Source organism: Pinus tabuliformis, chromosome 4_2 (assembly GCF_031772625.1).
Source record: "Pinus tabuliformis cultivar Carrire ecotype Pingquan chromosome 4_2, CPIR1, whole genome shotgun sequence".
NCBI classification, from domain to species: domain Eukaryota; kingdom Viridiplantae; phylum Streptophyta; class Pinopsida; order Pinales; family Pinaceae; genus Pinus; species Pinus tabuliformis.
The window spans coordinates 86547377-86619465 of NC_142304.1; the positions used below are offsets into that span (position 1 = coordinate 86547377).

The following is a 72089-nucleotide window of genomic DNA, read 5'->3' on the forward strand; positions in this document are numbered from 1 at the left end:
CCATTGACAGGCAGAGAAATTTTAGTGAGAAAAGGTTTAAACTAGCACAGCCTCAACTGAGCAATGTTGCCGATAGGGGTGATAAGAACCGAGTGCTCAGGCTTGTGGGAGAGAACTTACTAGCTTTCTCACTTGCTAATATCTATTCTCTCTCGCAAGCCTGAGAAAGCCAGTAGGTTCTCTCTCACAAGCCTACACACCAGTGGGTTCTCTTGGTTTTCTCACCGTATGTTCTTACCATCCCTAACAACGTTCCCATAATAAAAATTCCATGTTCTTATCATGTTTATTAACATTCCAATATTGAAAATTCCATTAGTTGATGATACAGAGGAGACAACCATAACATGCTACCATCTTTGATTACCTACCACAAAATAGAGATTTTAGTTATAAACTTAGATTTGTAAGTAGAGATTCCCAGTTAGAGATTTCACTACTACATAAGAGGGCATTTTAAGACTTTTTTAAGACGAAAAAAATTATTGAGGTGTCTAGCAAAATTGATCGATAGAAATATTGTTCAGAATAGAGGATAACAATTTTGAATTTGATTTCGTCAGTAATGGGAAGTGGTTCTTAAAGGTGTTGAAGCCTTGCTTAAAAATTTTACAGGCTGCTACTCTAGTTTAAGCCACCCAAAACTTTTAAATATAATTTTTTTTGGATGCATACATATTTTTGAAGATGACCTTAATTAGCCAGCGAGTTTAGCGTCCCATAGCATTGTTTTTTGTTTTTTTTTAAAGGATTGGGAGTCATTCTCTTTATCTATTCGATTGGTTTAAGGGGTTAGTGTTGCATTTTTTTTTGTTGTTTGTTATTTTTGCATATCGTTAGCATAATAGTTCTCTCTCTCTCCTGTTTTCACCTTGAACCGCTGGGGGATATAAAATTTCCAATCATGATTATTAGAAATTGCTTTGAGAAACATAGCCTAACAATGGGGCTACACCACATGACATGGACATCTTTGTGCTCAGATGCCAGGTCAAGAGGCATCTATTCTGCTGTCAAATTGCCTTGGATTTGCAACCAACATTATCCTATTTTTGGCTTGATGTTTGGCTGCAACAGAACATAGTGATGAATCGGAACAAAACCCTGGTGGATAGTGAAATTCTTTGTTAACCTTGCCAATAGACTAATATCCCATTGGCTCCATGTTTGGATTTTGATACGTCAGCTGATAAGTTTTCTGACTATTATCACCAATGAAAAAGAAATTTTGAGTGAACACAATTGTCGTAGTTACACCACCAGCAAAATGTCACCAAATCCTGAACCACATGTAAAGTTCATCTGTTTTGATAAGAATTTGTGAACATTCTACAACACTTACATTATTACCGGCGAATTGTTCCAAAGGTAAATCTATGAAATATTAGTTGAATATGCTTGGTGAGTGTAAATGATAACAAGTGACAATTGTGTGTAACAAGGGCACAAACGACATCTAACTTATAAAGGTATGAGCACTATGAAAAATGTATTGGAATATTTATTGTGATAAAGATGATTATTTGCTTCACATATCGTGACAAATGCATGCACAATTTCTCTATCAACCAAGTTGGATTTTGAGTTCCAATGGATCTGCTATAAACATGCAAATGGATAAATAGGTTGGCAATCGTCCTTTTCCCAATATTTTCAATGAACAGTAGGTCTGGAAGAGTTATTTATTTCAATTAATTTATATTATGACATTCTATTTGCAGACACCCTTACTTTTCCGCTTGGGCTTTCATTATTTTTTTTCCAAGTAAAACTTCTGGGATCCCTCCTCTTCCATGTAATATTTGGAAAGAGGGTGGCTCAACCACTAGCTACATATTTGATTGGTAACCTGTGACCTATGGTTGCCGTATTGGTACCATGCCTTCGATAGAAGGTTCAACTAATTGAACTAACCCTTGGGGCTTTGAGCTTTTTATGTACATTTTAGAGTTGAAGACAAGCCATTACAAAAGTTTATTTGGGATTTTCCAAACATCTTAGATATCATGACATTCTATATACGACCAAATATTTCATTTTGAAATACTTGCTTGCAGGATATGTCATTGTGAAAGTTCATTTACGATTTTGGTTGTCAATGGCGTTCGTTATATATTGAACATTTGGATATCATCTACATATTGTATGTATTTCTAAATACTTAGAGTTATTTGCTTAAGCTTTTGATTTTGCTCTTTGTTTTAGCCATTTGATGTTGGCTTCTGCTTGATTGTTTAGTTTCCTTGTAGTAATTTTTTTAATGCATTCAGAATGCATCCACCTATACAGACCTAGTAGCAAGTGCATTTCTAACCCTAGTAACGAAACTCACTTGTTTAATTTGGACTCATCTGAAACTTTGCACAGCTCAGAAAATGAGTTGGCTTAACTTGTGTGTGAGCCAAACTTGCTTCCTGTGAGTCTAACTCACTAGAAGTAAGTTTCACTTGCAAGCACAAGTGCGTGCTAAGTTTTTCTTTTTAATTGTTGGGTGAGATTGACTCATGATTCAGATGAACTACATCCTTAGTTCATGCCATTATAAAAATCAAACAGAAAATACCCATTCTACTCAGATTTTTGGGAGGCTCTTCTGCATGTTGTCTTTCGTGTTTTTTTCCAGTGACTTGTAAACCTCTGAAAGACAAGCAGAGCTAGCAAATTGTTAAGAAAAATATAAAGAAAACAGTGGCATATTCACAGTTTACACAATATCTACTGTGGAAACCCAAAATGGGAAAACCAGCGAACACACACACACTTGCTTGGCTAGGAAATGTACCTACCTAGGAGTACTAGACACTTTGAGGGAATTTTATCTCTGGAGTTTAGGACCATGTGATATGATGTACATGGTGTATTCAGGAGCCCTTGGTTAGTCCATGATGGGCATGCACATGTGGAGGAGGCTTGCTCTTCATTTGCTAGACCTCAACTCTATGCTTAAGTGGCTTTATTCTTTGGAGCACTGGAGACCTTGTGACAACATGTTGCTTCTATGGCTTGTGACCTTGAGACAACATATCTGAGTTCTTCTATGGCTTAAGCGAAGTCTGTGGCACATATCTGAGTTTATTTGTTGCTTGATGCAAGTTCAGTGATGACTAAACCGAAGTTTTGTGGCTTGACCTAGGTCTGTGGGATATATATCAGAGATCAGTGGAGACTAGACCAAAGTTTTGTGACACTTGATCAAAGTTTGTAACTTTGTACCATAGATCCCAATCTGTGATCTTGTTCTAAATCTGTGATATTGGTATGATATCTATAGCATCTATCTAATTTATGTCAAGGAGGTTCGAAACCTATATTTATCTCTGATCTATATTGCTATCATCATATCATTCCAAGATATATTCTTTGTTTGAAGTCCAAGCTCAAGAAAAGGTGTATTCAGTCTTGTTTCCTTGTGGTATGATGAGAGGATCAGCCTTTACTTGGTGATCTTTGTTGGACATTCATTTGTACTTAGCACTTATGGAAGCCTTATTGGATCAATATAGTCCTTGCCTTGATGTATCGTTGAAGAATCAATTCAAATTCTTAAATAACAATGTACTCTGCATTAAAATTTGCATATTCGTGATCTATTTTGTATGAGAAATTGTGCAACCACAAACAACACAAATAAATAATTCTTTGGCACCACCTTCACAGAACTTAAATAGTTATATCTTCCATGTTAACTCAATAAAAATGTCACCACCATTCAGAAATTTCCCTCGTGAGAAACCCATCTTGCATTAGCGGTGATTCCTGAGCCTGATGCCACATTCAGTTCCTAGCATTTTGCACTAAGATGCCCATACACTTTTCTATGAACCCCTACTAAACCTTGCTCTTGAAAATTATGAAACCTTTCAATTTAAGTTGCAGTGTCAATGTTTCTTGAAAGAAAGAAAATATTATATTAATTTTCAACGATAGTGAAAACCAATTAATGTGAATAATTAAGTAGAAGTAAACGATTGAACCTCAATGCTTGCACCAGTGATCACAAGTGTTGAAAAATGTTTATCCGGCCAGGAGTCTTGGTGTTGGACCTCGTGCCAGCTTAATAGTTGTAAATAAGGACAACATAAAATAACTTTCTACACTAATAACAGGAAAAGCAGAGATAGAAATCACGAGTCTTAAAGATATGAAAAAAAACTAAGAAACTGACAAAATTTTGATGCAAATAAATGGATGACACAACATGTATCCAGGTTGCTCTCCTAATGAACCAACAAGAATGACAACTGGTTATCGATATGAGTTCATGGATGGGAGTTAACCCATATCCAATCTTTTAGATAAAGTTTTGGGTGAATAATCAAGTGATTTCTTGACTTGGATGGACATTTAAGGGGATGTTCAATGATGGTTGCGCAAGTTTACAACCACAATACCATGCTGTGCAGTTCACTTTGAAATGTAAGTGATGATAAATTAGCATACCAAGAATGGGTCCCAGAGACTGTGGATGGAGAAGATGTTGTATTCAACTACAAGTTTGTGTTGAATGAGGGAATAAACAACTCTTTATTGAGTAGCTCATATTTGAAGGGAGATGTTGGAGGAGCAAACAACAAGCTCCAACAAAGTCTTAATTATTGTATGACTTTATTGTTAGCATTGGCATCATGCGATACTTTCGATATTTAGTGTTTAACATGTGATCAATGTAAACATTAGATGATGACGCTATAGGTTGGTCGTTTAAATGACATGATGTACATGAAATATTTTACACTATTGCTACAACATCATTAAAAAATAAAGTTTCATACTCGCTTCATTATCAAGTGTTAATTTCTAAGTATGCACTCCAAAATCTAACAAGCATGGGAATTGGAATTGGTTACAGTGGAAGCTGTGACCAAAAGGTTGAATATAGGTCAACGAGTTTTTTCTTTTATTTTTGGAGGGGGTAAGGGGGTGTTTCCTAACTCCTTTAGGGTTCTCAGAATTGCAAGGCTCAGCAAATGAAATCTCGAACATTACTACTCATCAAACAAGAAAATTCCATAACTTCCCCATTCTCATGGCTTGATTAGAATTTACATCTATTATAAAAAATGATAATTTCCAAAATATCCAAAAGAACAAATCTAGTTTTAAATGCAGCTCTCTACAACATAGCCAAAAATAACTTTAAACATACAGCTTTAAATCTTTTTGAAATACATAACCTGTTTAGATTAATAAACTAATCCATATATTACAACAGACACATAGCCAAGAGTAAGACCTTGAATTACCTTTAATAGTACGTCAAGAGCAGCTTCCATATGATTAAAGTCATTGCTATCAAAGCATTGAACCAGTACCTCCAGTAATTCTAACCAACCCCGCAACTGTACTTGTTGAACTATGACACTGACAACAGTTCCTACTGTTGAACGAAGCTGTCTATATAGCGCCCCAGACAAGATAGCAACTCTGATTTAATATATTGTTGATAAGAAGCAATCATGAGATGAAAACTTGCCCTCAGATTAGTTTTCAGAAATAGTCCTTCTCCCTGTCGTACTTCAACCGATTTTCCCTGTCCATGTGACATATTCACACATATCAAGCTATAAGCACATGCATCTAAATAAGGCCAAGTAAAATCAGGTGATCAAGCTCTAAATACATACCCATAGATGCTCCACATCTCACCAAACATAATACAGATCAATTATTATTGATAATTATGAATCAAGGGAACGCACCATATAATTAAAAAAAGCAGCAGTGACATCCCAGATATGAAAAAGCATTCTAATCCAAATCTATAAATCTCTTGTAAGATAACTTTTTGCTACAATATCCCAAAACAGAATAATCCAAACCATGTCCTCATTTTATAAAGGGATTTGCAAGACAACTTTTTGCTACAAATTCTTACCCAAAAATAAAAAGAATTGTATGCTGTCGGATCACATGGCATGCATGAAAAAGTCTTGTAATACACTTTTTTCACATTTTATAAAAAGTACGCTATAAGCAAGTGAGTGTTCAAAAAGTGCAAGAAGATTGTTTAACAACAATATAGATACTGGAATAATTTGTAATAAAATCAAAATTAATTGAGATCGGAGAGATGGCTAGGGTTTCTGATCTCCCCTACACTGCAACCGTCAGTAAAAGAACTGTGAACGCAGGAAGGCCCTGCAGGACCTCGATTGCTGGAACAGCCAAATCGGTAACTCTGTCAAGAATTTGCCCCCGTAATGAACCAGATCGCAAACCTCCCATGGTTGATCGATCCTCGGCGACAGATCGACCCACGTTCAAGCCACGGACGCGATCTTCTTACCTGTATCGAGGTTTTTACCACTAGGTTTCTGTGGATTCACTGCAACAGCATATGATATGAACAACACTCCCCAGCAACAACCAGTTCAGCAAGATAATAGCAATTTCTTGCTCGGGTTTGATCTTCGTGCCATGCTTAAGGACGAGGAAGAAGGGCTCTGGCTGGAAATAGCTGTACGAGCAAGGGTAGAACAGAATGCCGTGCCCCTGCCTCCCACCGAGTTAATGAAGGGCATGCATCATCGGCCAAAAGGGTGAACAGAGCTTGGAACGACAGAGCCAGAACACACGGACCTAATCTTTAAGGCAGATCGATGGCAGAAGGGATATATGCGCGATAACGGGTTAGGCGGATCAGGATCACAGCCAGAACCCAGGCAACAGGTAACATCAACTTGTTTTCAGATTTTTATAAAACCCCCTGCGGGGAAAACCAGTCTAGTGTGGGTACATGCAGAAAACACCATTATGTAGTTGAAACAGAAAATATGGGCATTGATGGGATACCCTATTCATATCCAACATTTGGTCAGTGGTAGGTGGTCCCTTCAGGACAACAGAACCCTGAAAAACTACGATATCAGCCCTGAAACAACCATTGCTTTAAACCTTAGGCTGAGAGGAGGTGCTCTGCCCCAGGGACATCCAAGCTCCTCGAGAGGAGACAAGGGGAAAAAGATAGCAGCTCAGCATCAACCCAAGGGAGGCTCCTCTTACAAAAACATCTTACAGGGTAACAGAGATCCAGGGTCCCCTCCAGATCAAGGTGGATATACACTTAGGCCATACATAGTAGATCAGCTAGGGCAAACCCCAGCCCTAAACTTTGATTCTACATGACTTGAAGATTTCGTCAAGTCATATGAAACACAGGCACTAATTTGCCGATTTAACAGTTTTTGGCCAAAGCCAATGGATCTATTTCACTGGATATTCACCAATTGGACCATGGAATGTGATATACATCTATGCTCCAAGGGGTTTTCATTGTTAAATTCGCATCCACGGAAGTCAGAGATACAATCATCAGTACAAGGCCTTAGTTTTGGGGAACATCGGGTATTTTTATGACCCCACGGTTTCCAGATTTTGATCCAAACAAAATGACTGTCTCCAAAATGCCGGTCTGGGTCCACCTATATAACCTTCCTCTTCACTTTTGGAGTGAACGAGTTTTGGAAGGAATTGGGAATAGCATAGGGAAATACATCAAAACAGATATGGAAAAGACTGATGAGAGGATCTACACTTTTGCACGCATTTGTGTGGAAGTAGACCTAAGTAAAGGGCTACCGGAAAGCATAAGGCTAGTATACAAGCAACAAAACTGGTTGCAAGGACTAGACTACGAAAACACTGCTTTCAGATGCAGGAACTTTAGGCTAACATGACACTTGCAAAGTACATGCCCAGAAGCCAAGAAAGAAAATAGTAAAAAGAAGCAGAAAGGGAAGCAGAGGAAAGGGTGGCAATTCCCCCCTCCTGACTCAGAGGACAATGAATCAGAAGCAGAGGAAGAAGTTACCCCCACAGAGAATATTGAGCCTACCCAAGGAAAGGAGACTCAAAAGGAAAACATATCAGCCAACAAGGTTTCACAACTCCATTCAAATCAGGCAGAGAAGACAAGCGAGGATCTGATTATGGGAGGGATCAAACGGCATCACCCCTCAGACACTTCAGACTCAAACAAGGATACAGCTCCACAGAAAGCAGAAACATAGTTAGTCCTACCTTCGATCGAGCCCACCCAAGGAGAGTGGCGCAAGGTCGAAAAGAAGAAGGGGAGAAAAACATGAGGTGTGAGTCCTCTACTCACTCCCGGGAACCAGTTTTTTTGTCCTTTCCTCCTTTCTTTTTTCTTTTCTCTCATTCTTTATAAATGCACGGTAGCCTCGCTACGTTGCATTGTGTGCGAAAGAACACGAGCCCAAGGGGCAACTTCTGGAAATGCTTCAATGCATATGCTTTGTGTAACTTTTCATTTTTTAAATAAAAGGTTACTGCTTTTTTTCTGCGAAACAAAACAAACCATAAATTAAAAATAAATTAATTAATTAAAAAAAATGTACGCTATAATTTAATACGAGCCTCAGCCCAGGATAGCGTTTAATTTCACAATGCAAACAATATTTTAACACCTATATCCATATAATGAGTTATTGGAATCTCATATCAATATTTTATAGTATAGAAAATAATCAAATATGTTTTTGCATAGCCAAAGCACAAGCATTGTGTTTTGACCTATTGTTCAGCTCTGACCTTTTGATTGGACATCTTCATTTGACGGGAAACGTCAAAGCAAATGTAATTGAAAATTAAGCATCCTAAATAAGATAATGATCCCATTCAACGTGAAACCTAATAATACATCCTCTTTATGATAAATCCATTGTTAATTCTACCTCTGCTCAATCCTATATTTTAAATTTCACACACCCAGACATATTCTTGCTAATTCTAAAATTTGAATTCCTGGCAACTTCGAAGAACCAAAGCTCAAGTGTTGACTTTTGTGCTTCTTGAGCTGAATGAACAAGCTCGCTTAAAGGTAGTAGCTGAAAGTATCACAAGTAATACTAGATGAATTTAAGCCAGATTCGAGCTTCATTTTCAAACACTACGCTTATAAGTTATAAATCCTGTCCTGGTGAACTGAAGAATGTTTTTAATTTCTGAATCCGTTTTGTATATAAATTTTCATAACTGTAAAGAATAATATACAATGTAGAATACCTATTATGGCAATGAACTTAGTTTCTCATGGAACTGGGGCTAATCGATAAAAATTTTGGTGTCTTCTTGGCACATGATATTAGCTGAATTCTCTTTATGGCGATCATAAATATTTACTTATAATCTAATTTTTTTATTTATAAGGTGTGAATCATGTTATAGATATTACTACATTTCCTTTGCAATATTTGGTGCCATTGTTTGTTCTTCCTGTATGAATAAATCATTCCGCTAATATTGATTCGTTACCGTGTGAATAAATCATTTGGCTAATATTGATTCCATAACAAGATATTGATTCTCTTTAATATTTGGTGCCATTGCTTGTTCTTCCTGTATGAATAAATCATTCTGCTAATATTGATTCGTTACCGTGTGAATAAATCATTTGGCTAATATGATTCCACGACGAGATATTGATTCCATAAAGAAAGATACAACAAGCCTATTGACCTCATCAAGCTTCTCAAAAGAGACGGCCCAGCGTGGGATCCAACCTTTGATTGCTTCGTCAGCGACAATGATAAACCAAGTCGACCATCCTACAATAACTCTTGCCTTTGATGTTCCTGGTAGAATTCCCAAGCCTGGGATTAGAATTGGCACTCGGAGAAATTCTCCCTGTGGCTGCAAAGTATGAGAACAAAAAGGATAATGTTGTTGATGCTAATAGTGCCATTGCTTTTCGGCGTCGTCTGACAACAATGAAACTGGGTCGGCACGATTGTTTTTTTTCCTCTCAATTTAGTCCTATAATCCCCCATGTGTATGTTCTCAGCCTTAATGCCATGGTCCATGACTGCAGGGGCTACCAACCACCGAGACGCCATATAAGAAGATCAACTATTGGAGGATGCCCCCTTCTCTGTGGAGCTCTCTACATAATATGTGGCCCTTGCAAAGGGTTTGCTGCAAGTGCACCCTATAAGAATAATTACAAAACCTACTCCAAAAGCCCTCCTCTGACAACCTAAAAACCCCAAGAAAATCCTCGAAGCAAAGAATTTAAACCCCAAAATGACGTTGCCTCCAAGGCTTGCCTTTCCCGTATTTTCTCTTTTATGAACAAGTCTTCAGCTTGAATCTGTCAAAGAAGTAATAAAGGCCGCACACAAGAATACCCTAACCAGTTCATATTCACATAATTCTGTGCGGAGAATAGAACAACCCGCATTGCGTCAAGACCTCCTCTTCTTCCTCTAGTATTCTTCTTAAACACGCATCATGGTTTCGAACCCAGTGGTATGAAACCAAGCTAGTTGCTTCGAACCCAGAGATACAAATGCACTTAACGACACAGTTTTTATTCTATTTTCTCTGAACCAGCACGTCCTGGGTTCGAATCACAGACGCAGAGCGCTTCAATAAAATCTGGACGATGCCCTCTTCTTTGTGGAGCTCTCTACATAATATGTGGCCCTTGCAAAGGGTTTGCTCCAAATGCACCCTATAAGAATAATTACAAAACCTACTCCAGAAGACCTCCTTTGACAACCTGAAAACCCCAAGAAAATCCTCGAAGCAAAGAATTTAAACCCCAAAATGACGTTGCCTCCAAGGCTTGCCTTTCCCGTATTTGTTCTTTTATGAACAAGTCTTCAGCTTGAATCTGTCAAAGAAGTAATAAAGGCCGCACACAAAAATACCCTAACCAGTTCATATTCACATAATTTTGTACGAAGAATAGAACAACTCGCATTGCGTTAAGACCTCCTCTTCTTCCTCTAGTATTCTTCTTAAACACGCATCATGGTTTCAAACCCCCTAATATGAAACCAAGCTAGTTGCTTCGAACCCAAAGATACAAATGCACTTAACGACACGGTTTTTCTTTTATTTTCTCTAAACCAGCACGTCTCGGGTTCGAATCCCAGACACAGAGTGCTTCAATAAAATCTGGAGGATGCCCCCTTCTCTATGGAGCTCTCTACATAATATGTGGCCCTTGCAAAGGGTTTGCTGCAAATGCACCCTATATAATTACAAAACCTACTCCAGAAGCCCTCCTCTGACAACCTGAAAACCCCAAGAAAATCCTCGAAGCAAAGAATTTAAACCCCAAAATGACGTTGCCTCCAAGGCTTGTCTTTCCCGTATTTGCTCTTTTATGAACAAGCCTTCAGCTTGAATCTGTCAAAGAAGTGATAAAGGCCGTACACAAAAATACCCTAACCAGTTCATATTCACATAATTCTGTGCGGAGAATAGAACAACCCGCATTGCGTCAAGCCCTCCTCTTCTTCCTCTAGTATTCTTCTTAAACACGCATCATGGTTTCGAACCCCATGATATGAAACCAAGCAAGTTGCTTGGAACCCAGAGATACAAATGCACTTAACGACACGGTTTTTCTTCTATTTTCTCTAAACCAGCACATCCCGGGTTCAAATCCCAGACGCAGAGTGCTTCAATAAAATCTGGAGTTGCACACTGACTAGGTGCAACGCTAACCCCAACTGAATAGCCAACATTCTAATTCTGTAAAGTGCATGTTAACTTCGACAACCATGGTCTTCTTGTTGACAGTCCCCTGATGCGGGGAGAGCATGCCCGCCATTGGGTGCAAGTTTGAATTACTGAAAGATCTATCTATGTCTCCCATGGATACAAGGAGGTCATGGCTGCCAGAGGGTGCAGGTTTGAATCCTTCAAAAATCCATTTTTGGCTACATGTCCATGCGAATACAAAAGAGTTGTGCAACTAAAATGACACCATTTGTTTTTGGTTTTTTTTTATGAGTCATTATTTCTTAATTTTAGAAAATTAATTTTCTTATTTTTTTTTAATGGTTTCTTATTTTGTTTTTTTAATCATAGTGATTATTTGAAAATTAATTTTCTAATTTAGTTTACTCATAGGTATAATATATGTATTTTATAAACTTAATTTTCTAATTTATTTTCTAATTTAGTTTATTCATAGGCATAATAGATGTATTTCACAGGCATAATATATGTATTTCATTGTGATGATTGATATAAGATAAGGTTTTTTTGGTTTTTTATCATAGTTATTATTTCTTAATTTTATAAATTTAATTTTTTAATTTAGTTTACTTATAAGCTAAATATATGTATTTTATTGTGATGATTGATATAAGATAAGATAAGATATTATATTTATGTCCAACTAATGACTATAAAGTAGGTAAAAGGGATTGTTGAGTACAATGATGTCCATACAAAGCGGGAGAACCAAATGGTCTCCCTAAAAAAAAGATACAATGCATGAAATAAATCAACATCTGATCGTAGCGGAGAAGATCCAGGGGCTAATAAGTTTGAGGATCAGATCCATCTCTCCTAACCTCCTTGAGTCTTGTCTTCTTTTGTTGTCATTGAGTCTTTCCTTTGTTGTCATGGAGTCTTGCCTTTCCTATCATGTTGTCTTTCCTTTGCATCACAACAATTCAGCTTATCAAAAAATTAGTGTCACCACAAATTCTTCATTAAATAATATCTGTAACATTATCCAAGCATCAACATGCCAACATCAATGTTATACCAAACCATTAATGTATATGTTTCTCCTTTGTCCCTTGCTCCTGCATACCTTTCTACTCCTTTTATTATTGTTCCTTGCCTTTCTCCTTTTCCATGCTTCTACATACCTTGTTGTTGTTCCTTGCCCCATCAATGTATCTGTTTCTCCTTTGTCCCTTGCTCCTACATACCTTGTTGCTCCTTTGCTTTTTGTTCCTTGTGCTACTCCTTTCCCATGCTTCTGCATATCTATTTGTTTCTCCTTTGTCCCTTACTTCTCTGCTTTTTGTTCCTTGTGTTGCTCCTTTGCCATGCTTCTGCATACCTTGTTTCTACTCCTCGCCTTGCTGGGCTTGTGTTACTCCTATGTCTTTCATTGTTGGTCTTATGCTACTCCTTTGCCATCAATGACAATAATGCCAACAATCTATGGCAACACACTTGTCCTCCTCCTTTCATTTTGAGTAGTGTCTTCCTTCCTCTTATTACCTCCCCCTTTGACATCAATGGCAAGGGGGATACAAATTTCATGTATCATGTAAAAGAGACCTCAGTGTAGTTATCATCATTACATTAATGATTTATAACCTGCAATGTATTTCTTTGCATAAATAATGTTGACACTATCATTTAATGAATGCTACTATAGATGGCTTATTATGGCTCCTCCATATTGAATGAATGTTGCACCAAAGTGAACGATTCTTTATATGACATATAAACATTGTAAGAGCGGTGAAAAATATTGTTGTGAGATGTTAAGTTTAGGGATGTTCTATGCTAGAGCAATTTATTTTAATTTTCCAATATCTTTTCCTGATTAGCAATCACATCAGCATTAAAGGAAACTGCAGATAGCAAATATAAATCGCAGAAGACAAGCCAAGACAAGAAGACACAAGATGTGGCGCCATCCAGGGACAAACCCCAATGTGGGGAAACCCTTGATCAATTCTTCTTTTATGCTCTTCAAAGTTCAGCAAAGGAAGAGAGAGAGAGATAGTACATTTACAATAGAAGTCAACACTTTGACTTTTGATATCTGCATGAGATCAGTTAAAGACATATTGCTTCCACTGATTCTCCAAGGTGACTGCTTCACCTATCATAGTATATTGCATTCATCATACCATTCATCATCACAGTGTTGCATCATGCTATACCCATGTGCTGCACTTTGCTGCATCCATCACTGAGTTGTTCTCATTACAGTGCTTCTCCAAAGCTATTAGGTAACTGAGTCTTTCAAGGGCTGCAGACCATCTAGGAGAGCCCCTCCTAATCCATATTGCCACCTGCATGTTGCATTATTCCCATGGAACAACCTTAGTGTTGTAGGGAAAAGTATCCGACTCGGATGACCCTATCCCACTCTAAGGGTGACAGTTCCTTAGCAACAACTGTAAAACAAACTACTGAAGGTTTACTTCTTTATGAAAGCAAAAGAGAATGGAGAAAGCACTAACCGTTGCCTTGCGCTTAATGTCGAATCCAAACTCTTCTCTTTGGCTGCTTGCTCCTAGCTCTTTGTCCTCCTGCTCGCCCAGCTACAATGAGATCCTGCAAAATAACAAAGAAGGAAACTACAAGAGGCATGCAATCATAACTGGTTCATGGATTAGTGTAAACCAAACATGCAATCATCACAATATATAATTGAAACAAGAGCACATAGAAGAACCTCAATAGCTTTTATTAATGAAGAAATAAAGGTTCTGAGAGTATTACAACCATTGAAGGCTCCAACCCAGCAACACCTCCCAGCAGAAAGAATTGCTCTTCTTCACCTCTCTCAAACAATCACCCAATAACTCGATAATGAAACCAACAACATATCATTACTTTGCACAAAATTCCAGCCTCCTGAGCTCATAGGAGAGAGCTCAATATATAGATGAATTGGGAAAGGATGAGTCAGCTTGCAACTGATGTGTAGCTGCCTTGTGTCCTTTCTCTCTTCAGTTAATCTTTAGTTGATCTTCAGTTCTTGAGTCCACTTGGTGAACCTTGCTTCCACTTGGAGAAACAAAGCCTCTGACTCATCACAAGGCGAAATCCCTGATCCAAGTGTCATTTTTGGAAGATTCCAGAGCAATGACTCAGTGTGCCACATGTCCAAACTCACTCAACGCAGGTGGCCTTTGTTCTACCTGCTTTGCAACGCAGGTACACCATGGAGGAGTTGTGTTTCAGCGCAGAACCCTAGTGGAGCACCTGCTTTGATTTCAGGATTGCTTGTTTTTTAGTGTTTTCAGGTGGAGAACTGATCTGAGAGCTGTTGGTTTGCTGACCTTGTTCCCCTAGGGGTAGGAACATCATGTTTAGGGAACTTTGGATCCCTTGGATTATTGACAATTCATGCTTGTTGCTGTAAGGCACAAAATTGTCTATAACAGATGCCCCCTAAAGTATGAGGTCGTTTATCGGGTGAAATGCTTTATTGAGAGGATCCGAAGTTCATTCAATCTGCTGAGAAGTGTCCTGTAATAAGATACAATACAATACATTATTTTTCATACATTTTTCATGATCTAGCTGAGGCGGGCATTCCCATGCTCAGCTTTATAAATACATTTTGGTACATAGAACAGACGATCGTCTGATTGTAGACTGATAATTCTCTGCCGAAATTATCATCCTTTAAGAAGGATGATCATCTGCTGTAATGATGTACATATCAAATGTCTTTATGTCCTGAATATATATCGCAGCCCGGATGGATGAAACTAGATCCGGGGTCTTCAATCTCTTCCGATCTTCACTCGATGTACAAGTCGATCCATGTGAGAATTTCTTGAAGTCGAACATGGAAAGACATCGCTTGATTACCGGTCAATGATGTAAACCGTTAACAAGCGCGAGAGGAATCACCGATAAGGATGATGACCCTCAAGGTACGGCAGTACAATCTACATGGTGGGAATAAAGGACTTGGCGTCGACCACCATGCAAAATCTTCTGGTCGAAGGTCATTGATGTATACCTGTCGCCGGAAGTGAGAAACTTGCCATTGAGGCATGCAAGCTTCAAAGTACTGAGGGGGGCGTTCCTAGATCAACTCCTTGGATAATGAGCTGATGTCGACAAGGAGCGATCCGTCAAAGGAGGGCCTTAATGAATCCCACATCAGTGACACGGAACGGAGCTAGCGATTGTGATGAGGTGAAAACAAACTGTGATGTATGATTCAGGGTGGCGGTCATGAAGTGGATGAAGGATAATGTATGGTAGTGGGTGGAACACGGTTGACTCTTTACAGAACCACATCTCTTGAACATATAACGACACTGATGTGATGGATTGGTAGCATTACCCCAATTGCGGATGGTGTGGCGAGGACCATGGTTATGAGACCGGTGAATGAAACAACCCAACCCGATGTGATACGGAGGACAAAGTGTCATGTTCAAGAGTGACTTGCTACCATTAATGCTGTGAGGTTCTCCCAATTTTTCCCCAGTCATTGCTGACTAGTACCTCTTTATTTTTGTCAAGCTTGAGGAGGATAACATATGCTTGTTCTATAACTTGCCCTTCGGGCAAGCCCATCGCTATGTTTTAACGAGCCTAGCGATAGGGAAACTCGTTCTCGTCTAAAGGCAAGTTTGTCGCTATTTAATCATTTTAACGAGTCTAACGACAAAGAAAACTCGGTCCTTTTCATTTTTAGAGAGTCTGAAAAGGTATGAAAAGTTAACTCCAAAATTCCTTTTTCGTCTTCTAATCCCTTAAGTCCGAAAAAGTATAAAACAATACAGAAGGGATGAATTTTCGATTTCTTTAACGAGCCGAACAAAACAAGCGCTCGATCTTTTTGTGTAATAATCCCTCAGGTCCAAAAAGATTAAAATCTAGAGGAGGGATAGCTCTTCCGGTCCTTTTAACGAGCTGGAAGGCCAAAACTCGGCAAACTTTTCATATTTTACGAGTCAGTGAAAAGAGCTCAAAGAAGACTCGTCTTTTGAGGAACGAGTGATGAACAGGGATAGCAACAGATTCCATGTACAGGTTGGAATTCTCCAATCACGGCAGTGTCACAAGGATGGCTAAGTGAAATCACTCTTCGCAGCTGTTCCTCAAAATGGGTAAACAAACATATGGAGGTGAACAATTGGCCAAATGAACGGATGGAGGTGATGGCATATAAACATGACCAAGGGATTTTAATATGGCTTTCAAAGGTTACATTTCTCAAGGTTGTTTACCGGTTCATTTTTTCTGGATGAGCTTGAACTGTAGGGAAAGATTGCTCACAACTTATGTTTATTTTTTAACGAGCATGAACTATGTATTAAAACTGCTTGGATCTTGCGTTTATTTTTTAACGAGCATGAACATTGCTAAAACTGCTCGAATTATACCAGTCTTAATACAAGGAATGCTTTAGGTGAGGTAATCTTATTTAAGGAGCAATACCTCACTAATTACTCCAATTTGGCAGGTTTTAACTTTTGCCCTTCATCCTTTCTTTATGCAAGCTGGAAATGGCTAATCCTACGAGTTTAACGGGTTAGACCTACAGGTTTAAAGGGAGGACCTAAAAATTTAAAAAATAAATAGTCGTCCCGTGCTTGCACTCCAAAAGGTTTGCATGCTCCCAGGTATAAAGTATGATTTCGAGATTCTGCCTCTCTTACTTATTATCCGAAAAATGGTTTTGTTTGCTGCCACAAACTAAACTCTCTTTTCGGCGATGTCTATCATTAGGTTGCTAAGGATGGTGACTACTTGTTGCAGCAATTTCCTCTCTTTCTTTGAAGACTGCCCCTACTTCTCCTTTAAAACATATTGTTTTAATGGGTGAGGCTTGACATTCAAAGATGGTGCCTTCTTGCTGCCACAAACAGATCCCCTCCTTAGGAGAGCCCACTTCTTTAGACAAAGGGAGCGGTTCTTCCGCTTCAACATAACTTTGACAAAAGAATTTTATCCTAGAACAACCCTCTCTTCCTCTGCCGGACGGGGTACGGACTAGTCCATCCTTTTGCGGAAATTAACTTTATACCTAAGGTTTTCTCTGCCCGAGGCAGGCCAGGGTGCATGCCCCCTGGGTCCCCATTCTTTTCTTCTCGAATTACTCACATTCATCGGGAAGTAGAACCGGGGGCAGTGGCATTCCTTGAGTGAATAAACCGTTAAGGGATGGTATTTGACTATTTGCAATGCGTGATCCTGGAAATGAAAGTTGGTCTACGAGCTTGACCATTCTTCCTTCGTGCGGAAAACACATGACTCTAAAGAGCGAGGACACTATTGCCTCCATGCAATATATATAGTCTCGTCCAAGGAGTAAGTTATATGCCAAGGGTCCCTGAACGACCATGATGTTCATGCGAACTGTCTTCCCTTTCAATGTAACTGGAACATTGGGGAGAATCCCTAATGGGTGACTGGTCCCTTTATCAAAACCTGATAGATTTCTCATCTCAGGTAAAAGCGCCGGGCAACCCAGTGCTTTCCAAGCAACAGAGGAAAGGATACTCACAGATGCCCCTTCATCAATGATAGTTCCAGCCATCACCATTCTGTAGATTTGGACTATGATTCTGAATGGGATACTGGCTGGTAACCGGGGTCTACCTAGTTGATTCCAATCAAAGGATACAACTAGGTTGCTTGGTGGTGGGACCGAATATATGGCCGGATACGACTCTGACGATGTTCCTTCCTGCGATAAAGGAATGGGCGCATTGCCCTGATGCTCATCAGAGTCTGTGTTGATGAAAAGAATATGGACGGTGTCATCCTTATCTTCTTCAGTGAGGGTGTCATTTGAAGATGGGTCTTCAATGACGGAGTCATTGGATGATGAAACCTCTGAAGGAAGAACCGGGTCAACTGCCGTTTCGACCTTTAGACTTTCGTCTGGTCTGGATTCAGCAGGTTCATTCTCAATGACCGACACTTCAGCTGACCACTTGGGCGGGTCAGCTGGATTTTCAACTATTGAGGGATTAGGCGCGAGTTTTTGGTATCCAGGAGGAAGTCGTAACGGTGAAACCGAACGATCTTCTAAAACTCTCTTTGCCTCATCTAAGAATGGACATCGGTGGATGGCATGCTCGCCTTCACACAATATACAGGGTGATCTTGGTCTCCCTCTTCGTCCTTCACTCTCGCTAGTTGACGGACTGCAATCAACATGACTGCCAGAGGTTGATGCTACCGGATTGTGCAACCTTGGGGACAAGTCCCTTAGTATCCGGGGAATACAAGGACAATCACGATGGAAGTGGGCCCCTTTGCAAATGACACATGGCGATTTAGGCCCGGTCAGTGCAGTGTGTGGGTTTTTGTCAGCTGTCTTTCGCTTGCCCCCAGTCGCCTTCGCCATAGGCCCCTTCTGCTTCTTTTCTCTCTTCTTCTTTTCCTTCTTCTCCATGGGAGGCTGACTTTTGCCGGCTCTACCTTGTGAAGATGAAGGATGAGAGGAAGAATTGTAAGAAGTGGAAGGCTGGTGGGTAGCTCTAGATTGGTCTGACTATTGATTCGACTGCTCAGGATTAGTGGCGAATTGGACTACATTAGTTGAAAAGAGCCATACAGGTAGGCCAATTGTCAATCCTGGAAGTGACAATGTTGCCATATGAGGCGCACCAACATCTCCCCAAGAGGAGAAGGGATTTGGACTTCCGCCAAGGTTACTTCCTTGGTTGGTGGGCTCCATACTTTTCAACTGAAAGATCAACGTGGGAATAACAGGTGATTATGTTCCGCTTAAAATAAATTTTATTAACGACGCTTTTAGACACAAACTTGCTTTTTCATGTTTTAAGAGTCGAGAAAAAGCTAAAGATGGCTCTAGTCGCCTTCGATGTTTTAACGAGCCCGAAGTGACAAATGCTTGGATGGACTTTTTCAGTTATAGAGTTTGAAAAAGGCCAAAAGAAACTGCTCTGGAGTTCTAGGCAGAGGGTGTGCCAAACTTTTCGCGAAACCACAGAATACGTTTTACGGTACGGGTGGTCGATCTTCGTGAATGCTGTGTTCACTGCATCGCGATCAGTAGGGCGGCCGACACGGCTTCCTATGGATAAAGGATAATTGCCTATAGGGGTCTCCCAATATATACGCGACGGTACGTGGGAGCACAAATCCGTATTAGTGCCACCGACTCTCAGGAGGAATCACCCACCTTCGTAGAGATCGACAGTCACTATGTTTAACGACGCCGGAACACGTCTCTACCTAGACCTCTATGTGTTTGCGTTATGTTACAAAGCGTTGTTATGTAAATTGGATTTATTTTAATGTTGATCTTGCTTATCAGTTTGCCTTTAAGGATCACCACGAGATGTATATAACAAATTCCTGAATGCAGTCTAAGATGAGAAGCAAATTTTTCAATCTTTCAACTTTGAAAACCTTAACTACTGAGGGAAAAGAAAGGCAAATCTTTTCACACAGATCATAGAGCACACACTAAAATGCAAATTTTTCCTAAATCGTCAAGCACAAAGTCAAATGCAAAATGCACAATGCATGTATTTTCTTTTCCCTTTCTTAATGTGGATGGATACAAAAAGAAAGTGGTTATATAACTTTGATTTCGATTTAAAGCGAAAGTAAACAAGCTTGTCCAAAATCAAAAGACACCTTAAGATTCACTTGCTTAATCACTGGAAATACATGAAATCAAACCATACTAACGAAAGTGAAATGACTAATCAGCTATGGACAGCAAACAAGCTAACTCTTTAGACCAGCAAAATGCCTAACACAGGTTCAGATCTAAGAGGCCAAAAGCATGACTAGTTTACTTTTCGTTATGGGAAATTGTAAATGAATAAGAAATACAAAGAACAAGTACAATTTCGTTATATAACAGAGGCAGAATGATGGAAAGTAATATTGGTTTCAAAACAGGCACAAGACTGACACCTAGCAACAAAACTAAGTGAAAACAGGCAAGAGAAAGGAGGAAACCCCAAATGCACTAGGCAAATTTGGGCCAACGCAGGCTCTGCACAGCCAAACTGGATTTCAGCGCAGGTAGCCCCTTCGGGACCTGCGTTGCAAAGCAGGTAGCATGTGTACTACCTGCTTTGGAAAACGAGAATTACGTTTTCACAGTTTCCGGGTCATAATTTTCTCAAAAATGCACGGTTTTTGCTCAAATCAGAAGCAATCAGTCAAGCACACTCAAAGGGATGATTTAGAAGGTGCAAAGCTATCACTAAGAGCTTACAAGGATCCTTGTAGATCAGCTCTTCAAATCATGAATTTGCTCAGAAAATGAGCAAGAGTAGCTGCCCTCTACTTCGTTTTTGATATAGTCAAAAGCTTTTCGATTTGGTACTCTTTCGTTCAGGAAATGAATAGCAAAATACTACAAACACAATCAAACGGATACGATCCCCAGCGGAGTCGCCAGTTTGTTGTAGGGAAAAGTATCCGACTCGGATGACCCTATCCCACTCTAAGGGTGACAGTTCCTTAGCAACAACTGTAAAACAAACTACTGAAGGTTTACTTCTTTATGAAAGCAAAAGAGAATGGAGAAAGCACTAACCGTTGCCTTGCGCTTAATGTCAAATCCAAACTCTTCTCTTTGGCCGCTTGCTCCTAGCTCTTTGTCCTCCTGCTCGCCCAGCTACAATGAGATCCTGCAAAATAACAAAGAAGGAAACTACAAGAGGCATGCAATCATAACTGGTTCATGGATTAGTGTAAACCAAACATGCAATCATCACAATATATAATTGAAACAAGAGCACATAGAAGAACCTCAATAGCTTTTATTAATGAAGAAATAAAGGTTCTGAGAGTATTACAACCATTGAAGGCTCCAACCCAGCAACACCTCCCAGCAGAAAGAATTGCTCTTCTTCACCTCTCTCAAACAATCACCCAATAACTCGATAATGAAACCAACAACATATCATCACTTTGCACAAAATTCCAGCCTCCTGAGCTCATAGGAGAGAGCTCAATATATAGATGAATTGGGAAAGGATGAGTCAGCTTGCAACTGATGTGTAGCTGCCTTGTGTCCTTTCTCTCTTCAGTTAATCTTTAGTTGATCTTCAGTTCTTGAGTCCACTTGGTGAACCTTGCTTCCACTTGGAGAAACAAAGCCTCTGACTCATCACAAGGCGAAATCCCTGATCCAAGTGTCATTTTTGGAAGATTCCAGAGCAATGACTCAGTGTGCCACATGTCCAAACTCGCTCAACACAGGTGGCCTTTGTTCTACCTGCTTTGCAACGCAGGTACACCATGGAGGAGTTGTGTTTCAGCGCAGAACCCTAGTGGAGCACCTGCTTTGATTTCAGGATTACTTGTTTTTGAGTGTTTTCAGGTGGAGAACTGATCTGAGAGCTGTTGGTTTGCTGACCTTGTTCCCCTAGGGGTAGGAACATCATGTTTAGGGAACTTTGGATCCCTTGGATTATTGACAATTCATGCTTGTTGCTGTAAGGCACAAAATTGTCTATAACACTTAGCTACTTGCTATGGCTTGCAGCCTTAGCTACTTGCTATGGCTTGCAGCTTAGCAAAGCAGCTGACTGTAGCAGTCTATTCTTCCAACAGGTCTCATTCAATCTTTAAACAACAACCCCATAACTTCTCTTCAATGGATACTTATGCCTAGCATATTATACCAAAACATGAACATGTTGTTACTTACAACAAGTGGCTAGATGAATGTGCAAGGCTTCTTTCAGGACAACACCCAACTGCTTTTCTCATGAAAGCAACCTACCTCGAACAGTCCTCCTCAACTACGAATTGAGGCCTTTAATTACAGCCTCCTAATGCATGTTTAAATGCTGCTGTTTGGAGCCACCTAGAGCTTCCCATAGTACCCTCCTTAACTGCAGCTTAGATCCCTCCATGGACTGTGTATACATTTCTTCCTTGACTGCGTCTAGGGCACCAGTGTGTCCCTTCTTGCTGTGTATATGCCCTCATGGATTGCGGCCTTAACCTTAAGTGTCACAGCTAGGATACCGCGTTTAGACATTAACCAGATCTCTATATTTAGATCTCTTCATGACATCAATAAGATCTATCTTTATGACTGCATTTTAATTAGAACAACAATTAGGAGATTCCTCATTTAGGACAGTGTTGGGCCTTCATCTTTGACTGTGTATCAATGTATTAGGGCTCCTCCTAACTACGTGTAAGGGCCTCTTGTCCAACGGATAAGGGACTCCATAATGGTGGATAGATTAGGTCTATGTATTCCTCCTTTGTGCAGCGTATAGAAGCCTTCTTTGTCTGCAGATATAGGGTTGTAAATAGGTCCTGCGGTAAGGCTCCTTCTATGTCTCTTTTGTGATTGCAGCTAAGGCTTCATCTGCGGCTAGGGCATCTCCTTTAGGCCAGCGTATCTTCATTGTGTCTCTTCTTCACCAAAACCAAAAGACGTGGAGAGGAGGAGATCACACATGAAGAGGTGTGTATTCCAAATGATTTCAAGTCCTCTATATTTATACTAAAAACATAGATGATGAATAGAAACAACTATTGGGCTTCTGAGCCTACTCAAGTTGTTGGCCGACTTGACAATTTGTCTTATAACATAAGTAAATTCATAACTCCATGAATACTTATCGGAATCAGATGATATTTATATCAATCCTACACCTATCGATGAGAGGGATCCAATACAAATATCAATTGCCATAAATAAGATGACCCACATGGAGTTTGGCCCTAGTTGCCAATTTTAACACTCCCTCTCAACTACGGAGAACTCCATCTGCTAATCCATATGTCTGACTATATGTCTCTGCCATCAGTGCCCTGCACTGATCTGCTCAACTCTGCTAGTTCTGCTTAGCTCTGTTGGCTTTTCTCAGCTCTGTTGGCTCTGCTCTGCCCTGCTCAGCTTTGTTGGCTTTGCTCAGCTCTACTGGCTCTGCGCTGCTCTGCTCAGCTCTGTTGGCTCTGCTCTGCTCTGCGTTGCTCTGCTCAGCTCTGTTAGCTCTGCTCTGCTCTGCTTAGCTTTGTTGAACCATGAAGAAGAAGAATTGATCGAGAATGTGTCATACCATTCTCCACTGAACCGAAGTAAGTCTCAGAGTGTGTACCACTGGTCCCAGACAAGTCCTCAACCGACCCGAAGTCAGTGTCATAGTAGGTACAGCTCCTACCACTGGTCCCAGACAAGTCCTCAACCGACCCGAAGTCAGTGTCATAGTAGGTACAACTCCTACCACTGGTCCCAAACCAGTACCATTGATCCCAAATCAATGAAGGTCATCCTAGCATATGGATTATGGTAGATACATCGATGCATCCATCGGTACTACTATGGTCCCTATCCTCATTTCCTTGCTCATTGATCAGATGAGAGGTACTTCCCATGAGTCCCATACTACATGGGTAGGATGCCTCGATAGGGGAAATAATCATCCTATCCGGTGGATGCCACGGAGAACTAATCATCTTGGCCCACAGGAGAGCGAATCATCCTATTCCACAATTGTCCTGGAGAACACATCATCCAGGCCTCACAGGAGAACTAATCATCCTGCTACACAATCTTCATGGAGAACACATCATCCAAACCTCACAGAAGAACTAATCATCCTGCCACAAGGTGTCACGCGGAAAGTTTTGATTCTTTTACCCTGTACAAGTGCACCACCAGGGAATGGTGAGTCACCTTGTGGTCATATATTGCTCCAAGAAGTGCCCCGTGCCCCCAGAGCTCCCAGAGATCAGTGCATGCAACATGAAGGACCCTTATAAGAAGGTATCTCAAGACACCAAGTCGTTCGCGAAAGTCACAGATTTGACCTTTTTGAGGCTTTGACAAAATGTCTACGACTTGTACATCAGTCTCAATGTGATGGAGCCTCCTCGCTCATCGACTTAGCATATCCCAGATAAGGCAGTATCTGATGTTTATCGGCAAGAGCAACATTGAATACAGGATTCCTCAATAATCGAATCCCACCTCTGGTTGTCACAGAGAATCACAGTGGTATTCATCATGTGAACAAACAACTCACTTAAGAGCTTTTGCAACCATGCAGCTTCACACGACATCATACTCATAGCTATGTATTCGATCTCGGCTGTGATTATAGCAACCAACTTCTGCTTTCTGCTCATCCATGATATCAAAGCAGAATCCAAGAAGAGCCAACACTAAGAAGTGCTCTAGTGATCCTCCACACTGCCTGCCCACTCAGCATTCAAATAATCATGTGGTTTCATATTCTAGGCAGTGTATCTCAATCCATGAGATATTGTACTCTGAAGATATCTCAGAAGATTCTAGGCACCAATCCAATGAAGCTCAACCAAATATGAGCTCACCATGCTAACTGCAAAACATATGTCCAGACAGAGGTTCACCAAGAACATCAACGCGAATGAGTTTATGAAACTTAGAGGCATTTCCCAAATCTAGTCCGACATCACTACCATATAACTTCTGAAAGTTAAGATCCTCGAGGTAGTCACATGCTTGCAGTTTATCTTTCCACATTCGGAATCCAACTCCCTCTGTCTTCTATAAATGAGAGGGTCTGCACCTGTCAGACATAGGTGTCGGTATGATAGGTCTATCATCCACAACATTCGAGTAATGGTTTGGATCGGTTTCACTCCTAGTGAATCTCAACTTCATCCAACAACTATCAATCCTCTCATACTACACCCAGGGTGTTTTTCTTCAAGCCATAGAGGGCTTTCTTCCACTTGCATATGTGAGATTCTTGATCATCAATCTCAAACTCCTCGGGTTGTTCCAAGCCTGTGGACCTGCTTTTCATCGATGAGTGCCACCTTGTAACCTTAGACTTCCATTGTTGAAATGGACACCAGGTTCTTCTTGCAATCAGGTACATAAAAGAGATTCTGTAAATGAATTGAGTTACCCCCATTCAGTTGAGGGATAACATTCCCAACATCCTTTCTGGGATAGGTGGCATCGGCTCCAAGTATAATCCCACGATTGTTTCCATCTCTACCAAATTAGAGAGTGTACCCATCTATCCGATGAAGTGCCTTGAAGCACTACAATCAATAAGCCAGATTCCCAAAGAATATGAAGGAGAGGTCCAATACAAGATAACGCTTCTTTATCTTATTAGAAACAACATTTGATTTTTCATACCTGGGGTTCCTTGCTTTCTCTGAAGAGTCGGTCGTGTCCTTGATGACCTGCATTACTTATCATTCCTCTAATCATTGAAGATGTCCCTGGAATGATTATTATCTTCATCAAGAGATGTCTCTCTACCATTCGGACACTTCTTCACATAATGGCCGAACTTATTGCAACCAAGGCATCCGCCTTTCCTTCCACCCTTAGATCCGAACTTCCCAATGAAGTGATCTTCCGTTGTGCCATTATGATAATATTCTCTGCTTCCACTTCACCCTCGGTGAATTTCAAGAGGGATGAGGAACCCATTGATCCTTTTGTCCTTTCCCAACTGTCTTCGATGATTGCTCTTTCACTCTTTCTTGGGCATTGTCTTCACCTCAGCTATGATACCATGTTAATTTTAGGTATGTTCTATGCTAGAGCAATTTATTTTAATTTTCCAATATCTTTTCCTGATTAGCAATCACATCAGCATTAAAGTAAATTGTAGATAAAACATAAATATAAATCGCAGAAGACAAGCCAAGACAAGAGGACACAAGATGTGGTGCCAGCCAGGGACAAACACCAATGTGGGGAAACCCTTGATCAATTCTTATTTTATGTTCTTCAAAGTTCAGCAGAGAAAGAGAGAGAGAGATAGTACATTTACAATAGAAGTCAACACTTTGACTTTTGATATCTGCATGAGATCAGTTGAAGACATATTGGTTCAACTGATTCTCCAAGGTGACTGCTTCACCTATCATAGTATATTGCATACATCATACCATTCATCATCACGGTGCTGCATGATGCTGTACCAATGTGCTGCACTTTGCTGCATCCATCACTGAGTTGTTCTCATTACAGTGCTTCTCCCAAGCTATTAGGTAACTGAGTGCTTCAAGGGCTACAGACCATCTAGGAGAGCCCTTCCTAATCCATACTGCCACTTGCATGCTACATTATTCCCATGGAACAACCTTAGCTGCTTGCTATGGCTTGCAGCCTAGCAAAGTAGCTGGCTGTAGCAATCTAATCTTCCAAGAGGTCTCATTCACTCTTCAAACAACAACCCCATATCTTCTCTTCAGTGGATACTTATGCCTAGCATACTATACCAAAACATGAACGTGTTGTTACTTACAACAAGTGGCTAGATGACTGTGCAAGGCTTCTTTCAGGACAACACCCAACTACTTTTCTCTTGAAAACAACCTACCTCGAACAATCCTCCTCAACTGCGGATTGAGGCCTTTAATGACAGTGCCCTAGTAAATGTTTAAATGTTGATGTTTGGAGCCACCTTGAGCTGCCCATAGCACCCTCCTTAACTGCGGCTTAGATCCGTCCTTGGACTGTGTATACATTTCTTCCTTGACTGCATCTAGGGCACCATTGTGTCCCTTCTTTCTGCGTATATGCCCTCATGGACTGTGGCCTTAACCTTAAGTGTCATAGCTAGGATATTATGTTTAGACATCATCCAGATCTTTGTGTTTAGATCTCTTCATGACAGCAATAGGATCTATCTTTATGACTGCGTTTTAATTAGAACAATAGTTAGGGCATTCCTCTTTTAGGACAACGTTGGGCCTCCATCTTTGAATTTGTATCAGCATATTAGGGCTCCTTGTTGGAGAGGTAAATCCCCTCTACGGACAGAGGCGATCCCCACTAGCCCAAAATGGGTCTAGCAACAATCAAACAATGCTATCACGCAAGTTTCTAATTGCAAATTAAAGGTGGATTATGAGAGCCTACTTGGATTCCAACGCTAGTGTTGTAGAAGAGTCGACACTCTCGTTCCTTTGCTCCGGCCGGTCACGATCCTCACGATCTCCGTGAATGGACACCTGCACATGCAAAGAACGACACAAATACAAGCATAAAATCCAATAGATGCAATTATATATTAGTCAGAAAAGATATAACTCAAACATCATCACAATGAACAACAAGAGTGGAACCATAATGATAGTCATCTATTATTGATAAACAACAAAGAAGAATACAACCATAGTTCTGACGTCAAATCCTCCTTTGGTTGGGTGATCAGCTACATATGCCTTGCAAAGCTTGTCGGGATTGGGAACAAGCCTCTCTCTCTCTTTGATTATGAATGCAAAGAAGACTCTTACATCAATCTCTTAGACTTCTGAAAGTATAATTCTCCCTATGCTCGAACTAGCTTGTCAAAGGCAACAGAACAAGCTTTTATAGATGGAGGAGAAGGAGATAAGATCAATCACACCATCTATGGGATTGGGTTTATCCTCAAAAAGCTATTATGGATAGAGGAAAGGGAGATACGATGAATCTCGACATCCATGAGATTGGCATTATCCTTAAAAAGCTTCATGAGTCGAAAGGAAAAAACCTTCGGGCGTGTGTTTGTTAAAAAGCTTTTCCAAACTCGATTGGAGCAGGTATAGTTCTGAGACAGAGCGCCAACTGGCGTGCCCTCTTTGGAGGATTTCCCCCATTGGCGCGGGTAATACACTGTGGATCCGCGCTAATGGAAAAAGGGGACTTTTTAAGGATATTTTGGAGGAGATGTCTTCAGAGCATATGAAGTCCATACTTAGGGGAACATAATGCAAGTGTTTTCAAGTTATGTCACTTCTCACAGGTCCCAGAATGAGTCCTCCAAAGTGTGGGAGAGGGGTAACAGGGACGATGACAAATGGTGACAAATTACTGTGTAACGGATGCCCCCTAAAGCATGAGGCCCGATAGAGAGAGAGGGGTGAAATGCTTTACAAGAACACATGCAAATGAAAATGCTGCCACCAGAGAATCTGCATAGAGAGGTACAATTGATATCTCAAGTACATGATATATGTGGTATGGGCGCAGCCATCCATAACAGAGTACATAATAATCTAGATCCAAGGTATGGGCGCAGCCATCCGGTGAGGATCGATGAATAGACTCAGGCATGGTCGCAGCCATCCAGTGAATGAGTCATGTAATAATCACAATAATCCACAAAATCGCAGCCTGGATTCCAACAGACAAAATCCAGGGTCTTGCGCTCCATCTCGACCCAAACAAAAGTACAAGTTCAAGCATGCGAATACATGAGTTGAAGTCGAACATGCATGAACATCGTCTGATTACCAGTCAATAATGAAAACCGTTAACAAACGCGAGAGGTACCACCAATAATGACAATGGCCCTCAAGGTACTATAGGTACAATCTACGACGTGCGAATCAGTGAGCTGGCGTCGAACACCCGTAGAATCATTTGATCAGAGGCCAATGATGAAAACCTCACGTCGAACACGAAGAACCTGCCATTGAGGCATGTAGGCTCCAAGGCACCGGAAGGGAGTCTCTAGATCAGCTCCCTCGATAATGAGCTGAAGTCGACAGGAAGTGACCTTGATCGAAGGTGGGCCATAGTGTTTCCCACATCATCGACATGAGACAGAGGAAGAATGTTGTGGTGAATCAGAATTATGTGAGCTATCAGAGGGAGGTTGTTGTTCTGCAGAGGTCAACTTCTCTTGAACATATTGGCGGCACGATAGTGGACTTGGCAGTATTTGACAGCAATGGATCAAAGGTCATGGTGACGAGGCAATGAGCAGATGAGAGGTCAAACAGGATCACCCAAACCGATGGAGGCAAGTGAAAAAAGAGATGAGATGTCCCCACCCAGACACGAATGAAAATAAAGTGCCATGTTCAAGAGCGACATACTGCCGACATGACAATAATTATGGTTCCATTTTCCCCCACCATTTCTGGCGAGTACCCCAGTTATTTTTATTAACAAGCTTGATGGGGATAGCATATTCTTGTGAAGCGTCATTTCGACGGAATCCAATGTCATCAGGTTTTAACGAGTCTGACAGAGGAAGAACTCGACATCTTTTCATGTTTAGAGAGTTTGAAAAGACAGCAGAAAAGAAAACTCCAAGGGTGTCCTTTTTCGTAAAGTTGTGTCTCTCGAGCCCGAAAAAGTATAAAACAATGCTCGAAAGAACTGCCCGACCATTACGATCGAGGAGTATTTTTCATGAGTAGTGATTTCGACAAGAAAAAGTAAAAAAGCGATCAAAACCACGTCGCTTCGTGACCGTTAACGAACCTGAAACGACAAGGGTCCGACGATCTTTTCATATTTACACGGTCGGAAAAGAGTTTAAAGACGACCGCCTCTTATTTACATTTAACGAGTCAAGAGGGGTAGCTCAGCGATCTTTTCGTCTTTAAACGGTTGGAAAAGAGCTGAAAGTAGACCTCCATTTTTATTCTCTTTAACGAGTCAGAAAGGGACAAGTACTCGGCAATCTTTTCATCTTTTACAAGTCTGAAAAGAGCTTAAAGGAGACTCGTCCTAGAGGAACGAGTGGTATAAAGGGTAGCAACTGGTTCCGGCAATGGTGGAACTACTCAAAACATGTAATGGTCAAGAGGCTGGCTAATAAAACCACTCATCGCTGCGGTTCCTCAGGAAAGGATAAACAACCAAGTGAAAGCATATGATCGGCCAAAGAGATGGTGGTGATGGAATGAAACAACCAAGGCTCATATAACATAATTTAGCAGATAAAAGGCAATCACAAGATGTAAATTAGGTATGGGTTCATTTTTACACAAGCTTGAACCATGGAGAACTCTGCTTAGATTCGGTTTCATGTTTACACAAGCTTGAAATGAAAAACTATGCTTGTTATCAGTTCGCATGCCCCCAGCATAATAACGCAAATCGAGGTACATGCCCCCCAAGCTTCATTGCATTCAACAAAGTGGATGGAATGAAGGTTCACTCTCGAGATCTATGAAAGACTCGACTTGTATTTTACGAGATCTTAATCAAAGACTCGATTTGGAAAGGAGGAGATGTTTCATTTTTTAATGAGGTTGACCTAGGAAAAGAACTATCCTCATAATCCTTATTTCATTTTTTAATGAGATTGACACAAGATCAGGAACTATGCTCGGCTAGACCTAGTTTCATTTTTTAAGGAGCTTGACATAGGAAAACGAACTATGCTCCGCCCAAACCTAGTTTCTTTTTTTAAGGAGATTGACACCAAAAAACGAACTATGCTCCGCCAAAACCTCATCACAATGAATAGGAAGTTAAGGCTCCCAAGAGTGCCACTCCCGATGGAAGGCCAACATCTTGGAAGTCAGGGCCCAATGCCCCCAGGACACTATGCACGACAGCGGCATCACTGGATCCAGGCACGGGATAAGTGGCCACGTAGTTGATCTGTGGTGGGGCAAATGCAACTGGTGGATGAAAAACAGGAGGGGATGATAACTGCACAGGAGGCACCCGGGGACGAACGAATGATAATTGATCGATAGTCACAATTTTGCCATCGTGTGGAAAGCAAACCACACGGAAAAGTGAAGAGACAAGGGCCCCCATGGCATAAACATAGTCACAACCAAGGAGAAGACTGAAATCTAAATCACCTTGAGTAACCGATACGTCTATATAGACGGTTTTTCCTCCCAAAGTAATAGGGAACTTTCGAAGGATCCCTAATGGTTGACTAGTTCCTCCGTCAAAATCTGTCAGATTCAGTGCGACTGGCACAAGCTGTGGGGAACCCAAAGATTGCCAAGTAGTGGTAGGCATAAGACTAACAGATGCACCCTCATCCAAAATAGTGTCAGGTATCGCCTTATTATAGGCGTGTACCGTGACCCAGAAAGGCACATGGGATGGAAGGCGGGAGGTAGTCAAACAACTCCAGTTGAAGGACACGACTGAACTACTTGGTGGGGGAATCGTATGATTGCCCCCCTACTCTAAAGGGACCGAGGCAGGACTCTCGGGAGCAGTTGGGATAGGAGAATCATTTCCGAATGCAGGAGAATCTGAGGAGACGAGAAGAACATGGGAATGATGCTCTTCCAGAACAGAGTGGTCGACAGGTGGTGAACTCGAGTCGACACTCTTTCCGATCAATGGTTGGTCTGGAACAGGCTTGGCAGAGCCAGGGTCAGGAAGAGGAGGATGGACAAGAGAGGAATCTTGGTCGATCTCTTTGTCAGCAGGGGAACGATCTGCGGCTGCAGAGAGACGTTGACAGCCAATGGGTAGTTGGGGTGAAGGAGTTGTGAGACTTTCCAATACAATGGAGGCTTTATCCATTAGTGGACAAAGGTGAAGGGGATGATTGCCTTCACAGAGTCTACAGGGGATTTGAATCTTCCCTTTTCCCTTACCATTTCCAGCTGATAGGGTAGCATCGCCGTGAGCTCCAGAGGATGATGAGGGGCGGGCCGGATCACGAGACCATACTTCTAAGACCTTGGGAATGCCAGGAAAATCACGAAGAAGATGGTCCTCCTTGCATAATCTACAAGGAAATTTGACCTTCCGCGGAGGAGCAGAAGGTGGCCCGGTTGGAGGTGTACTCGAGGGAGTAGCTGCACTTTTAGCCTCTCCCTTAGGAGACTTCTTCTTCTTCGTCTTCTTCTTCTTCTTCTTAGCCACCTGGTTACTCGAATCGAGACTTTCACCAGGCGAAGTAGAAGATGAGGACATAGAAGCAGGCGAAGAAGGGGAGAGGTCCACCTTAGAATCAACATGATGTTGTTCAGGTGGAGGGACTGATTGACCAGAAGTTGAAACGGCAGGGACCAAAGAGGTTGAGAACAACCAAACAGGCAACCCAATAGTTAACCCTGGGAGGGACAATGTTGCCATGTAAGGAGCAGCAAGATTCCCAAACGGAGCGAAATGACCAGGGTTCCCGTCAAAGGGGATCCCTGGGTTGGTGAACCCCGGAAAAGTTGCCATCGAAAAAGAAACCTACTCAAGCTACGCAAACAAGATCTAACCGGGTAAATGTGAATCGTGGCCAAATAAATTTTAAGACAAAGGAACCGAACTTGACCTTTTCATGTTTTAAGAGTCGAGAAAAGGACGAAAAGGTGACTCTAGTCGCCTTCGAATGTTTAGTGAGCTCGAAGTGACAAATGCTCAGGTGAGCCTTTTCTTTTAGGGAGTCCGAAAAGGATCAAAAGTGACTACTCTGGAGAAACTAGGCAAAGGGTTTACCAAACAAATCCGTAAAACTGCATATACACCTTGGCAATCATATGAAAACCAAGGACTTTCCGTACGACAGTCAATCTTCCCGAATGTTGTGTTCAGTGCGTTACGGCTTGTAAGGCGGCAGACACGGCTTCCTATGGATAAAGGATGATAACTGAGTGGGGTCTCCCCATTTACTCGACGGTACGTGGGAGCACAAATCCGTGCTAGAACACTATTGAGTCACAAAAGGAGGAATCACCCAACCTTAATGTGAAACAACAGTGACTAGGTTTAACGACGCTGAAACACGTCTCTAGCCTAGACCTCTAGATGTATGCGTTAAGTTCCAATGCATTTTTAGATTCATTCAGTTCATTTTACGGTTGATCTTTGATTAGGTTTCAGTTTCCAGGTCCTACCGTATGTAATCTCTCACAATTTCTTAAATGCAAGCTATATGCCAAAATATATCATTTCATTCGATGAACACTAGCTACGAGAGAGTTGAGATCTTTCAATCAAACAAAATGATCATAAAACAATCAACAATGACTCTAATGCAGCTAATGGCAATAAATGCAACTTTTCTTTAAAGTCACTAATCGCTAATAACAATGAAAAGCTCTAATTTCCATTAACTACTGCAACGCAAAAGAGATTGTTCGTTTTCTTTTCGATGGCAAAATGCACAAAACAAATTTTGAGAGATAATAACAAAGAGTAAAAGAAACAAATTTCACTCAATGAAAACACAATCAAGTCCCTGAAACACCAAGACAATCTTTCAAACCAAGAAAGATCACAAAGACCTCAATGAGCTATGTGATCTAAGCCCAAATGAAGCCAAGCGAAATCCAAGCGAAAAAGAGGTAAATCGCTCGAATAACACAATAAAAAGCTTTAACAATCACTGAACAAGTGCGAGAGTAACCAAAAAGTCGACTGGACCAACAGAAGGCCAAAACTCCTAAGGAAGGCTCGATGCACAAAGCCACTAGATGCCCTAGGGCTAAAACGTGAAATCGGTAGAAAAAAGCAAACACCCAAAGGGTAAAGGCCAAGAACCAGTCAAACAAGACTCTAACACACTCAAGTGATTGAGAGGAAGTATCCAGACACAAAAACCAAGCTTGGAAGGCTCAAAACAAGCAAACTCTAAAAGGTTCCCTGGGCTGGTGCGACTTTCAGGCTAAAAGTAGCGCCAATTGAGGATTGGCGTGGGCTGTACATTGACAAGCGGCGCCAATGGCGCGACTGTCATGCAAAAAAGAGCGCCAATTGAGTTTGCTATGCTAAAATAAAAAACAAGCAATCCAAGACTAGGCCAGCAGTACCCAGACAGACCAAGAAGCAAGAGACAACCAAAGAATCAACCCAGAAAGTTGACCAGGCAAGCAAAACAAGAAAAACCAAAGAGGCAAGACAAACTCCAAGCTGTTTAGTTCGTAAACCAAACCAGAGATTGACTGAAGTGGCGTTGATCTACTTCGCTAATGCAAAGCAATAGCGTTTCGAAGGCTATCTGGCCGTACTTCAGGCTCCGTCTAAAGTTTACAAATCAAACAACAAGCTAATTCCCCAGTGGAGTCGCCAAATTGTTGGAGAGGTAAATCCCCTCTGCGGACAGAGGCGATCCCCACTAGCCCAAAATGGGTCTAGCAACAATCAAACAATGCTATCACGCAAGTTCCTAATTGCAAATTAAAGGTGGATTATGAGAGCCTACTTAGATTCCAACGCTAGTGTTGTAGAAGAGTCGACGCTCCCGTTCCTTTGCTCCGGCCGGTCACGATCCTCACGATCTCCGTGAATGGACACCTGCACATGCAAAGAACGACACAAATACAAGCATAAAATCCAATAGATGCAATTATATATCAGTCAGAAAAGATATAACTCAAACATCATCACAATGAACAACAAGAGTGGAACCATAATGATAGTCATCTATTATTGATAAACAACAAAGAAGAAAACAACCATAGTTCTGACGTCAAATCCTCCTTTGGCTGGGTGATCAGCTACATATGCCTTGCAAAGCTTGTCGGGATTGGGAACAAGCCTCTCTCTCTTTGATTATGAATGCAAAGAAGACTCTTACAACAATCTCTTAGACTTCTGAAAGTATAATTCTCCCTATGCTCGAACTAGCTTGTCAAAGGCAACAGAACAAGCTTTTATAGATGGAGGAGAAGGAGATAAGATCAATCACACCATCTATGGGATTGGGTTTATCCTCAAAAAGCTATTATGGATAGAGGAAAGGGAGATACGATGAATCTCGACATCCGTGAGATTGGCATTATCCTTAAAAAGCTTTATGAGTCGAAAGGAAAAAACCTTCGGGCGTGCGTTTGTTAAAAAGCTTTTCCAAACTCGGTTGGCACGGGTATAGTTCTAAGACAGAGTGCCAACTGGCACGCCCTCTTTGGAGGATTTCCCCCATTGGCTCGGGTAATACACTGTGGATCCACACTAATGGAAAAAGGGGACTTTTTAAGGATATTCTGGAGGAGATGTCTTCAGAGCATATGAAGTCCATACTTAGGGGAACATAATGCAAGTGTTTTCAAGTTATGTCACTTCTCACAGGTCCCAGAATGAGTCCTCCAAAGTGTGGGAGAGGGGTAACAGGGACAGTGACAAATGGTGACAAATTACTGTGTAACACTCCTCCTAAATTTTTGTAAGGGCCTCTTGTCCAGCGGATAAGGGACTCGATAACTATGGATAGATTAGGTTTGTTTAGTCCTCCTTTGTGCAGTGTATAGAAGCATTCTTTGTCTACGGATATAGGGTTGTAAATAGGTCCTATGGTAAGGCTCCTTCTATGTCTCTTTTGTGTCTGCAACTAGGGCTTCATCTGCGGCTAGGGAATCTCCTTTAGGCCATCGTATAATCATTGTGTCTCTCCTTCACCAAAACACAAAGACGTGGAGAGGAGGAGACCACACATGAAGAGGTGTGTATTCCAAATGATTTCAAGTCCTCTATATTTATACTAAAACCGTAGATGATGAATAGACACGACTATTGGGCTTCTGAGCCTACTCAAGTTACTGGCCGACTTGACAATTTGTCTTATAACATAAGTAAATTCATAACTCCATGAATACTTATCGAAATCGGATGATCTTTAGATCAATCCTACACTTCTCGATGAGAGGGATCCAATAAAAATATCAACTGCCATAAATAAGATGACCCACATGGAGTTTGGCCCTAGTTGCCAATTTTAACATGAGAACACTTTGAAAGCAAGAATATTTTTGAGAGAACACTTTGTAAGGAAAACATGGTATGCATGAGAAATGCATTATATTGAGCATTTCTTTATATTAAAAAAATGCAACATATTTAATAACAAATGATAGTATTAAAGCTTTTTTAAAGAAACATATTAAAGCAAGAACAAGACTCTCCTGTATGATGATTTAAACCAATAATTTAGATTTTATTCCAAAGTCTTGAGTACCAACAAAATGGCATCAACAAAGGCTTAAATACCCCTGAACATTCTTCTTGAATGTGTTTTTGAGATGTTGGCTTGTAGCAACTTCAAAATCTCAATTCCCCAAGACAATAGATCTATCTTCAAGAGTGTTTTTAACAACATCCTTAATTTGACCAATTAGAATTGTAAATGAGTGAGGATTCGTAATATTTTCCACAAAAATGTACTTTACTTCCTAGGACGTGTTTATATACAATCCCAGCCCATTCAAGATCATTAAGAGTCAGATCATCAACAAAATTGACAACTTGCCTACCATGTTAGAACCAAAGAACCATTGCTGGTCGAACATAACCATGTCCATCAAGTAGTGTGGTTGGACCCATTACTACTCCTTGATATCCCATAGGGTACTAGACACTAGATACAATAGGGTATCATGAGTTCATATATCATGTTTTGGCATTGCATAATGCATACGCTTTGGATACCAATCAAATTATTGAATAACATAAATTTAACTAGTCCTAGCACATCAAACTGTGTTTTAATACTCACGTAAGTTCCTCAATATTGACAACATCCGACATGCAAACATAGCAAGGCTCTACACCTTGTCTTTGTACTCTAACAAGGGAGTCAGAATCTCCTTAAGACCCTTACTCTTATGGATATCAGTCACAAGTTTCCCAGCTCGGGAACCAAATTCCAATGGATCAGATTCATCATATCCCAGTGGTCAAACAACCATTGAGGGAAAGCTTGGTCAAAAGTTTCAGCATGAAGAGTACTTGAGAATCCAAATGATTCAACAATTGGTAGATATGCCTTGATGTTGTATAGTGGAGTTCCTAGCCTCTACACTTCTTCAAAAACATGACCTCTCTTCTGGTTTAGCACACCATAAATACCACCAAGGGAATTCTCAAGAGTGTGAATCTAAACAAGATATACTAGCTCAAGAAGTCATGGTTTGGTAGTAAGTTGAGATGCATACATAACCATTATAGTCATTGGGATAATCTGGCCACCTCCTCTATGGATCGCATAAGTGTGAAAAGCCACGTCACAAACCTCAGATCAAATACCACACATATTCTCTTCTGCGAGAGCACCTTCATTAGAATTAGAATGCAACAACCACTTACTCATTAATTTCATTCAAGTATTGAAATCCCTTACACATATCCACCACCACTACTAGGATCAAACAACTACACTGAAGCAGTCAAGAAGGAAATGTTGTTGCGGATTCTCCTTCATAAGATGCACAAGTTCATGGCCATAAAGTGAATTCATCTATGTATGAAGAGAACCCACATATAAGGAAGCTATACAGAGCGCTGAGATATCAAGGATTTTGCCAGATTTGAACAATAATTAATTATACCTGTAATAGATAATTTTCCACATGAACAAATAATAATTTTAATTATTATTTTAACATACTTGGAGCATGCAAGGCTAAAAATTTGGTAATATTCCCTTCAATCACTTTAGATCATGCGGAAGTGATACAATTTTGAAAGCTGTCAAATATTTGTCAATATATAACACCAAATTTGATTATTTTCCATGTGTTTTACTCCTGCGTTAACAACCTTCCTTCTAGCATATGACGCTACCAACGCATGTCAATACTTTAATATGAAAGTTGAAAAAAACCTAAGAACTTTCTTGTGCAATAGAATGAGTCGAAATGCATTTGCAAGGGATGCCAAGCATATCATATTCCACCTCTTGATTTCATTTTGTTGGAGCAGTAGCAATGCATTTTCTAAATCAATATTTCCAAGAACCTACTCAGAAAGAAACTGAGAATGTCAAGGATTATATAATTGTGTGTGGTCACTTTTGGAGATCTTAATACCAATTTAAATGAACGTTTTTCGAAGAGTGTTGAAACAATTGAACGCTCTGGTCGTACATGGCCAATTCCATAGACCACACCACCCTTTTAGCTAGCTTTTCCAAGATATTTCCATGGGATTTCACCAACATAATTAAATTATCTCTACCTGTTAGATCAAGATATTTAAGGCTAATTAAAACCTTGAAGGAATTTGGAAGTCTCTCCAAACTACGTGAGCACGATAGGTTTAGGTGTTCAAGGTTGACCAAATTGCCAAATAAATCTGCTAGTGACTTCATTTTACAAGCATTTATTAACTCAAAATGCTTCAAAGATGACAATTGACAAAATTAATTTAGCAATGATCTCATATTATTATCCTCGGGTAACCTAATGTAAATTTTTTCGAGGTGCTTCAGTTGTCCACTTCAACAATATAAATAACTCCAACGCGACGCTGCATAGTCAAATTCATATCGACACTCCATATATCAATGTGCCATGCATGAAAACTAGACACTCCATATACCACTAACACGATGCTTTGATATTCCAATTGATATAAACTAGACTTGATGTCGATACACAAAGTATGTATATCACTTTTTTTATTGCATGCATGCTTTGATTTCAAAATAACAAGGTGCAAGTACATGGGGTCTTGGATATACGGTGATCGAGTGCTTTGTTAAGGCACTCCTTGATGTGAAGTCACCGATTTAATTCCCACCCCTGATTAGGGTGATATATATTGGACACGATGAAGATGTAGTCCTACCAAGCTTACAAAAAAAATTTAGCAAGGTGTAGTGTTTGCTTAGAAAAAGAAAAGAAACACACTCAGACAATTCCCAAATGCCACACTCAAAATGTGTACTTTGATGCTGCTATAATGGAGTTAGTTGTAACATGCATCAATCTCCACCTCCATGCTTCATTTTAGCGAATCAAATCTTTAAATTATATCCACATGATACGTATCACTTTTGGCAACAAACATTTCAACTCTTCATATTCAGTGTCTAGCATTATTAGGAGAGCTAGGTCTGCCAAGAGAAACTGTCATGTAGACTTTTGAAATGATGAAGCTTATTATTTTCTCTTACTAGTTACACCTCTAACATTGCACAATTTATTAATAATATTCGTTGGCACTAGTCCATTGGAGTTTTGATGTCCTCGTTACTCAAACCTAGAATATAGGTCTTGAAGATATGAGCCTCATGCGCCTGCATGGCCTCTAGCATGCCTTTCACCATGTAACGCACCTTATGATTTAACATAATGTTCCTCTGACCATAACGATTTTTTAATTCACCATAATGTACCTCTGATGAAATTTATAAAATATGTCTAATGTTGGATTCTCTCTCGTAATTTTTGGCATACACTAACATCCTCAATGCCAGGAATATTTTCTTCAATGTTGAACGCCATGTATTCATTTCATTTTCTAATATAATGAATGTTGCGCATTAACTTCCTATTCCTCAAAGTTGCCAATGCCTTCCAATATGCATCAATGTCGCACAATGTATTAGTAACGTATTTGCCAAATATATCAATTCCATCATATCATATTACGCCCACCAATATAACGCACGACCTTTGGATGCTTTATCTTAAGCACGATTCTCTATCATCTGCTTGCACGGATCTGTCAACATTCGTTTCTTCAAATCATCCATTTCATAGTTCTTAATTTTCCTCAAATTTTCATGTTCACATTCCAAGTCTTGATATTGTGTTTATAGTTCTAAAATATCATCCCTCATCTCATTTAATGACATGTTCTCTATTGAAGATTTCTTCTTCTGACCTCTTACATGAACATAATCACTTGCACCTGGAAATAATATTCCACTAAAGAACTGGATACATCCGAATTGTCGATTTGGAATGCTTGATCAAGAGCAGCTCTAGATTCATTTGAAAAGTGTTGTGTATTTGATTCCTTCTCTTCACATAATTCCTAAAAAGGAGATGGAAAATCCTTGTTTTTCCGCTAAGAACTAGGTCACTCGGAGGTCCTTTTCCAGGATGATTAAACTCCTTGTCTGTAAGCTCCTTCAGCACAACACATGGGCACTAGGTTTCACGGTGGTTTTTCATTTTAACACATTTTTCTCTCTCATCCATGGTTGAATATAAAACCATCGTACTCAAGTTTTCAATCCTCTCTTTTAACCATCTTTCACGCTCTTACAACTCTAAATAAATGCACTCCCATCATGTATGAAAATATTTCGTGGAATTTTTCATTGTTAATATGCAATTTTCAACAAGTTCTCCATAACTCTTTGTGTATGACACTGTCGTCCGACAATTTTATCATATAACCTTTAATTCAGTAAACTCCAATTGGTTGAAGAGGACGACTAGCAAATTGAAATGTTTCAATTCAACTAGTACTGATATTGAATTTAGAGAACCACAGGGGATTTCATTTCAACCTAAACTATTCCACATAGTGAGCTAAAGCCTTATATACACATGAATTTGTTTACCATTTATTCAAAATTATATGCAAGGCCTATAGAGCCTTTATGTGTGATCCCTCCTCATTTTTCTTCTTCTTCCTCCCTCTTTCTTTCTTTCCTTTTTTTCTTTTATTCTTTTCAACTTTTGCTAATCCACAAGTAAAGCCTTTCTGCCAACATCTAACTTTGATTTCACCATTCCAGAACATTTTATGGCCTTCTCTCCCCCTGGGATGTTGCTACTCTTCTAACACTCACTAGATCATTGCGTTGCTTCTTAGAGAAGCTCCCCCTGAAACCATGATGCCTTCATTGTGTCATTGAAGTAACAAGTTGTTCCTTTCTCTTCCTCTTCCACACTTTCATAGATCATTTTCTTTTGTTTGAATTTCTTTCATAATATGCTCTTATTGAAGTTGCTTCCATCTTCTGTCTAGTGTTCTTTAGAATATATGGCAACTTACAATCCTTGGTTTTGTGGCTAAGATTATTACACACAAAACATCTTGTGTTTCCAAAGAATAGAGAAAATTATGTGCTTCTTTTTGCGCTCATGTTTTTCTTCATATACACTTTGCATTCAACCGATTTATGCCCAAATTCATGACACATATAACAATAACCATAGAAATATTTTATGTACCTAGTTGTCGGTGTTCTCCTTTGTTTTCTTGTTGGATAGTATCTTCTTCTTTGTTGCATGTTTTGCTGAATAGTCTTGATCTTTCACATGTCCATCTTCATGGCAAGGAAAACATGTGATGTTTTTCCCAGAAGCAAAGAATCTCCTTTGAGATATTCTAAACTTGTTCAACTCATTCATTGGATTTTGATATTGCTACTTGGTTTTTTTCTTTACAAAGCATGTTTCTATTAGACTCTTCTTTTATAGGTCCTTTTCGAGTTGCTTCATTATCATCTTTAATGGTTTCTTTGTTGAGTTCTTCATGGAGGAAAGGTCCTCTTCTAGTTGCTTACACAACCTATTACTTTCTTCTAACTTACTTCTAGCTTAGTCAACCTCAACTTCTAATCGTTTAGATTGTAGGTCTCTCTCCTTGAAATTACTGCTCATCACCTCTTCTATTCTCCCTGCTTCTTCAAGTTGTGTCTTCACACTGACAATTTCCTCTTTAACTCATGCTCTTTCTCATCACATATCTCCACCAGTGTCTTCAAAAATTTGTTTTTATTCTTCAATCTTTCTATACTAGTTAATGATAAGTCAAGCCTAGCTTGATTTTCATCTGTCTTTTCTTCATGAGGGATGGGTACATTCACACAGGTAAAGGTTTCCTTTTGAAAAGGTTTTTTATCCTTCCTCTCTCTTTTCTTTCTCTGCACTACTACTGCTAGCCTCTGCATTCATGAAATGCAACCTATCCCATATTTCTTTTGCAGAAGTTAAATCTATGATTGTATAAATATCCTTATTATGAATATTTTTATACATGATACATTTTAATTTATCATTCCACTGTTGTTCTTACAAAGAGGGCAAATATTTGCAGTAGCCATGACATACTAGTTTCCATACACCAGGTTCGTAAGATATCAGTTCAAATTTTACCTTATCTCTCCATTCATGAAAGTTTGTTGCACTCAACACAGGTACATTTTGATAGTCTATGAATCAACCAAATCTACCTTAAAGTTGTTAGGCTTATACAGAAGGAACCGACTCTGATACCAATTGATGAAAACTTAACTAAACTGAGTGGAGGGGTGAATCATTTTAGCATATTCATGGACATTAAAATTCTTTTCTTTAAACTCATTAACTGAAACATTACATGAGCATCTTAACAAATAATTACTAGCAGATTGAATATGTGAACAACAAGTAATAATCAAACCAAAACATCACATGAACACATAATAACAACACATATTGACACTAGATATATGTGGAAACTCATAAAGGGAGAAAACCACTATTTTATTATTGTTGTGATGCAAGGGCAAGCCCCTACTCCTTATTACATCTGATTTTATGTAGGTGCCAACCTACTGGAGGTTGCTACCTCAATTTTCTACAAGCTGCAACATGCAAGGAAGCTCCAACTCTCATATGTTTTCTGTAGGCTACAACCCATAGAAAGCTCCTACCTCAACACAATCTAACCTGATGTTTATCAAGCCACTACTTGAAAGGACACCATAGTCCCCTAATACAAATAAGGAACAACAATGTGTTGGTTTACCTGGTCATAAATTATGCATATCTCCATCTTCATTTCTACATCAGTCCCTTCAAATATGCTTCACATTAGCTTCATATGTGCCAAGTAACTATTTCATAATACCTCAATCAACTTCCACTCATTCTCCCACTCTCTAACCTCCTTTTTCCCTCCAAAATCACATCTTTTATAAAGTTAATTTGATGGTTGTTTGTATTCCACATAGGAATATGAAGTGAATAGGCTTGACTCTTTGCCTTCTACTCATTCGTTTCCAAACTCTTCATATTTTGAATATTATAAAATAAATAAGTGATCCACCACATATTATTATGTCCATCTATAATGATAAGGTTCCTCAATATAAACATAGTGATAAAAACAACATTATACCACCACAACACATGCAAGAATTCTCCAACAACCATCATATGAAAATAATGCAAGCATATGTATGCATCATTCACTCTCCACAACCATCTATATGTTCAAATTCATATTTTCTTCATGCCATTGCCTCAACCTCCTTGAGTCTTGTCTTTTTTTGCTGTCATGGAATCTTTCCTTTACTGTCTTGGAGTCTTTCCTTTCCTATCATGGAGTCTTGCCTTTTCATCACAACAATTCAACTTGCCAACAAATTAGTGTCACTGCAAATTATTCATTAAACAATATCTGCAACAATATCTAAGCATCAAGCCATCAACATGCCAACATCAATGTTCTACCAAACCATCAATGTATCTGTTGCTCCTTTGTCCCTTGCTCCTGCATACCTTTTTGCTCCTTTTCTTGTTGTTCCTTGTGCTGCTCCTTTGCCATGCTTTTTCATACCTTGTTGTTGCTCCTTGCCCCATCAATGTATCTACTTCTCATTTGTCCCTTGCTCCTACATACTTTTCTTCTCCTTTGCTTGTTGTTCCTTGTTCTACTCCTTTTCCATGCTTCTACATACCTTGTTGTTGCTCCCTGCCCCATCAATGTATTTGTTGCTCCTTTGTCCCTTGCTCTTACATACCTTTCTTCTCCTTTGCTTGTTGTTCCTTGTGTTGCTCCTTTGCCATGCTTTTGCATACCCTGTTGTTGCTCCTTACCCTATCAATGTATCTGTTTCTCTTTTGTCCCTTGCTCCTACATACCTTGTTGCTCCTTTGCTTGTTTTTCCTTGTGTTTCTCTTTTTCCATGCTTCTTCATACCTTGTCGTTGCTCCTTGCCTTGTTGGTCTTGTGCTACTCATATGTCTGGTCGTACTGGCCCTGTGCTACTCCTTTGCCATCAATGACAATAATTCCAACAATAATGACATGAAATAGAGAAGGATATGAAAGGAAAATAGAGAATTTTTTCAAATACATGTATTTTAGCATTCAAGGAATTATTGATTAAAGAGTGGAAAACAACATACCTTCACCTACCTGAGAAGGTATTGAGCTATGCATATGAGAGACATTTGTATGGCTGGAATATTTTTGGCTGCTACTATTAGATCATCGATTTTCAAGTGAAACAATCTGATATGCTTGGTTTTATGAAGATAGAATGAGATTTGAAATTGAAACATTTGTACCATCTTATTGTTGGAACTAAGTTGTTGGTGATGAACTCTAGAGCTAAATTTTGATTTATTGGCACATTTCTACAAGTTGTTGTAAGTGTTATGGAGCCTTATAGTCTTCATTCATATCTACATCGTCGCATAATTCTTTTCTATGTGAATAAATTTTGCTGATGTTGAACATAGAAATAAATTGTTGGATTACCAACCATTAATGAATGTTGTTAACCAACACGATACTACTCACTATTAATGTCAATGAGAGTCAAGATTCCAAAGTAAATCTTACTGGGTATGAATAAATAAGTTGAATTCAAGTCACCTAGAAGATCTAACAAACAGGGGACATTGATGTATTCCCACTGTTCATTGGCGAGAGAACTTGCCATTAAGACATGCAAGCCTCAAGGTACTAAAAATAACTCTAGTCTCAAACCTAGATAATGTGCTGAAGTTGACGGGTCAAGACATGATAGAAGGAGGGCCTTAATGAATCCCCCATCATCTAATAGGAGCATAAAGTAATGATTAAGAGGATTATAGATGAAAGAGTTGCATCTATGAAGCAGGTTTTATTTTGCAAAATGAAAAGGACAATGAGGTAATTCAACATTGTAAGTGAGCTGAATGACTTTATTCATGGGTTAGGTATGAAATGTAAGTGAGGTAGGAAAATGTGAAACTTGAAAATGAAAAATGGTTTGAAGTTATGCTCTAGGAAGATGGAAATTGAGGGATGGATTGTAAGCTTAGAAAGAGGGAAATGAATGAGTAGGAATGGTATTATGGATGTGATTTGAAATGGAGTTGAGCTCTTCATGTTATTTTTGGAAAATAAATTGATCTTTGAAAACCACTTATGCATAAATTGATCTTCTTTGATCATCCTGGAACCTGCAAAAATTTAGGAATAATCTGCAATAAAAAATAAGATTCTCGAAGGAGAGAGGTGATCAGTCTGTCTTCATACGATATATACATAAAAAATTGATATATAGTGTTAATAAAAAAGAATCAAGGAAGATAAATAAAAATTAAATTCACTTTTTACTTGCCAGGAAGTGGTGTACGTTGGACTAACTGTTTGTGTTTCATTGATAATTTCTTCATTTGATATCGAATTTGAGTGATTCAAAAACTAGGTTAAAGAAAATTCATACCAAAAACATGTTTTAATGATTTAATGCTTTTTCCAACTCCAATTGCTATAAAATCCATAAAAAAATGACCATTTTTTGTGTCTCAAATGCTATTGAAACCTATCTCATCATGTAGAGCTCACCGAGATCTTTCGAACGACACTTTAATTGTATCAAATGGATGTAGTATGAGAAAGTTATGGATTTTTGAATTTTTAGAAAAGCAATGAAGTTGGAGGCATGGGTGACGCATGGAAACACCAAGGAGTGCCATATGGCAATGCCAAGGAGTGCCACGTGGCAGCTCCATAAGATGCCACATGGTAGTGCGATGCTGACATGGATTGATGATATGGCATGATGACCCAAAAGATGATGATGTGGTAGTGATGTGGACAACTTACATGACGATGATGTGGCATTGACTGGTCAACTACTGATGTGGCACGATGAGTTAGCAGAGTGAAGTGGTCTTCTCACTAATAAGGTGACATGGAAGACTGTTGGGTGATGACAGTGCAATGTTGATGAATGGTAAGATGCCACGTGGACCAATCAAATGTCACCATGTGAGAGCAAATTTGTTGCCTAGTTAAGGGTTGTCAAAATTGTAGAATAGTTAATAAATTTTGGTCTCTATTAGATTTGAACTCATCACCTCTCTATTACAAATTCAAAGACTTATCACTAAACCACATTCAAATTTGTAAATTAAAATCCATAATTTTTTTATTTAAAGTCGAAAGTATTTATCATTCGACAAATCTAACTAACGAGGCAACAATTTGATAAATGCTCAACAAAACAAAATTCAAGATTTTTAGGAGAAAATCAAGTGTCTAACTACTCCAAGGCACTTGTCAATCAATTTATTGCCACTAAAATGTTTGATTTTCAATTGAACTCCTCCTCTTTCAAAAAAAAAGATCTCACAACTAATTTAATCTATAAAAATTGGGAAAACATTGAAGCTAAAACTAAAAAACAATTGTTGTTGCAGGTTGCTACGAGGCATGTTACAGCAAAAATCGTTGGTCATTTTCTCATGAAATATCCATTGGATTTTGTTTAGATTTTGTAGACGTTTTCCTATTGTTATAATTTTTATGTACACTAAAAATAAACACCATCCAATGCACAAATTTTGAGATATAATCAAAATGGCTATAGGTGACGATGTGTTTCAACATTTTATTTTGTAAACTTTAGAAATGATGTTCTCACAAAATACAAATCATATTGGGCTGAAATCTTATAAGAAGGTTCCTATGTTCCTAATGTTTCTTCATACCAAAAATATGATCAATCCAATGCATGGATCTCGAGATATAAGTGAAATCACTGAAAGTGATTATCCTTATTATATTGTAAACTGTGAAGTGGATTGAGCTGAAATTTACAGGGATTTTTCATCAGAATATTATGCATTTCATGTCCAAAAATTACGAGAAACCAGTTCCTAGTTTGTGAGATATCTCTTCAGTGTAATTTCTGCATTTTTTATTTTGTTTTTGTTATATATATATGTTGAGATTGCAACAATATGATGGATCTTAGTGAAAAGAGTCGCCTTCACTAAGTGGGCCCGCAGGCTACTTTTGGCGCAAGTCTATTTTAGACTATGTCTATTTTTAGACATATGGATCATGTCTATGGATTGCAGATTGCTATTTATGGATGATTTATCAAGTTGGAAAAAAATAGATGGACTTCTATTTTTGATGAAAGTGTGAGTGATCACAGTGTGAGTGATCAAAGTCTATTTTTAGACTGGCTGTCAAAAATAGAAAAGTCAAATATTATTATCTCACAATAATATTTGAACTATAAACTTAATCTTATTCTCTTGGAGCACTTCAGTTTGAGCTACAGAGGTGGCACATGCAGCTGTTAGAAGGAAATACGCTTTTCTTATGAGTCAGTTGAGTTTTTGCATGCATGACTTCAGTTAGAACTCAATCAGTTGAGTTTGGTGGAGTTGATTGTGGAGTTGATGGAGTTGTGTTCAGTTTAGTTTTGTTAAACTGGTTGTATTTAGTCTAACTAGAAAATAGACTAGAGATGAGTTGGGTGAATTAGTTATTAATTAATTCACAAGTTATTAACTCATAATACAACTAATGAATACATCAGTTAACTCAGTTGCATGTCAGTGCATGTTCAGGTCAACAGGGACAGGTGGTAGAGAATCAGATTGCTATCAGTTGTGACTATAGTTGTGCACCAGATCTTGCACAATCAAGGGATTGAGTATGCCAATGAGTTTGCTCACGTATTTGCCCACATTATAGCTTGTCCTCACGTCCAACAAAGAGTGAGTGACTATTTTTCAGGTGAAAAACGAGTTTGGTGAGCCATTCTCATCAGTTCTTGAGTAGGTATTGAGCAGTGGAGTCAGGCAAGCAGTGGAAGAGATTTGGAGATCAGATCTGAGCTGTATTGTGTGTAACAGAGGTGGAGATACTTTTGAGAAGTATTATGTTGTGTAATGTTACATGACTCAATCATTAATATACAGATAGTTGGGGTTTTTAGCGAGATGCTTTCCCCGGGATACATACTGTGTTAATGTGTGAATGCTCTTGATGTTTTATTGTTATTGATGTTGCTATATTGATTATCAACGTAGAGGAGCTTATGTATTGTGTATGTTTTCCGCAATAGTACATGATCAGGATAATCTCCATTGAATATGTGTTAAATTATTCAAAATTTCTACATGGTATCAGAGCTAGATGATTTGTAGAAAAATTTCTACATGGTATCGGAGCTGCTTGATTTGTAGAAGAGATTTTTACAGGATATCAAGCGAGGATTGATCATCAGATCTACTATTCAGGAAGTGTTTACATTCTATTTCTTCAGGCAGAGTCTGTAATCGGGCCAGGTAGCCTCTGGATTCATCCTTCCTTTGGAAGGTGAGATATCCGGTGAATGCCCATACAGTCAATCTCTGTACGAGAAATATTGTGTTCTCACGAATCTTAGATCGGAAGCAGTTGAGTTTGAGCTGGTGGAAATCGAATTTGCAGCAGTGTTGTTGAAATGTCTTTCAACGGATTGCAAATGTTATTCCAAAGCAAGAGCGACCTGGCGCTCAAGGATAAACTCAGAAACAATAAAGGTGAGAATGGATCTTCATCAAAGGTATCTGATGAAGAGAATTGCGCTTTGGCTGCCAAAGCAAAGAAAGGGAAGAGCAAGAAAGCTTCTCAGTCTGGTGCGAAAGGCAAGAAGCAGGATATGTCCAAGGTGAAGTTTTTTCACTATCACCAGCACGGACACTATGCCACAAGTTGTCCGCAGAAGAAGAAGAACAAGCAAGCTGCTGGATCTGCAGGGGGAGAGGCCTTAGCTTCTCAGTTTGAGCTTGATTTTTCATTGATCGCATGCTTGGTTTCAAGTGTGATGGGATCAGTGTGGTTCTTGGATAGTGGTGCGTCTTTTCACATGATGGGAGATATAGATTTATTCTCTGATCTGGAGGACAAAGATCTTGGAGTGCACATCGAGATGGGCGATGATGGTAGATACAGTGCGACCGGTATCGGTACCATTTCCTTTGAGAGGGAGTCTGGTGAACCCTTTGTATTGAAGGAAGTCATGCATGTTCCAGGATTGAAGAAGAATCTCATCTCAGTGGCGATGTTAGAAGACAAGGGGTATGATGTTGTTTTCAGTGAGGGAAAGGCCTTCCTGCACAGCAAGACAACTGATGAGACCCGGAAGATAGGGGTTCGAGTGAGGAACCTTTATTAGTTGCATGTAGATGGATGCGCAACAATGGCAGGCAAGGCAGAAGGATTGGTGAGCCGGGATGATGGCGAGTTGCGGCACAGGAGATTGGGTCACCTTCACCATGGATCCTTGAAGATACTGCAACAGATCACTACAGGGCTTCCTAAAGGCACACTTGCGCAGTCAGATCAGTGCAAGGGGTGTACTTTGGGGAAGTTTGTGAAAGCCACCTTTCACGAGAAGGATAGTCGCGCCACGACGATCCTTGAGAGAATTCACACAGACGTGTGTGGACCTTTCTCAGTCGCTTCGACAGCAAAACACAGGTATTATGTGATTTTTGTTGATGATTTCTCTCGTAAGTGCTGGATCTTCTTCATGCAGAAGAAGAGCGAGACATATTCAAAGTTCTGTGAATTCAAAGCACTGGTCGAGAGGCAGTCGGGGAAGAAGGTGAAGGATCTTAGGAGCAATAATGGTGGTGAATACATCTCAGATGAATTCAAGGATTTCTGCAAGACAGAAGGGATTCGTAGAGAGCTCATAGCTCCCCATAACCCACAGCAGAACGGGGTAGCTGAGCGGAAGAACAGAATGATTGTGGGTGCTGCACAGGCAATGTTGCATGATCAGGGCCTACCCCTTCACTTGTGGGCGGAAGCATGCAATACAACAGTTTATGTGCAGAACCATTGTCCTCATAGGATACTTGACATGATTACACCTGAGGAGACTTATTCTGGTAAGAAGCCTGATCTTTCTCATTTGAGGATTTTTGGTGCTAACGTTTACATGCATGTGACGAAGGATGCCAGGAAGAAGTTGGAGCCGACCGCAGAGGTTAGGATATTTGTGGGGTACACTGATATGCCCCACAACTATCGTGTGTATTTGCCAGAGAGTGGTAAAACTGTTGTGCGACGCGATATAAAATTTCAGGAGGAGAAAGCCATGAAGTGTTCGCTTGAGAGGGAGCTACACTTGCATGCAGATGAGGAGCTATTAGTTCCTAAGGATGAGCTTCAGGACGTGGATCAGCCACAGGACGAGGTTCATGGAGTGGAAGAGACCACTCATGCAGCGCCAACCATCAGAGGGTGAAAGCGCTTGACAAAAGCTGAGTGACTGGCTCAAGATGCAGAGAAAGTTGTAGGACCACCTACAACCCAACGCAGGCAGAGACAGTCACCTGATCGGTACACTGGATACATGGCTCTTATGAGCAAGTGTGTTGTGACCGAGCCATCCTCTTTCGAGGAAGCTGTGGAGGATCCCGCATGGGTAGACGCCATGGTGGAAGAGTATGATTCTATTGTCAGAAACAGTGCATGGGAGATTGTTCCTATACCGGAAGGGAAATCAGTGGTGGGTTCGAGATGGATCTACAAAGTTAAGCAGGCAGCTGACGGGAGTGTGGAGAAGTACAAGGCAAGATTTGTTGCCCGAGGCTTTTCACGGATTGAGGGGATCGATTATGAGGAGACCTTTGCACCTGTCGCAAGGTATTCTTCCATACGGATGATTCTTGCTCTCTCAGCGCAAATGGGATGGCACATTCATCAGATGGATGTGAAGATTGCGTTCCTAAATGGAGTCATTGAGGAGGAGGTGTACATTGAGCAACCCGAAGGCTTTGAAGTCTTCAGCAGCGAGTTGCATGTGTGCAGGCTCAAGAGAGCGTTGTATGGGTTGAAGCAAGCACCACGTGCTTGGTACACACGGATAGACAACTATTTCATAGGACTTGGATTCTCCAAGAGCGAGGCGGATCCTAACCTATACCAGATTGTGGTGGAGGGTAAGTTGCTTATCATTGTACTGTATGTTGATGATTTGATTCGAACGGGTGATGAGCTGTTGATACTGTCATGCAAGAAGGATCTTGCTACAGAGTTTGAGATGAAGGATTTGGGCCTCCTTCACTATTTCCTGGGATTGGAAATATGGCAGCGCAGTGGTGGACTGTTTGTTTCTCAAGGCAAGTATGCTCGGGAGATACTGGAGAAGTTCAACATGCATGGCTGCAAGCCTGTTGATACTCCTCTTCCTGGAGGTTGGAGGAAGGAGGATGCCACTTCGGGAGAAGAAGTGGATGCCACTGTTTATCGACAGATGGTGGGGTTGCTGATGTATTTGGTCAATACACGACCCTATATATGCTATGCAGTTAACCAGCTTTCACAAGCTATGGTTAAGCCTACCAAGCTCTTCTGGAAGGCGGGCAAGCATGTATTGTGCTACTTGAGAGGCACACCGGGATATGGTTTGTGGTACAGACAAGAGGATGAGGTGAAGCTATGTGGCTTCATGGATACAGATTGGGCAGGGAGCCCAACAGACAGAAAGAGCACATCAGGAGGGGTCTTCAGTATTTGATCGACAACAGTTTCTTGGTACAACATGAAACAAAGATCCGTGGCACTCAGTTCAGCGGAGGCCGAGTATATGGCAGCAAGTTTGGCTGCATGCGAGGCTATATGGATGAGGAAGATCCTAGTTGGTTTCTTCGGTTCTCATTTGGATCCTACTGTGATTTACTTTGATAACCAGAGTTGCATTAAACTCTCGGCTAATCATGTATTTCATGATAGATCTAAACATATTGACATCAGGTAGCATCATATCAGAGATTGTGTGCAGCGGAGGATCATGTTACTTTCGTACATTCCAACGGAGGATCAGGATGCTGATATTCTGACGAAGGCTCTCACCAGGAGCAAATTCGAGTACCACCGAGGCAGGATAAGGGTTGCTGATAATCCATATCTTGTCGAGAGGGAGTGTTGAGATTGCAACAAGATGATGGAGCTTAGTGAAAAGAGTCGCCTTCACTAAGTGGGCCCGTAGGCTATTTTTGGCGCAAGTCTATTTTTATACTATGTCTATTTTTAGACATATGGATCATGTATATGGATTGCGGGTTGTTGTTTATGGATGATTGATCAAGTTGGAAAAAAAATAGATGGACTTCTATTTTTTATGAAAGTGTGAGTGATCACAGTGTGAGTGATCAAAGTCTATTTTTAGACTGGCTGTCAAAAATAGAAAAGTCAAATATTATTATCTCACAATAATATTTGGACTATAAACTTAATCTTATTCTCTTGGGGCACTTCAGTTTGAGCTACAGAGGTGGCACATGCAACTGTCAGAAGGAAATACGCTTTTCTTATGAGTCAGTTGAGTTGTTGCATGCATGACTTCAGTTAGAACTCAATCAGTTGAGTTTGGTGGAGTTGATTGTGGAGTTGATGGAGTTGTGTTCAGTTTAGCTTTGTTAAACTGGTTGTATTTAGTCTAACTGGCAAATAGACTAGAGATGAGTTGGGTGAATTAGTTATTAATTAATTCACAAGTTATTAACTCATAATACAACTAATGAATACATCAGTTAACTCAGTTGCATGTCAGTGCATGTTCAGTTCAACAGGGACAGGTGGTAGAGAATCATATTGCTATCAGTTGTGACTATAGTTGTGCACCAGATCTTGCACAATCAAGGGATTGAGTATGCCAATGAGTTTGCTCACGTATTTGCCCACATTATAGCTTGTGCTCACGTCCAACAAAGAGTGAGTGACTATTTTTCAGGTGAAAAACGAGTTTGGTGAGCCATTCTCATCAGTTCTTGAGCAGGTATTGAGCAGTGGAGGCAGGCAAGCAGTGGAAGAGATTTGGAGATCAGAACTGAGCTGTATTGTGTGTAACAGAGGTGGAGATACTTGTGAGAAGTATTATGCTGTGTAATGTTACATGACTCAATCATTAATATACAGATAGTTGGGGTTTTTAGCGAGATGCTTTCCCCGGGATACATACTGTGTTAATGTGTGAATGCTCTTGATGTTTTATTGTTATTGATGCTGCTATATTGATGATCAACGTAGAGGAGCTTATGTATTGTGTATGTTTTCCGCAATAGTACATGATCAGGATAATCTCCATTGAATATGTGTTAAATTAAAATTTCTACAATATATATATATATATATATATATATATATATATATATATATATAATTACAAATTTTTATTTAAGTGATACAAATCAAATTGAATAGTGAAGACGAAAATTAGTTTAGGCATATTTGACATTGTTAACAACTTAAACCGTTCCTGAAAACTTTTCAAAGTCATTTATTTGATTCCTACTTTTTTGATATTCTAGGTCGCAACAAGGTGTAAAAAGGTATCATTCTTTGAAATTTAACAATTGTTTTTTTTGTGTTTTGAAATCTGAAACTTAGAAAGCATAGGAAAAAGATCAAATCTCAAATGTTTAGCTCTTCCTCTTTCATGAATGTCCATTTTCCTCATAAATATTCTTTCCAATGGTTGGTGAATGAAGTGGATCTTAATGCACCACAATGGAAGTTTTGAAGAAAATAAATGAAATCAAATTTGAAAATCAAAAACTTAAAAAAAAACTCTCTAAGCTTGGTTTTATTTTCCTATTCTATCCTACTCTATTTTGAAAAATAAAAGTGTTGACATTATGATGCTTGTGTTGTACTTGATGGAAACCCATGTGTAGCAGAACAACTCACTTGCATATGGTAACTAGATGAATCTACAAGAGAGATAGCAAATGTGGCAGAATGCATGGCAGTTGTGTTTACAGATGTGACAAAATGTAGGGTAGTTCAAAGGAATCATTTCAGAAGTAGTATGGAAAATCACATTATAAAAAGTCTATTTAGAAGGAACAAAGTAATGGTACAAAAGAATAAGATGAAGGAACAAAGTACTACAAATCAGAATCAAGAAATTGAAGAAAGAGAATGGTTTAAGAAGTATACATTGATTCACCTTGTCCAAGTAGTGTATACACACGGGCTCACGGAACAGAAGGAGCGTATACGTATGCATGCACTTTCACAGAAGAAAAAGCATGTATGGGATGGCAGATCAAGGTTTTGGTCTGAGGTTTTGGTCCGAGGTTTTGGTCCAAGGTATTGGTCCGAGGTATTGGTCCGAGGTTTTGGTCCAACGTATTGGTCTGAGGTTTTGGTCCAATGTATTGGTTCGAGGTTTTGGTCCAAGGTATTGGTTTGAGGTATTGGTCTGAGGTCTTGGTCCGAGGTATTGAAAAATGATCTAAGTATATAAGGAGGATAAGTTCAAAGGGCTAATGGCACAAGTAATGAATATCTTATGAAGTTTTAGATCAAAAGCAAATATGCATGTTATGGATTTCTGATGCTTTGCTTGATGCCGACTAAGTATGCACCTGAATGTTTGATGATAGATGAGATATAATGATGGATCAGGATCATAATGACTTATCATTATGTGATCTGATAATGGATAGGCTATATCTGATTGCTAATACATGTTTTATCCTTTATATGTGATGATCTAAGTATGTCTGAAGTCGGGAAGTACAATGAAGTTATAAGTAAGTATTTGCAGATCTATAAGTTGGTTCGCTTTGGTGAAGGTGCGTATACATGATGGTTCGGCTCTTCCAAGTAGCGTATGCAAAAGAAAATCTTGATGTTCATGGATGACTGATCTATCAGATCAGTGCTATTGTGTTGTTTGTCAATGATGTCTTCTTAGATCTGAAAGTAGAACTGAATGTATAAGGAAATTGGGTATGATTGATTGATTGATTGAGAAAGAAGGGTGATCATTGTTGCTATCTGTTTAGAACTGTGTAATTTGACAATAGATCTTTAGAATGTCACTAATCAATCAGCACAATGAAGGGGGGGCTCCGCCCCCCTTCTAACCCCCCGGTTAACTACGTGGGCTAGTCATGGAAAGAATATAACACAACCCAAAATTCTCCCACTTGTTGTTTTCTTTCCACAGGGGGCCACAAGAGAGCTTAGTCATTTATCTAGCCCTGCAACGCCCATTGTTTCTCTACACCAAGAGAACTTCTCAGAGCTCACAGATTTTGTCAATGCATCTGCAGTATTCTTCAAAGTGTCCACCTTTACCAGCAACACCTTTTTGTCTTATATCATAATCCTCACAAAGTGATACTGAACATCAATGTGCTTTATATTTGAATGATATGCAGGGTTCTTTGCCAAGAAAATTGCACTTTGGCTATCACAGTCTATCCTTATAGCTCCCTGTACTAACCCCATACTTGAAAACAATATCTGCAACCAAACTGCTTCCTTTCTTGCATGAGTGGCTGCCATGTATTTTGCATCTATAGTTGATAGTGCCACTACAGATTGTTTCTTACTCATCCAACTGACTGCACCTCCAAATAGGTTAAACGCATACCCACTTGTAGATCTTCTCTGATCCAGATCTCCAGTCCAATCTGCATCAAAAAAGCCATGAATATCCAACACTCTATCCAATCCTGGTCTTCCTTGGTAGCACAAACCATAATCACTAGTGCCACACAAATACCTGAAAACCCGCTTCACTATTGTCTAGTGCTCCTTCCCTGGTTTTGACATAAACCTGTGCAATACTCCCACTGCATGTGCAATGTCTAGTCTAGTACAGACCATGGCATACATCAGGCTACCGACTGCACTTGCATATGGAACACGGTACTTGTCCTCTTCCTCTTCTTGTGTCTTGGTACACTGTTCAATAGATAACTTTACACCTACAGGAATAGGAACCTTCACCGGTTTACTATCCTGCATATTAAACCTCTATAATATTGTCTCAACATACTTCCTCTGGTTTAACCAAAGTTTCCTCTTTGTTCGATCTCTTTTAATTTCCATGCCCAAAATATAGTTTGTAGCACCAATATCTTTCATGTCGAATTTGGAGGACAAATGGGTCTTCAAATCCTGGATAATTTCTTTATCATTTCCAACCAACAACATATCATCCACATATAATACCAGATAAATAACATGGTCACCAATTAATTTAAAATACACACAGTGATATGCTTTGCTTCTAGTGAAGCCAAGACTCCATATAGATGTATCAAATTTTTGATACCACATCATTGGTGATTGTTTTAACCCATACAGAGACTTCTTTAACTTGCATACAAATTCTTTCTTACCCTTCACCGCAAAGCCTTCAGGTTGCTTCATGTAGATTTCTCCAGATCCTCGTGAAGAAATGATGTCTTCACATCCATCTGTTCTACCTCAAAATCAAAAGCAGTAGCAACAAATAAAAGTAATCTAATAGAAGTTACCTTGGCAATAGGAGAAAAAATATCACCAAAATCAATTCCGGGCACCTGGGAATAACCTTTTGCTACCAACCGAGCTTTGTATTTCTCCACCTTTCCTTCTACATTTGTCTTCTTCTTGAACACACATTTGCTTCCAATGTGTTTCCTTCTAGCTGGCAACTCCACCAGATCCCAAGCCTCATTTTTGTGCAAAGATGCCATTTCATCAACCATGGCCTCTTTCCAGAGTTTTCCATCCTCTGAATCTATTGCTTCCTTCACAGTTCTGGGATCATCATCAGTAATAGATAAAGAAAAATTTGAACAGAAAGCAGATGGATTATACCTTTCTGGCTGCCTTCTTTCTCGAACTGATCTTCTAACACCCGGAGTTTGTGGCTCTTCATCTTTTGATTCCTCCTCCGTTGTTGAGTATGATTCTTCCTCCTTTAGCTCAAACTCTATCTTCTCGGGTTTCTTTGGTTGGAATTCATGTTTAATAACATCTTTTACCTCTCTAAACACCACATCTCGATTGTACACAACCTTCCTTGTTACTGGGTTCCAAAGCTTATAACCCTTTAAACCATCCGTATACCCAATAAAGATGCACTTTTCAGATTTACTATCCAACTTGGTTCATTTCTCCTTTGGAACATGTACATATGCATCACATCCAAATACCCTCAGATGTGAAATAGAGGGTTTCTTACTAGTCCATACCTCTTGTGGAGTCTTATCCTCCAACGCCGATGAAGGTGATTTGTTGACGAGGTAACATGTTGTCTCCACTGCCTCTGCCCAGAATTCTTGTCCTAACATGGCACCACTGAGCATGCTTCTTGTCCTTTCCATCAACTTCTTGTTCATTCTTTCTATAACTCCATTTTTCTTAGGTGTTTATGGAGTAGTCTTTTGTCGTGCCATACCACACTTCTTACAGAATTCTTCAAATTCCTTACTACAAAACTCTCCACCGTTATCTGTCCTCAACACCTTTATCTTCTTCTCTGTCTGTTTTTCCACCAGAGCCTTAAATTCTTTAAACCTATCAAAGACTTCATATTTCTTCTTAAGGAAATATATCCATGTAGTCCTTGAGAAGTCATCTATAAAGGATACATAATACACATACTTACCCACTGATGGAACCGTCACAGGTCCAAACACATAACTGTGCACAAGCTCTAATATATGTTTCGCCCTCTTACCACCAAAGGGGAAACTCATCCAATTATGCTTCCCATATACACAATTTTCATAGAAATCAAAATCCAGAGAGCTATTACTCATACCTTATACCATACCTTTACCATGAAGTATTCGAAGGCCCTTCTCTCCAATATTTCCAAGCCTTTGATGCCACAACATGGTCTTCTCTCCAAAGACCACTAGATTTTCTGCTCCACTTTCAGGAACCATTGAATTGTTGCACCCATCAACAATAGTGCTACCTTGTAGCTTGTACAAAGTTCCAATTCAAACTCCCCGCATCAATACAAGTGCCCCCTGAACCATCTTGTAGGTATCTTTCTCGAACACTGTTTTTACACCTTCATCATCCAACTTGCTTACAGAAATCAGATTTCTGGCTAATGCAGGAATATGCAGAACACTTGGAAGTGTTCTAACCCTTCCACCTTGCAACTTCAACTTTACTTTTCCGCGACCAATGATTATAGCCTTCCTGTCATCCCCCAAGAAGACATTACCACAATCATATTTCTCATACTCATAGAACCTCCCTCTATGGGGAGTGAAGTGAAAGGATGCACCTGAGTCAATCAACCATGCCTCATGATCTACATGTGTACTTGAAGAAGCCAAGTACACATCCCCACCTTCATCTGAGGTGGTTTTCGCCTCTACAGAAGGAGAATCATCAGATCCCTTTCCTTTGTCAGGATCTTTAGATTTACAGTCCCTTTTGTAGTGCCCTTCCTTTCCACATTTCCAACACACCACCTTTACAGGTTTTCCCGGAGATTTAGATCTCCCTCTAGATTTAGATCTCCCACTCGATGAATTATTTTTGTTTCTGTTTTGGGACCGTCCTTGTATAGACAAGGCATCATCATTCTGGCTCTCCATATTCTTCTGTCTCATCTCCTCCGTCAGCAAGGATGAGACTATTTCATTAAACTGCAAGGCAATGGTATTGCTACCTATTGCAATAACCAGACTATCCCATGAATCTGGTAGAGAACACAAAAAACTGAAGCACTTATCTTCATCTGAAATTTTAATATCAATAGATAATAACTGACTTACCACAGTATAAAATGCATTTAGATGCTCTTTCACCGAGTCTCCATCTTTCATCCTTAGGTTATACAGCTTTTTCCACAGGAACAGTTTGTTCACCAGAGACTTAGATTGGTACAAAGTCCCTAACTTGTCCCACAAATCCTTAGTTGTAGCTTCCCGTGATACATTCAACAATACTAAATATAAGACACACAATCGTATTGTGCTCTTTGCCTTTCAGTCTAAATTCTTCCATTCTTCATTGGACACTCTCGTTGGTTTAGTACTCAGATCTACCGTGATCCACTAATCTTTATCCACCAACAGATCCTCCATCTTGAGTTTCCAGAACTCAAAACTCTGACCATTAAATTTCTCGATCTCTATCTTTCCACTGCTCACCATCTTCTTTCACCACGAGAATCGATCTCGCAGATCTCCCACTGAACAGGGTCTACCACAGGCCCGAGCGAAACCCCTCAGCAACAAATGCGTCCCTTGAAGCCAAAACAACTCGGATACTAAATGTTGGTTTTAACCCCGTACAGAAATTACCTGCATACGAATTATAAAACACAGAAAATAAACAATGCGAGAGCATAAGACATAAAACACATATACATAGAGATTTTCGCTTGGATCCTAAAATCGAGACTACCAGCTTGATTTTTCATTATTTTCCCTTTCAATGTTACAATACATATTTATACATGTCGAAGCATCCAATACCATGGACCGAAAACCATCGCATCCAAAACCATGTGCGAAAGACATGCACAAAACCATAGGTAGGTCCGCCCAACCTAATATAGGGTCCAAAACCAAAATTTTCCGAGGCGCTACCCCAGACCGCATAAAGTGGGGTTACTTGCACCCGTCAAACCCCCTGTGAATCCCCCCTCTATGCAATCGGTGCAACAAAGGGAGGGCTCCGCCCTTCTAACCCCCCGGTTAACTATGTGGGCTAGTCGTGGAAAGAATATAACACAACCCAACAATTTAATCAGAGAATTCAGCTTGTGCCTAAGGGAGCATGACCAATGTTCATATTTAGTTGTTCTGATATGGAAGTCTTCATTTTGGTCAGCCCTTTGCCCTTGATCTCAAAAGGAGAGAATATCTTGGTCCTCCCTTTGCCCTTGATGTCAAAGGGGGAGAGTATCTTGGTGTTGCATGATACATCTAATAGGTTCTACAACTTGAAGTAATCAACACCAATATGGTTGTCATCAAGTCCAAAGGGGGAGATTGTTGGCATTATGATGCATGTGTTGTACTTGATGGCAACCCACTTGTAGCAGAACAACTCACTTACATATGGTAACTAGATGAATCTACATAACTAGATGAATGTAAAGGAGATATATCAGATGTGACAGAATGCATGTCAGTTGTATTTACAGATGTGACAAAATGCAGAGCAGTTCAAAGGAATCATTTCAGAAGTAATATGGCAAATCACATTATAACAGGTCTATTCAGAGGGAACAAAGTAATGGTACAAAACAATAGGATGAAGGAACAAAGGACTAGAGATCATAATCAACATATTGAAGAAAGAGAATGGTTTAAGAAGTATACGTTGGTTCACCTTGTCCAAGTAGCGTATACACGTGGGCTCATGGAACAGAAGGAGTGTATGTGTATGCATGCACTTTCACCGAAGGAAAAGCATGTATGGGATGGAAAATCAAGGTTTTGGTCCGATGTATTGGTCCGAGGTTTTGGTCCGAGGTATTTGTCCAAGGTTTTGGTCTGAGGTATTGATTCGTGGTTTTGGTCTGAGGTATTGATTCGTGGTTTTGGTCCGAGGTATTAGTCTGAGGTATTGGCCTAAGGTATTGGTTCGAGGTATTGAAAAAGGATCTAAGTATACAATGAGGATAATTTCAAAGGGGTAAGGGCACAAGTAATGAATATCTTATGAAGTGTTAGAACAAAAGAAAATATGCATGTTATGGGTTTCTGATTATTTGCTTGATCTAGAATAAGTATGAACCTAAGTATTTGATGATGGATGAGGTCTAATGATGGATCAGGATAATAATGACTTATCATTATCTGATCTGATAATCGATAGGCTAGATCTAATTGCTAACAAACATTTTAACCTTTATATGTGATGATCTAGGTATGTCTGAAGTCACGAATTGCAGCGAAGGCATAAGTAATTATTTTCATATCTATACACTAGTTCGCTTTGGTGAAGGTGCATATACATGCTAGTTCGACTCTTCCAAGTAGAATATGTAAAATAAAAACTTGATGTTAAGGGATGACTGATTTATCTGATCAGTGTTGTTGTTTTACTATTGTTTTTAAATGATGTCTTCTTAGATCTAAAAGTAGAACTGAATGTATAAGGAAATTGAGTCTGATTGATTGATTGATTGAGAAAGAAGGGTGATCCTTGTTGCTATCTATTAATAACTCTGTAATATGACAATAGATCTTCAATGTCACTAATTGGTACAGTTTGTGGTTCATAGGTTTTATGATTCAGTATCTTTAGAGGTATACGTAGGTTGGGCTAAAGGAAGTAGCATATACACACAAGTTGGCTTCATTGAAAGAGCATATACATTCTAACACATGAATTTTGAGGTTACAGTTGGTTCTGGTTGATGATGCAGTGTTGTGGGTTCAGACCTGTGTATTGGTTATAGTGATCTTTCCGTTCCAGTTGATTGGTTGAATTTGATTAAGTTTGAATGAATGGTTGATTCAGTTGTGTTAGAAGTTTAGTGATTGCTTGATTTAGTATGTCAAAGGTTTAGTGATTGTTTGATTCAGTATGTTAGAGGTCTAGTGATTGTTTGATTCAATATGTCAGAGGTTTCAATGATTGATTGATTTAGTTATGGTTTATTGAGAGATTGATGATTGGGTTTCAGTTATGTCAGAGATTGATGATTAAGTTTCAGCGATTGGTTGATGCAATTGTATATGATGGATGTATTGCAATGGTGATTGATTTTGAGCTTCAATGTTATTGATGGGTCTAGTGTGAAAATTTTATGAAATGTGGCCTATATATTGTGTTGTTGTGTACCAAGAGTATCCAGTATGAAAATTTATGAAACATGGTCGCCAGAGGATACTGAGGGTTGAAGCCTTCAGTAAGGAAGTCGAAGCTTTCTACTCTAAGTAGTAGTTGGTGATTTGATCAGGGGGTTGGAGCTCCCTTCCAATAGCATCTAGAGAATGAGTGAAGGTTGTGTAGCCTTCTGTAGATCAGTGCCTACATACTAGTAAACATATCGGCTAGTACAAGAGCTAGGGGGTTATTGCTCCCTTCCAGTAGAAGCTAGAGAATGAGAGAAGGTTGTATCCTTCTGCAGGTGGGTGCCTACATAATGGTATGAGTCTGCACCAGTGCAAGATTGTAAACATATTATTCTTTATATTAAAAGAAGATAGAGACAACAACAACAGGTGGTTTTTCTCCCGCATTGGGTTTCCACCTTAAATCTTGGTGTTCATGTGTGTTTCTTATGTGTGATGGTTTATTCTGTTATTACTATACATGGTTATTGTTTAATGTTTAATAAAGTACTGATGTATTGATTAAAGATCAACATATGATGAATTAATTAAATCATAAGTTCATTTGATATGCGTTGATTGCCTTAAGAACAGTTACGCGCACATGTGAGTTCCCTTCACTGAAGTAGTGTATATAAATCTGACTATGGAAATGAAAAAGTTATTGATTTGTAAATACTGATTCATCGCCCCGCCCTCTCAGTATTATTCCCAAAAAAAATATTTTTTTTTTAAGTGTAGGACTATTTCCAATGAATCCATTTATGGATCAAAATCTCTAGTATGTTTACATCCAATTTTTAAAAATATACCTCAATGTTTTCAAGGATATGAGAGATCAATTGCACATTTGGATTAAATGCTAGGATTTGTTGAAGAATGGAAAAATGTTGTGGTCTAGTCACCTTTTGAAACCAATCTTCAATGTAGTCCTCATTCTCTTGCCTCTCCTCCATATGCTTGAACATCACTCTCAATTTCCTACCCATAAATGGATTAGTTCAAAACTCTTATAGTACAAAGATTGATTGAAATTTATGCATCCTATTTATCATGCTTTATGTATGCAGCTAAAAATGGGATTCAAATCTAACCCCTATGTACACTTCCCCATGTTACTGATATATTGTTGTCACCAAGTCATCCTTTCAACATGGGTTAGATTTTCCATGAATCAAACCAAAGAAAAATAATGGTATTGAATTAAATTCCTAATGCCTAATCCTTTAGCACCATACCCGACAATGGCACCAAAAAATGTTGAGAAATTCAATTTCTTAAATTGCTTTCATTAAATTATCGCCCAGGGATACTCGTAAGCTTGTGATGATACTAGAAAAATATATGCTAGAGTAGGCAACTGACTCTAAGCTAAGTAAACTTGGCTGCTATAAGCAAGAAAAAACTAATCTCCCTTACATGAGGTCCTTCCATAATGTTTCACAAGACCTATCAATAATCAAAATTATCAAGTATTCCTAATGAAAACAATTAATCAAATAAACCTATAGAAATCATTAAGATGAGGTACATGACTTAGTTGTTGTAGGCAATAAAACACTAAGCTCCCTTACAGGAGGTCTCTTCATAATGTTTCACAGGACCAATCAACAATCAATATTATAACCTAGAATATAAATCTAACCAATATTCACAACTATTTATAATGAAATAAAATGATTCCTTTATACATTTGGAGTGAGCTCAATTCTCCTAAGAGAAAAGTGACAAACTATTCCATAAATTCATACACTACATTAAAGCAATTTACATCTAAAACTATAGAATGGAAATTTATGTAAAAGGAAGCTTTATTCTATTCCATCATAAGTTGGTTACATGCTCCAAGATGCCTCCGTTTGGAATGGTGGAGACACTCCTATTTATACATAAACTTGAGATAACTAACAAACATTTGAGATCCACAAATCTCTCCTAAATCCACAAATGTCTCATCTGGTTACAACCATGTGCTAACACTTAGCAAGTAAAATCTCTACAAATCCTCTCACAAATATCTAATATCTTTGATAAGAAATTATCAAAACTTCCATGACTCTTCTCCATGAAGTATGCTTGAAGGAATCTCCCAAATCTTCATCAAATATTCAAGGGATTGAAGAAGAAATTCGAATTTGAGGCTTGGTAGTCAAATATGACTTTGTTGAAGTCTTCAAAGACACCTACAAATATCATGAAAATCATCCCACTTTCATATATAAGTGAAAATATGTTTTGTTTTCAATATTTAAATCATAAATTCACTCAAAAACACTAAAATAGATGCATTGGAAAATAATAAGTCTAGACCTGATGTAATCATGAAAATATTTTAATGTAAGGGTATGGGAAAGAGAAATATGGTTTAAAAGTGAAGTGAAAGTGAAGTGAACAGTTAGTAAAAATATGGTATTTGGGAGACCCAATAATGGGAGAACCCATCAAATGGTGTGAATGGCCCAAGTGAATAGTTTATGTGGCCCTCTGAAAGAAATATTGCTTCGAAAATGTCTTCAAGCCCACTACTGCAAATGCCCCCAAAGATCCTACCAAAAATATTTTGTGGAAAACCCCCAGCTCTTGCTCCAAAGATGTAATCCAATACAACTCATCAAAGGCTTGCACAATCCCTCCCCAAGAGAACACGCACTACAAATATGTAGAACTCGGCCCCCACAAACTCCCTTGTCTTTCACCTGCAATATCCTCTAATATTGCAGCTCCAAATCATAAGAATAAGTCCCTCGACTCTCACTCCAAAATTACTAAAGCAACCCAACTAACAATCCAATTTGCACTTCCCCTACGCCTAGGTAATGCACACTACTGACTCATAATACAAAAGATGATACTTTGTGGAAGCCCTGAAATAGAATTCCCAAACTTCCATCTAGTGATACACTTGAAGTTCTCCGAAACTAGTTTGGAATATTGACTGAGATTCCTTGTGCTCAACAACACTCTGGACATTGTGCTAAACAAATCCAATATAGGTTAATTTATAAAATATGATGGTCAAAAGGTAATATAAAGTGCTCCCTCCTTGCCTTTAAATAATCTTGGCCTGATACTCTCACCTTGGTGGCCCCCACTTTTCCTCGAACTCACACTCCCTCTCTAATGGTGTGCATTACCTCCTCAGTGGCCCCCATTATACCTCCAATTCGTACTCCCTCTCTAATAATGTGCATTATCTCCTTGGAGGCCCCCACTTTGCTTCCTAAAATCACACTCCCCTATCTAGTGGTGCACATGGCTTCCTTGTGGCCCCCGCTAACCTCCTCATATCATAAATACAAATATGGGGACATTACAGTCCTCCCTCCCCAAAATTACTTGTCCTCAAGAAATGCTTGAAAAAGCATTCTCTCTATTTTCCAACCCAAACTACCACTGCAAGCAATACTGGGGTCCAAAATCTGCCACTGAGTCACCCCAGATCTGTGTGCTAGCCTTTCAAAAAGGAATCCCTCAATACTAGGATTCCAACTCATCCTACTCGACGTGAAGCACCCCTTTCTCCACAAATAATCCAAGAATTTATGGGCGTGATAGAACTCCCACATATGGTCGACATTAAGAGTACCTAGATATTTCCAAACCCCTGTCAACCACATGGGAAATTGTCCTGCCAAGAAATTGATCCTAGGATCCTCAAGAGTGAACTTCTGAAGGTACAAATCGAGTCTCATAGAATAGATCCCTTGTCCCTTTGAGCCAATCGCATCCATCTCCTCCTGGTCATAAGGTCACCCATGTGAAGTGCTATGCCATCCCAACATGCCCTTGGGAAGTGTAATGCCTATTTCCAAATGTAGGCCCATTGGGAGATCTGGATGTCCTTTCTAGGTGGGAACCCTCTCTCCCTAATATGTGACCCAATTTTTATTCCCTATAGCTCCAAGGTCCCCTACTAATCTTGAAGTGAGACCACCGCGGATGTTGCGTCAGTCTGGTCATAAATGCGACCCTCACATGTAAAGTCATCCGTTTTGGTAATCCTTATTCATAACACCAATAAAGGGTAAGTATACTGCGTGGAAGTCTATCCTGCCAAGGCATCCCAGTAAGGCCATAATCTACCAATCCACATCTAGTCTCTGGCCGAAACAATAGTAGGGAAGGCCTTCCTCGATCCATAGCGATCATCTTAACAATCCTGACCATTCATCCCAACAAAGATGCGGTCTTGTCTTTATCATTCCCATGATCCTCCCATAATAAGGTAGTCCACTAACCCAATGGATCCTTGGATCCCACATCCAGATTTTAAGTCCATCACTTCCAATTCCTACCACTTTCCACTATGTAGTGTGATGACTAGTGGAAACTCCATGCGTTGATCATCTTGCCATACTAGCCCAGTTCCCTAAGTCATTAGTGAATCATTAGTGGGTGAAACACTCTCCATAAAATTGAAACCCAACGGAAGACTTGCATGATCTTCTCCTATAGAAATAATCTCATCCATAAGGGTGGATGAACTACTAAGTCCTGAGATGCCTAGATACCGATCCAATCACAGAAAGAATTTATGATGTTGACGTTTTGACTCTACAGTCATAATTGTCCTCCCATCACACTCATACTACCCCCTCCTCTCCTGTAACTCTCAACCATAATATAGGTAATGACCGAAGTTACGCGCAACCTGCGAGGACAAGTCAACAACGTTGAGTCTGCCACTCCATGGCTTGCCTCGATCGCAAGCAACAATAGGGAACACTTGCCATGCCACATGGCGAAAGTCTAAGTGAATTCCCATGTTTACAGTAAATTTTCCCAGTAATATCACATTTGCAATTATTTGGTCGACATGTTTCAAACCACCAAATGTGGTTCATCATTAGGACTAAGATGGAGAGTTTGATCCAAGTCTGCAATTAAATAGTGTAGAGATGTAAAGAAAAAATAATTCCAAAAGTTAAATCATAACGGTGATAAAATGTATTAACAATATTTCAATTTATATTAAAATTTTCTTAATGTAATGCCTATGAACCAATTAATTATTAAATTATTTTATAAAAATTAAAGAACTTTAATTAAAAATATTATTAAAAGGATTATATATAATAAAAAATGAATAATTAAATTAAATAAAAAATAAGGACCAAAAATAAATTAAATAATAAAAAAACAAAATTAGAATTAATACCAAAAAACAAGGTAGAAGAAATTACAAGAAGTCAAGAAGGAACGCAATCAACAAGTAAGAGAAATAGTTAAATCAACACTTTAATAAAATGTGTTAATATTATTTCATTTTTTTTATTACCAGTTTTTTTAATGTAATGTCTAGGAACCTAGCCATTATTAAATTATTAATATAAATTAAAGAGTTTTAATTAGGAAATAAAAATGTAAGGATCATATATATATAATTGAAAACAAAGTTAATAAGAGATAAAGAAAGGACCAAAAATAAATTTAATATTACAAAGAAAAAATTAAACATTAATAAAAATAGAAAGAGATAGAAGTTACTGCCAAGAAAAAGTCAAGGAACATAATCAATGCGCCAAGAACAATATGTTTTATAATACTAAGTACTCTGCGAAAAATCTTATTGGAGGATATTATTTGTGGCATTGAATATGGAATTAGGGGCTTACCAAATAGCAAGAAATATGTCATTAGGAAGGATTATGCGATTGTTCTTAGAAAAGATAAACCTCTTAAGAGAAACATTAGCAAGCCTGATTTCGAAGCTGTCAAGATTCTAAACAATATCCCTGACATTTTTGTTCTCAAATATGATAAGGGTGGGGTGGTCGTTATCTTAGATAGGGAGGAATATGGTAGAAAAATGTTGGATCACCTATGCAATAGCGGTAGCTACAAAAAAAATAGTAAGAACCCCTTAAAAAAGTCTCGAAATTTATTGCTTTAGCTATAAAATTCAATAGCACATTGAACTCCATAAGCCATAAGATTATTGAGAGTGACCCTCTTACTCTAAGGATCTATGGGCTTCCCAAAATCCATAAGTATAGGCCCCCCTTAGATCCATTATTAATAGAATAGGTAGGCCAACTTATTTTCTAGAAAAGTATTTGGCTCAAAATCTCAAAACCCTTCTTGGCCTTATAGAATCCTTTCTTAAGGACTCTTCTTATTTTGTCAATGAGTTAAAGGGTATTAGGCCTGATCCCATTCTCCCTTTACACCAATATCCCTATCAATGAGTCTATAGAGGTGATAAATCACATTACTGATCCGAATACAACCAAGTTGGTTGAGATTTGCCTTACCTCAACCTTTTTCATCTTCGAAGGTGATTTGTATGAACAAACATGTGGATTTTCCATGGGTTCTCCACTATCCTTGGTCGTGGCTAAATTTTTCATAGAGTAATTTGAATCTAAGGCATGGATTTAGCTCAATTCCGACCGAAAGTTTGGAAGCGTTTCGTAGATGATACCTTCATCATTTGGCCTCATGGGCACGAAAAGTTAGATCTATTTTTTTAACATCTTGACAATCAATTTAACCACATCAAGTTTACAATTGAGCAAGAAGTCAATGGTATCCTTCCTTGGCATTCTTATCTCGAAGAAATATGATGGTTATTTATCTCACCTGATCTTTCATAAGAAGGCTCACAGAGATCAATATCTTCGTGCCAATTCCCATCATTATCTTGCTTAAAAGTTGGGAGTTCTCAACATTTTCGCTACTCATGCTTTAAGGGTTTTTTATGAAATTCACATCGATAATGAGAAAACCCATCTCCTTAAAGTGTTTGAAATAATGGATATAATAAGCATCAAGGTCTCAAGGCTTTCTTAAAGGCGAGCAGAGGTCCAAGGATAAAGAAATAGCCCAGAGATCTAGTCACCTGTGTTCATCTCCACTTTATCTCGGGGACCACCAACAAGATTGTTTGGATCTTTAAGTAGCACAAAGTCCCTTCCACCTTTAGGCCCCTAAACACCATTCAAATCTCCCTAAGATCTATCAAATAGTCGATGGATCCTAAAAATTGAAATATTTTTATGTAATCTCATGTTCCTATGGGACCACCTATATTGTATAAATTGTCCACTCCATAAAACACAGGGTTCAGGAGCATGCAACTAACATCAATCATTGTAGGACTCGCTTCTCAGCCTTGGTAGAACATGATGAGAAGATAAAACACTACATTTGTATAGAAGAGTCCCAGGCCATTGCCAAGATTGATCATTTCCATCATTGGAAGTTTAGGGAGGCCATTGAAATTGAGAGAAGGTCTAATAAACTAAATAGAAATGATGGATGGAAAATTAGAAGTTATTGGATTCCTACCCTTTAGGGTCTTCATTTCTTCACTCTCCTTTCTTTTGTTTTGTTTTCTCCCTTCTTTTTGTTTTTGTTTATTTTCAATTAGATTCATCCTGCTTGTTATTTACACATTTTTCATATTTCATATAAATTCCTTATTAAATAGCTTATTATTATTAATATATAAAAATATAAAAACAATACTAATTAATAATAGTACTTTTCCATTTTTATGTTCTTGTTACTAGTATTATTTCTCTTTATATATAGATTTACATTCATATATGTATATATGTCGATATATTAATATGCATATATATTAATTTATCTATTTAATATTGAGTACTTAGTATTATAATACATATTGTTATTAACTCATATTTCATTGATTGTGCTCCTATACTTTTTATAATTTCTTCGATCTTGTTTTATTGTTATTATTCTTTATTTTATCCTTTCTAATATTTAATTTATTTTTGGTCCTTACCTTACTCTTTATTAATTTTTATTTTTTATTTTTCATTTTTATATATAATCCTTTTAATTTTTTTCTTAATTAAAAAAAATTAATTTCTCCAAATGATTTAGTATTTAATAGGTCCCTAGTCGTTACATTAAAAAAACTTGCAATAAAAAATTAAAAAATGATTATTAATTCATTTTATTAATTTCATGATTTAATTGTTGTTCTTGACTCATTGATTGTGTTCCTTGAATTTTTTGGTAATTTCTTCTATCAGACCAGGAGTAACTCCACGAATGAATTGTTTTGCATTAAGGGGGAATATGAATATATAAAAGGAGAGGGAGACTATTGGGTTTCATCGCCCAATTTCTCTTTGTCTTCCAATTTCCTTTTATTTTTACTCTTTACAATATTTACATCAGTTTACCTAATCCCAAAGATTAGGTTTCAACATTCACCCCTTAATTTGAGGGATGTTGGTGAATCCAAGCATCATTCTAAATCTTTCAAACTTTTACCGCCCAATCACTTTGATGAAGATGTCTGAAATCTGCTCATTTGTGGAACAATGTCATAGGTGGATTGTTTTGGCCTCAACATGATGTCAAATCAGATGGTATTTTGTATTGATGTGCTTCATTCGATCATGGAACTTTGGGTTCTTGGCCAAATTTATTGTAGAAGTGTTATCAATCAAAAGAGGAGTTGAGTGCACTTGTTTCTCCTGAAAATATTCCTGAATTTTCCTAAGCCACACAATTTCCTTCATTGGTTCAGCTGATACCACATATTCTACTTCAGTTTTGGAATCTATTGGAACTTATTGTTTAGGTGACCTCTAGGGGATAGCTCCTGATCCAAGACTCATAACATATCTTGAAGTAGATACTTCAGTTTCTTTATCTCCATTAGAATCTGAATCAGAGTATCCAATCAAGATGAAGTCATCCACTTGTGTATTCTTGAGCCCAAAGTCTTGAGTTCCCTTCAAGTACTTTAAAACTCTTTTTGCAGCAGACCAATGACCCTCGCAAGGCTTTTGCATAAACCTGGAGAGGATTCCAAAACAAATGAAATGTCCAATCTAGTAGTACTCAGGTAGTTGAGACTTCCTAGGATTTGTCTATACTTCATTGCATCCTCAAATTCTTTTCCTTCAATGGATGTGAGATTTAATTTATGTTCCATTGGAGTAGTCAAAGGATTGCACTCAACCATGCCAAACCTGTTCAACAAATATCCAATGTACTTCTTCTAAGAGATGAATATAAACTTCAGATGTTGAGTTTCTTAAATACCAAGATAGTAGTGAAAATAGCCCAAACATGTCATTTAAAAACCTTTCCTCAGTTCTTTCTTTATGGGTGCAATGTAGCTCTCATTGTTCCGTGTCATCATAATATAATCTAAAGACACCACAAGATATACAATTGTTTTTCCAACTTTCTTGACAAACAAACTTGCATCATCAAGATCATAATGTTTGAAATTGATTTTTAGAAGATGCTCTGTTAACTTCTCGTACCAGGATCATGGTGCTTGCTTGAGGCAATACAAGGATTTTGCAAGATTACATACTTTGTGTTCCAGACCTGTCACAAAAATTCTTCTGATTGGGACATAAAAACATTCTCTTTCATATCTCCATTCAATAAAGCATCTTTTACATTCATTTCATGGACTTTCCAACCGTTTGGAGCTGCCGAGGTAGAGAGTGTTCGGATGGTAGCCCATTTTGTTGTGGGGGAAAAAGTGTCCTCATAGTCGACCCCTTCCTTCTATGCAAAACCTTTTTCCACAAGCCTAGATTTGTGCTTGTCAAGTGAGCCATATGATTTATACTTGTTCTTCAGGAACCACCTGCAGCCAATTGGTTTGGTTCCCAATGGAGGATCAACCATCTTCCAAGTGCCATTATTTATCAAAGCATCATATTCTTTCTATATTGCTTCTTTCCATTCATCATGAGAGGCATCTTCTTTGAAGGAAGTTGGTTCGAAATCTGTAGACAAATTCAGTTCACACTCATAAGAAACATTCATATCAACAGATGAATCAAGATTTTCTACATCACCTTCGTTCTATCTAGTTGAGCTTCTTGTTCCTGTATTTCCAACCTCATTGGGACGAACACTTTCAAGTGTGTTTTTCAGCGATTTTGGTGGACATTTATGAGATGGCTAGGGTTTCTCAGTTGATTGGGATGGGGTTAAATCAATTTTTAGTCTCCCAATTATGTTAATCACATAACTCAAAGTGTCATCAGTGGTTGGAGCTTCATGCAGGGGAGAGAGTTCTTCAGAAGAAGATTCCACATATTGATCCAGTATAGGGATCCCCCCTTCCAGATGTGGAATCTCATTTTCAAAATTTTGAAAATATTTTGCATGTCTGAATCTATCCAAGTGATTAAGTTGTCTCTTAACAACATCGATAGTCTTGGAAGATTCAATAAAGATCACATCTCTAGATACTATAAACTTTTTATTCACTTCATCATAGAGACAGTATGCTTTGGAAGTATTTGAGTACCCCAAGAAGATACATTTTTGACTCCTTGTTTCTTTGTTCCTTAGGTATCAAGGCATATTAGGTGGAACCAAAAACCTTGAAATGCCTCACCGAAGGAATGTGGCCATACCACATTTCATAGGGACTCTTGTTTTTTTATAACATTAGATGGACACCTATTCTTTATATACATAGCACATAGAACTGCATCAACCCAAAACATTAGTTTAACATTCTTGAAAAACATCATGGAACATACCATATTTAAGATTGTCCTGTTCATTCTTTCAACTACTCCACTCTGTTGGGGATTATAGGGCATAGTGTTTGATGTTTGATCCCATTTTGGTGAAGATGGTTTTCAAATTTGTTTGATGTGTATTATTTTCCATTATCATTATGAATAGAGCCAATATGAGATTGTGCATCATTTTCAATCCATGCATGAAAGTTC

The 72089-nt window shown here is 39.0% G+C and overlaps 1 pseudogene; it reads right to left on the bottom strand.

The window, feature by feature from the left end:
* Positions 1-36642: 36642 nt before the first annotated feature.
* Positions 36643-39324, bottom strand: LOC149168320 (elongation factor 2 pseudogene; annotated as a pseudogene).
* Positions 39325-72089: the final 32765 nt, after the last annotated feature.